This window comes from Alosa sapidissima, chromosome 1 (genome assembly GCF_018492685.1).
Source record: "Alosa sapidissima isolate fAloSap1 chromosome 1, fAloSap1.pri, whole genome shotgun sequence".
NCBI lineage: Eukaryota > Metazoa > Chordata > Actinopteri > Clupeiformes > Clupeidae > Alosa > Alosa sapidissima.
This window is the reverse complement of record NC_055957.1, coordinates 24,496,658-24,567,972: the sequence shown is the minus strand read 5'-3', so window position 1 is coordinate 24,567,972 and position 71,315 is coordinate 24,496,658. Positions and strand designations below refer to the sequence as shown.

At 43.2% G+C, this 71,315-nt stretch overlaps 5 protein-coding genes across 10 annotated transcripts in view; all 5 read right to left on the bottom strand.

Moving 5' to 3' along the window:
- Positions 1-912, bottom strand: part of fbxo41 (F-box protein 41) — a 57,337-nt gene extending 56,425 nt beyond the window's left edge. Inside the window, 1 exon segment of the mRNA XM_042070533.1 lies at positions 804-912. The gene's annotated coding sequence lies outside the window, so the exon portion shown is untranslated.
- A 14,795-nt stretch (positions 913-15,707) lies between these two features.
- On the bottom strand, positions 15,708-17,771 carry LOC121677906 (early growth response protein 2b). The gene is made up of 2 exons (XM_042057050.1): positions 17,302-17,771; positions 15,708-17,048 (listed from the first exon to the last, which is right to left on the bottom strand). Exons 1-2 carry the CDS (start codon positions 17,447-17,449, stop codon positions 15,736-15,738), a joined length of 1,461 nt encoding a protein of 486 aa, XP_041912984.1. The 5' UTR covers positions 17,450-17,771; the 3' UTR covers positions 15,708-15,735.
- An 8,555-nt stretch (positions 17,772-26,326) lies between these two features.
- On the bottom strand, positions 26,327-33,030 carry mogs (mannosyl-oligosaccharide glucosidase). 2 transcript variants are annotated; one of them, XM_042084760.1, is made up of 5 exons: positions 32,885-33,030; positions 31,906-32,267; positions 31,498-31,721; positions 28,928-29,121; positions 26,327-28,669 (listed from the first exon to the last, which is right to left on the bottom strand). In XM_042084760.1, exons 2-5 carry the CDS (start codon positions 32,252-32,254, stop codon positions 26,899-26,901), a joined length of 2,538 nt encoding a protein of 845 aa, XP_041940694.1. In that variant the 5' UTR covers positions 32,255-32,267; positions 32,885-33,030; the 3' UTR covers positions 26,327-26,898. The 2 variants fall into 2 exon arrangements, with proteins under 2 accessions (XP_041940694.1, XP_041940695.1); XM_042084761.1 differs by lacking the exon at positions 32,885-33,030 and adding an exon at positions 32,753-32,866.
- A 1,844-nt stretch (positions 33,031-34,874) lies between these two features.
- Positions 34,875-55,260, bottom strand: pdcd4a (programmed cell death 4a). Of its 3 annotated transcripts, none has more exons than XM_042084763.1 (12): positions 55,031-55,260; positions 54,776-54,892; positions 46,230-46,529; positions 45,896-45,993; positions 43,708-43,821; positions 43,143-43,364; positions 42,938-43,035; positions 42,467-42,581; positions 36,589-36,696; positions 36,262-36,372; positions 35,942-36,081; positions 34,875-35,617 (listed from the first exon to the last, which is right to left on the bottom strand). In XM_042084763.1, the coding sequence occupies exons 2-12, from the start codon at positions 54,819-54,821 to the stop codon at positions 35,566-35,568; spliced, it is 1,404 nt and encodes a 467-aa protein (XP_041940697.1). In that variant the 5' UTR covers positions 54,822-54,892; positions 55,031-55,260; the 3' UTR covers positions 34,875-35,565. The 3 variants fall into 3 exon arrangements, with proteins under 3 accessions (XP_041940697.1, XP_041940696.1, XP_041940698.1); XM_042084762.1 differs by having other exon boundaries at positions 54,776-54,896; positions 55,031-55,259; XM_042084764.1 differs by lacking the exons at positions 54,776-54,892; positions 55,031-55,260 and adding an exon at positions 49,120-49,147.
- Positions 55,261-60,358: 5,098 nt separating this feature from the next.
- LOC121704413 (WW domain binding protein 1-like) lies at positions 60,359-68,759 on the bottom strand. 3 transcript variants are annotated; one of them, XM_042084765.1, is made up of 7 exons: positions 68,413-68,759; positions 65,739-65,783; positions 65,466-65,495; positions 65,315-65,368; positions 64,652-64,793; positions 63,875-64,036; positions 60,359-62,805 (listed from the first exon to the last, which is right to left on the bottom strand). In XM_042084765.1, the coding sequence occupies exons 1-7, from the start codon at positions 68,470-68,472 to the stop codon at positions 61,898-61,900; spliced, it is 1,401 nt and encodes a 466-aa protein (XP_041940699.1). In that variant the 5' UTR covers positions 68,473-68,759; the 3' UTR covers positions 60,359-61,897. The 3 variants fall into 3 exon arrangements, with proteins under 3 accessions (XP_041940699.1, XP_041940701.1, XP_041940702.1); XM_042084767.1 differs by having other exon boundaries at positions 65,739-65,844; positions 68,413-68,489; XM_042084768.1 differs by lacking the exon at positions 68,413-68,759 and having other exon boundaries at positions 65,244-65,368.
- Between the last annotated feature and the right edge of the window lie 2,556 nt (positions 68,760-71,315).

Below are 71,315 nucleotides of genomic sequence, written 5' to 3'. Positions count from 1 at the left end.
AATTACAGTGCAAACATGCTGGCAGATACCATCTTATGCCGTATTCAGCATCAATATGTAATTTACAGGTAACAGGATTCTACAATCAAAGTACTTTTTGGCTGGAGATAGGCCCTTGTTGAAATCATTTATGACAGCATAACATCACAACAGGAGCACTGCATGTTGACATGCTAACCTGTTCAACTACATAAAATCCAATCATTGGGCGAATCTTCACCCCATACCGGTGGGGTTATCAATGCTAAGGGCGCCGAGTAAGGCCGGCAGCATTAGCTATTCAAACTGTAACGCGATTAGATTACAAAGATTTGTGCGTTATTTAGGATTATCGACAATCTATACTGTCTCGGGACGATCGACAATGTACCCTTCATTTCAGTAAATTGTTTTACATAATGTATTTGCGCGAGATGCAATAGCCCACCTAATCCACGGTGGAAACCGGTGCAGGTCTCACTGCATGCTGCAGACTTAGCTAATTTAGACGTGCATTTTTACGCAAGTCAAAACAAATGTAACGATGCAAACTCTCTCCACAGTTCGCAGTTTGGCCATTCCTCAGGCCGATAGAAATAGAGACGATTTGAGCCCGGCAGCACTGCCAGCCATCATTTTTCACCATTTCCCTACATAACGCATCCGAGTATAAGTGTCGTTACCTCTTCTGCAACGTTTCACAACCATAGCTTAGTATTTGAAGGCGACTGCACTGTTACTCTATTAAAAAAATATGCGATCCATTTGTACTGCCATACATTACAAACATGCGTTATTGTATTTTGAAAAGCGGCGCTTCTCACCTCGCAATTTTCTCCCCATTTTTCCTCCTGAGCCAAGGAACCGCTCCAGCATTGACGTCACGCGCACCACTCTGCAGTAGACTGTATGCGCGCCTCCGCTGTGAAGGCGTGTAGAGGGAAGAGGAGATGGGAAACAGGCAGGGATGTGCTGCCTCCACGGCAAGACAGCCGCAAGACCGAATACTACAGCTGAATACAGCAGGTATTGCTCAGATAGGGGTTCAGACTCAGGGGTAACATGCTCTTAAAACATAACACATTTGCTCATGGAAAGGTGATCGCGTTGGCGCTCCGTGACAATTGTGCGCTGGCTGGTATGACTAGGAAATCGCCACGGTGTGTGGAGGGAGTAGAACACTGTCCAACTTGTGCATTTACGCTAAATAGGCCAAACAACATCTATGTAGAAAATGATGGCGACAGAAACCTCCAAGAGGCTACCTTCCCAAGATATATTAACTTCATTAATCCTTGAAAACATGGGCTGCGTTACAGTAGCCACAAAAACGTTTCGTTAAAATATACAAATATACAATATTTTTTGTACATTACATGTTTAGTGTACTAAGTAGCCTACAATGTAACATAAAAATGAATATAACTAAAGTCTAGGACGGAACTAATACCTTGCATGGACAGTGGCCGTATGAGGAGGGGTCAACTCTCCTGGCCCAAAGTAGTCATTTCACAGGGTTATGCAGTTGGCAGGAACAACTGGCCGTGTCACAGAAAAGATAGAAACTCTGCTTTTTGACGAGGTCATGGCTGGAGATGTCAGCTTGTCCAGTTGTTTGTTACATTTTCTGATGCTGCCGCCCAAGCACCCAGTTTCTGGTCCCTCTTAAGTTTACAACCATCTTTCATGGCCATATTCAAAAGCAGGTGGTTGTTCCCACACCACTCCAGGTGGTCTGCCAGGTCCCTGTTATCAGTCTGCTGTCCACCACTGATACATCTGTCCCTACCACTGCAAAGTTGTGTCAAATAGTCTGGATGACAGGACTGTGACTGTTTGAGGTGTAGAGGCCAGGTGAAGAGGAAAAGTGAAGAGTCTTGTCCCAAGTGGTGCATCTGTGCTTCTGACCATCAGAACCAGTGGTTTTCTAGAGGATTGTTGTGCCTCTGACCATCAGAACCACTGGTTTTCTAGAGGACTATTGTCTGTGGCTTGTGGCTGTTAGGAGATGTCTCCCAGAAACAAAAAGCTTTTGTACATTGCAATTGATAGGTGGCAATAGTGATACGGTTGGGTGTTAAAATTGTACATGCACAAACCACATTTGTGTTTCTAGGACCCTGTTAATGGGAAGGGTTGGGCAGGGGACACAGATGTTTCACAAAGGTTCATATCACAAGAGCACCATTGGTAAATAAAGTATACACCACCATTGTTCCACAGACATGTGCAGTATATCTGTGGGTCATTTTGTAGGACTTTGGTCTAAATGTGGATTAGAACAATTAGTACACAATCTAAAATATTCTGAAACAATCCGATGCCTTGTGAGGTTGAGTAGATAGAATTGAAAGTAGTAGAGTGGATTACAATAGACGACAGCACATGTGAGTGGTGCTTTAATCAGGCTGTGGGTGGGTTTTAGAAAGAAAGGAAGAAGCCTTCTTTACACCCATCACAAAGACCACAAAGTGTACATCTGGCCCACGAGACTACAAGTACTTGAAATGTTCTTCCGCAAACTGTCCAGTTGACTTTGATGCCAACTCCACTGATCATCATTATGGCCAATGTGGCCATGCCAAACAAAATCTGTTTGTTAGAGATGGTCTGGAAGCTTGTAAACATCTACAGCTGGTGAGCTAGCATGTTCTTTGTTCAGGCTTTTTCAATATCTTGTTGTTCTGCAATCAGTGTTATCAAAAGTGAAAATCAATGTGTAGAACTGTTTTCACACTCCACACATTTGATGTTGTGTGTTGTTCCACGCACCCTGTGCCCCATATCCTCTTCAGGCAGTATTCTAGCCGTACACTCTCCATCCATATTTGACTGAACTGAATAGAGATGGGACACTACAGACATATTGTACAGAAAGCAAGAAAGAACAGATGCTGGACTGCAAGTTACTGACATCTTGCCATTTGGCCAAAGACTTGACGGAGACTAAAACCATTTTGAATGATGTCCTCCATTACTACCCTCCTGTGGTCTGAAGCAAACAAAGTTGGATGCTTCTCATCTGCACACAAACTTGTGATTGCCAATTCATTCAGCATTCACATACAATATGTCATAGGCTACTCTTGGCACTTGCTGTCTGCACATTGCGCTTGGTAATGATTCCCATGAGACATCAATCTTTTCTCTCCAGCTGTTTGAATTGGTTGTGATGTACATGCAGTGAAATCTTTGCGATTACTACACAGAGGCATCCTCTCTTTTATTGAGTCTTATTGTATTTAGGTGACACCCAGCAACACCAATAATCAGGGCTTATTTGCCAAGATGTATAAGAAAGGCTATGTGACTTAGCTTTATGGTTTTACATGTTTGTTCATTCTGTATGTGTGCATGTGTGTATTCCAAGGTGTACAGTAATGAGAGCTGATATCCCCCTTTAGCAGCAGGCCACATGTCCACTGCATCTGCATGGACATAGCTGCAGGTGCGCTCACATGTGGCAAATGACCTCCAGACTAGGTGATAATCAGGAGGACAGACAACGCCACTCTGTGGACAGAGCATGTTACTGCAGATTACTCCAGTTTGTACTCAGTTAAATGCTTGTTAGTCTAACACGGTAGTGTCCAACAAACGATGGGGTTGAGGCTGTCATCTGTCATTTTAAATGGACATGAAATTATGTCACCAAGAGCACTTCATCTGTTAGATTTCCAAGGAGTACAAAGCCATTTGCTGTAAGATGAGTGCTCTTCCTGATGGAAATGAACCATACATAGTTTTGATGACACTGCTTATATCAGCTGGACAAAATGAGAAGGGTATAGTTTGTTGACTCACATTCTATGAATTATCTCAGTGCTAAAGACTACAGAGCTGATTTGTTGCTTTTAATGGGAAGACAGGAGAACTGTACAGTCACATGTTTACTTTGCTATTTGTGGTATGTTGATTCAAAACAGCAGTTTTTAGTATACTGACATTATGTTTCTGGGACAGACAGTATATCTGAGGAAGATTAAAAGAGAGAGAGAGAGCCTGAATTAGACTGTAAGAAAAGCTAAGTCTGTCACTAATTTAAAACTAAATTCTTCTGAAAATATACATTACATTTTAATATAACGCAGTGCCGATAAGCTACAGCTGAAAGATTTTGAATGCAGTCTAATGGGGTGATGAGCTTATTTTGTTATGTTGATTTTTTAATGGATATACAGTAAATGACAATAAATTCCCAGTCACAAGTAGTGCATAATATCTCATTATTACCTTTTAACAGTACGTCTGCATTTGCCAGTTTTGTATTGCTGTCACAAATGGCATTTCTGTTAAATGATTGCTGTGTGTCCCAGATCTTCTGGTTGAATTGTTCCTCCATTGGTGATGACATTGAGGCAGCAGATCAGGTCAGCAGACGTGCCCTTGAGCTGCTCTGTTTTATCACACCAGGACACCTGCCTGCTCCCTGTCCAACAACACAACACAATCTCTCTCTCTCTCTCTCTCTCTCTCTCTCTCTCTCTCTCTCTTTTTCTCTCTCTCTCTCTCTCTCTCTGTGTCTTCAGTGAACAGAAACAGGCAACATTGCATCTATCTGACTTGTTACATATGTAGTCCTTCTACAGACAAAGCCTCTAAAGTCTAAGCCCTTTAATCACAGATTTTCTGTTGTCTATGGGTCTACACAAATGTGAAATGGGTATAATATTTCATACATAGAACCCAAATTACCATTGATTGCTAAGAAAGGAAATGAGTCCATATCACAATAAAATATCCCTACCTATAGTTGTCGATGATCCATCTTTCTCTCTGAGCAGCTTTCATCCTTTGAGTCAACCCTAAATGATTTCATCTCCCTTTTGCTTTGGCACTTTGGGTTGAACTGCCCTCATGCATTGTTAATTTACTTCAATATTTTATAAGTGGATTTCATGGCAGTGTTCGAGGCAATGCCCTGGCTTTTCAGGAAAGCTAACCCAGCAGGGGTGTGTATCAAAGCCACACAAACTTCCCCATGCCCCCATGCCTCTGCTCTGCTCAAAAGCAAACCTCCACGTTTACCAATGTTCCTAATGGCAGCAAACTGATAATTGCCGTGACTCCACTGTCCTGTGCATGGGATTTCATAGAGAAAGGTAATAAGAGTTCATGTGGTTTAAAGTAGGTCACCCACTGCTCATCGGTAATACACAAACCACACATCCCAGAGACACACTAGTCACAAATCTAAACATAGCTTTCTTAGAGATTTCCAGAAAACCTAATCATGTGCTCTGGTTTAACAAGCATGGTGATTAAATTTATAATTCCCCCAAGTAGTTGAGAAAGACTAAATTAGCTCAACATACAGGCTCTCATGCCTTAACCCAAAATCAGTCGCATGTGTCAAGGATGACAGGCTCACTATGAGGTAATTACTGCCCTACCTGCTGTTTTTGTCATTTGATTGGCTGCACTCTGTGTTTTGCTGTTTGTCTGGCTGGCTCACGAAAAAGGCATACGGTGAGGATATTATTAGTCACCATTCACTTAGCAACCACAGCTAATACAGAAGTGACATTTCAGCACAATGCAGTAATTTTATCTAGGTTATTTTAGCTCTTGTCACAATGATGGCTTGACGAAGTAAGGACAAAAAAGGGCCATTGTCTCTCTCTTGAGAGACTTCATTTATCTCTATTCATCAATCCAGCACTAATGTTTTCTAGGTGTTGTTTTTTTGTTGGTAGTTAGATTTGGGATTTGAACTTATGCCCAGGCTAGAGGCTCTTGGCTAAAGAAACTGCTCAAGGTAAAAATGGGTAATTTGAATCACTTGTAGAGACTAAATCTAACCAACAGGGGGCAGCATGAAAGTAGAATTTTAGGGGCGTCCAACACTTTGAAAAGATCTAAATTATAGCCTCCAGAAATGCACATTTGTACTGAAGACTGTACACAGTTTTGCTTTAAAATATTCATTAACAATCAGTCAGTAAAGAACTATTTTCTGTAGTGATTATTTTCAAGCATTTTCATAGTCACCACTTCTAATGTTATATACCGGTAATGTGTTTATAATACGTAAGTTATATACAGGCCTACTATTGAAATTACTGTCAGTCTTAAAGTATAATGAATTTGTTGAGCTGCAAACAAGAGATGCAAGACTATTGAGAATATTGAGAATGTACAGTAGACCACTATAACTATATGATAAAAAATATAGTTTCTTCATATTTTTTTTTCCATACAACATTATGCATCAATTTAACAATGTGGCAGAGGGTCACACAATATGACTAGGGAATAAATTTCAACTTACATTTAACAGTTTCTGTTAATTGTCAACAAGTCAACTGTTAGTCCAGGAAATGTGGTGAAAGAGTTCTTTGAGAGTAATGCGAGGGCAAAACAACATGAAATAATAAAGTCAAGTTCAGTAGCATTCATGCCAATTGAATACCTCAAGTGGTCATTAACAACACTAAGTGGATGGAATATCAACAAAACAGAGGTGAAAGGCTCTATAATGACAAGCACATTGTGTGCATACCAATTCAGCCGAGACACAACATGACTAAAACGCTGAGGAAATTCAAGTGATTCTTCTCCCACAGTGGAATGGCTTGAAATCCTTTCACTCTGTGAGTGAAAGTTGAAACCCCTACAGGTAGCAAGTCGCCCCGACCTCACTGCAGTGAATGGCTGGCTTGCCATTATCCCGCTGTGAACATGACAATTAAAATGGCTGCAGAACTTTAAATCTTTTTTACACAATTCAATAAAACGTTCTAATGAGACTACAATGAATGGTGATCAGGCACCTCACCATTAATGACAAAGCCATGCTGTAATTATGAAAACCCAGGCACAGTGATGACAGTGATAATATAAACTGCAGCATTCTTAGCTTCAGCCATGGACGTTGCCATAGTAACAGAGTATGTCTTATCAAGTATGGCTCTTGTGATTTTTTTTTTCCAGCTGAACTTATTTGCTTGCAGTGTAGGTATAACAACAGGCTGTTGAATTGTTGCATTCATTTGCATATTAATAGTGTTAACTACCATTGTGTGTTAATTTAACCCCTGGAAGGGGTCTCATCAAATGGCTAACACAGTGCCTGAGCTTGGCTATATATAGAGGCTTTTATGTAAATGGTAAAATACACTTATAAGCTATAAATAGGCATAGAGTATAGAACATCACTCTGGGATGAATATCAATACAATTACAATGGATTGTTTGAAGTAGGCTACTGTACTGTCCTTCATGTAAAGGAATTCAACAGGAAGTAAGGGTTTTCAGTATAAGGTTCTGTCATATTTGCAGGTTCATTCTGAAAAATTGTTAACATTGTTGTGGCATGTAGTTACCACTCAGATAAGCACATTAGCAGAATAATGTTAAACACTATACGGTATCTGTACTCAGACAACTGTATTGTTGCTGCTGGCCTTGAAGTAACAGAATAATAAAAACCAAAGATGAATTACGGTGGCTTGATTTATTTGGCCTCATGCTGCACTGCTGCAACTGGTTTTAGCCTCTGTGTTGGACGGATGGAGCCTTTTCCCCATCCACGTCTCTGTGAAGCTGAGATTGTCTGTAGCGTTGCTGCTTGATTATTCCCAGTCGTTGTGCTCGCCGTTCACAGTAGTGAGCCTATTTGAAGTGAAGGCTCCGATGTGGCTAATGAGAATTGTGCTGCTCAGGTGACATTAAACCCTCAAGTTCATCTAGGCTTCATTACATGAGAGTGATTGCGCCAATATAGAGACTCCACCACCATGTGTGGCTTTTAATGACAGCTACAGGGAAAAACACCTCTCTTTTATAATCATGAAGGCTCTTAAAAATGCAATGGCTTCTAAAACCTAAGAGCTGTAAGAGAAACAAACCTTCTACTCTGGATAGCGTCGGTGACAAACGTTGTCATCCTAAAATGTCATCGGTGGTACCCAAGCTGTCCAGAGAAGCAAACATGTCGGCTTTGAGTGAACAGACACACCAGGATGCAGAGAAGGGAGGAGAGTGATGGAATTCCTCTGACAACCTCCATCCTTCCATCCACCCCACAGAAGAAGAGAATGTGAGGGACTGGGTAAATGGTTAGCTGGGCCAAGTAATCCATCACTACTGGAGGAAGAGCCCTGCTACAGGGCTTGGGCTCCGCCACTGCATCTGTATGTGGTTAATGATTAGTGCAGCCATCCTGCCAGCAGTGGTGCCTGTACAATGGAGCTTGTAGGGCTGTGTCCCGGTGTGAAGGAATGGCCATATCTGTCTTCATACCTGCTTCCTCTTTCCCCTCACATGCAATAGGGTTTGGTTAATGGTTAATACAGTGGCTGGTGGATGGAGGCCTGTGAAGGCTACTGCAGACCTGTCACAGCTCAGTCTGCTGGGGACGAATGGGGGAAAGCTGGGCTGTCCTGCTAAGCCCTGCTGCCCCATGAGGTGCCTTAAGGCACACAGAACCCACCAAGACCAAAAACATCTAAAGGTCAGCCACTTGTGTTTAAAATCCCATTACACCGTTGAAAATTTTAAGGGAAGCCAATTGGTGGTATTAACAACTTGAAAGTGCGTTGCAGTCACCACAAATTTTGCTTGAGAGTGTCTGCAGATAAAGTGCAGATGAAATGACTGTGATGTGAATTAGGATCTGCAAAAACCATGCAGGCAGCTCACTGTGATCTATTTTAAACACCAATATGGCCACGACATCTCAATTTGGCACAGTTCTGCTGTGTAGGTAAAACTGATCATAAGTGAGGGGGCCAGAATTAGTTATCCCTGAGAGGTTAGAGCTTGTCTGTAAAAAATACATATCTCTACAAGAAGTGGGTGGGAATAGGTGTGTAAAGCCAAAACGGAGAAGGACTGGCTATTATTACCATTCTATCATTCTATTTGGAGAAGTAATTTGTTCATTCCATTCGTCCTTGTGCCAAAACCATTCTCACCTATGCTGCTGAGGTAACTGTGTGCAATATTCATTTTTTATAGTTATACTCCCTAGCTGTAATTGTTGCAGAGAACATGTAGAACATGAGGATTCATTTGTGTTTGTGTGTGTGTGTGTGTGTGTGTGTGTGTGTGTGTGTGCGTTGAGGGGGAGGGAGGGGTATCATTTGAATTGAAAACGAAAACACGTTCATCAAACAAGATTACAAGGCAGGCATTTAGGTGGTATTTTGTGGTTTGATTGAATACTTACCTCTCCCAGCCTTCTTTAAAAACTCTCAGCAGGCGATTGGCTTAGGGCAGTGTTGATGTGTGAAGCACCCTGTCCTTAGCATGGATCAGACATGGCTTCTGAAAGGGCCCATTGCAGCCACAGCATGGGGCTCTGGTAGTAAGACACAGGAAAGACTCTCCCCATGCCCCTCTCTACTCACAGTGACAATCCATCTTATCAAAGAAGCCACGGTGGGTGGGGACATGCCATTATGCAGGGGGAAGAGAGGGGAGGGGGTAGTGTGGGGTTTGCATGCAACTGTTTGTGACTAAGAATGATCCAAATATGCAGGGATGAGGCTTAGATGATGTACTCCTGCAGTCTGATAGGGCAACGGATGAAATAGGCAGTGTGCCTGAAGCACATTCGCTCTCTATTCTGCCTGACGGTGAGCATATGGCTGGACCATCAGGACCAGTGAGAGTCATGGCCCTCTGATGAGCTGTGGCCTCTCTCTGCCTGATGACCCACCTTCCCAACGCTACCACAGACAGTCCGCTTAGCCAATCTTTTGGAGGCTTTGGAGGAATCTAAATGTCACTTACCCTAATTATCCCCTAAAATGAAGCTAGCTGTCTTGTTTCTCCACAGAGTAAGGCTGATAATAATGTTAAAGTGTTTTAATTGGCCATCTTCAGGATCACTGAATGTGATGTCTTACAGGTTTTTTCAATGTGAAGGATAGAAATGCTCTTAATTCGTTTTTGCCTGTGTTGTCAGAGCCTACCAAGGAACCCCCCGCCATTTTAACACATAATACTAAGACTAAAACAGTGTGGCATGGGGGGAAAAAAACGCATCAAGAGCACTGACTCTATTCATCCATACCAATATATGTGCATATATTTCATGCTGATCAGATCCTTAATGGGCATATTCTGTGATGATTCATCTGCAGCGAGAGTGGGGAACGCAGGCACAGATTCCTCCAGCTGAGCCAGGGCTGATACACTTCAGCACGGGAGCAGCAGCTCTGCCTGCCCACTCACACTCCTAATGCTCTCTTTGTCCAGGCTGTTGCCATGCCTCAGCCCTGCTCCCGCATCTCCTGCCTGCCTGCTCACCGCCATCACGTCCCCCTAGGCCCCTCCATCAGATGAAGACTCTCTTTCATTTTTATGTCTCTCTCTCTCTCTCTCTCTCTCTCTCTCTCTCTCTCTCTCTCTCTCTCTCTCTCTCTTTCTCTCCTCTCTGTCCTCTGTCTCTGACTGATGCAGGGAGGGCTGAAGTGACAGAGACTGTCCACAGCAGGTCTGCCTCCCAGTCATGGACTGCTGGATGTGACATAGCCTCTCTGAGGACATGCCTCATTACTGCAGTGCAAATGTCAGCCATGCTGCAATCACTAGCCTGTTCTGTTGGGTGCATTCCCCTCAGCAGCAGCTTCCCAGCCCATGGGCTATATACTATGCATGACTATTATGGAACACGAGTCTCGTGGACCTGCATTAGTATTGAAAAGCATGGTGTTTTACAGGAACCCGAGAGATGCTCTGTCTGCTTGGATGGCACTTGTTGGGTTTTAAGTAGCAACAAAGCGGCAGCTGTGTTGTGGTGGTGTGTCACTGCAGTCCTTTGTTGAACACACAGCTCATTGAATGCTGCCGTTTCTCTCATTTGAACACGAAGCCTTGGAGTTGCATCTGTAACTATATTCCAAGTCATCAACACCGCCAAACACCAAGAAATCCAACACATAAGTGTTGACAGCAGTGGAACAGGCAGCCAAACAACATTTCTGCTTTGCAAGCGCTGGAAGGGTATCAGTCAGGGTTGGGTCAGGCTGTGACAGACACGCCGCAACGTCCCCTGTGACGGAGGTGGAGAATACGGTGACAGCAATGAGCACTTAGCAGCTGATCTGTCAAAGTGAAGGAAGCAGCCGCAGCCTGTGAGGAGGAGCGTCCCAGACAGCATCAGGCTAATGGTTAACAGCGCATCCTGTCATCCATCCTGGAACCTGCAGCAGACACACAGAGACATTGTCACCGATACTGACACAGTCCAAGCTGATCAAGTCCTGTATGGCAATCACTCTGTGGATGGGAAGGACTGGATGTCAAGTGGAAGGATGTGGAAGTTGCAGACCTCTTTTACAGCCTGTTCTGAAACAGAGTTTAACAAAGTTTCATTTCTTCTGAAATATAATGAAGGTAAAAAATAAAATGCATTCAGAGTTGACTACCTCACCAGACTTGATTTTGCAGAGGCATATGTCGATCTGTATGTAAAAGAGGATTTCCATTCCATCTTAGGCAAATGTGTTTGCATATTTGGGGTACCGAATTCTGCTTGATTTGACAGAGTAGATCTTCATCATCATGGACATTGCTGAGATGTACTCTGGGGTCTTATACAAGACCCTTTGCCTCAATCGTTCCCATCAAGGACAGCGCCAAATTGTACTAGAGAGTGATTGAATTGATTCGAAGCGATTTATCTCACTCAAAACGTTCACCTCTCTCCATTCCGTTTGGATGCAACTCAACACCTTTGACTTTGTTGCCATAGCAATATTGCGCAGAAGAAGACAGCTTCTTCTAGACTCCTTGACCCGCAGAGGTTTACTTGTAATTTAACATGGATGAAAAACTCCATGGAAAGTTGTTCAATCTGTCACTCGTGGTATCTGTCCTGACCAGTAATACTAATGAAGAAATTCATTTTCAGAGCGATTGTGAGAATTAGATACTCAAATGTTTGCATAACGAGCTCCTTTACCTCGCCATTCTGGTCTTAATCACCTGGACTCTCCAAAACACCTACACCCCACTGAAGGATCAGACCTTGGCCCGTCTGGCTCCCGTCATCGTGTGGAATTAATCCGCTGCGGTTGATTGCCATTAGAACCGTGTGATTATGCAGCCTGATTACAAGGCCTGGCCGAGGACCGAAGCGGACTGCACATCGTTGCAATGGAATAAAATCACGCAGTGATTACGCTGGAACGGATCAATCTAGAGCAGCCGTGTCGCAATACAGACTGTCTAAAGTGCGCCTCTGATTATTAGGGCACACTTGAAATCCATATAACCAGTCTCCACACTTAACAAGGCCTTTGACTTGCTCACTAAATGTATGACTTTCGCAATTCAAAGAAAACAAACAGTCGGTGTGAGGAATTGACATTTGCAACGACACCTCTAGAGAACACTTTATACTGCACTCATAATTAATTTGCTTTCCATATTGACAGTGTTTCAGCTCAGAAAAAATCATGTCTTGGTCAAGGACTGGGTTTATCCTAACATCTAGGTTTTCAATATAACTGTGTCAGGTAGTGACTTATCATATAACCATGTTTTTAACTCTATCTAACTCTCTTTAAACAGCCTGTTGATTTATTCAATCAGAAGAATTCCTTAAGCTATTTACTGAAATTGGACATTCCCACTAATACCATGTGAAATCACATAGCGTGTCATGTATTTTCATTTCCTGTCAACCCTTCCTGTTAATCCACTGTCCTAAAGACCATTTAAGGTGGGTTATTTCTGAATGTATTCATATTTTTGGGCATTTTTTTAGCCTTCATCAGATTTATTAATCTGCTATGTGATATGTTTTGCAGTTGTGTGAGGGATGTGGGACTCCAGGGTTAGTTTCCTCAAGGATTCAGTGAAGTCTGTCATAGATGCTTCAACATGTACAGATACCAGATACAGATACCAGTGGGATACACTTAATCTAAGTTTTGTAACCCACATTTCCTAAAGCAACAGGTCCACTTATTTACTTCCATTAGGTGATTAAGGTTACAGAGTTAATGGCATAGCACGTCAAATACTGGCTGCAAACAGTATCCTTTGCATTTATGCAAGTGTAGCTGTGCAAGCTAGTGCAATAGTTTAACGATGCTTCAGAAATCAAGTGCCATCATATGGTCAATGCAGCTGCCTGGTATCCCAGTGCATTACCTTGCACTTACTTTTCAGTGAGTGACCACTGAATAAAGACTATAATAGCAACTCTGTACTCTTCAAAATCAAGGGTTCTCGGTAAAGCCATTTTGGGGTTATCCATTTGTTCTTTTGGAAGTATTTTTTTGTAATAAAGGGGCTGTCTGAATGCTTGGCATTGTATTAACATGTTCTCCAAAGATGAAATAAATAATGAATTATCACCACACACCAGTAGCCTTTGGAGTTCAGATAGAGGGGTCCAGTGTGAGCACATGGTCAGTGTGGTGTCACTGAGATGGACAGTGGCGCCTCTCTTACGTACTGGCGTGGGCCAGGGCCGATGTTCTGCCAACAGGCTGCGTCACATGTCCTCACGGGCATCCTACGTACAGAGCTGTGCACCATGGAGGTCCTGGTGCTGTTGCTTGCCTCTCATCGACAGATTGTAGCAGCCTGGAGAGCAAGCAAGACACCCAGGGACGTGGAGCCAAGTCTCCACTGACAAACTCCCCATCTCTCTCACACACAACAAGAAAGAGAGAAAGAACGAAGCTCTGTTGAAGTGTATATCAGATGTACAAATGAGTAAGTGGGGCTATGAGGAGGGTGACATGGAGGAAGCGACAGACCAACATCAGCGGGGAAATCAGCAGTCTAACTACATATAATGTGTTGCTAATGAGGCCTCTCATTCAAGCTGATCTCCTTCAAGCCCAGTCCAGGAGACAAAGGAACTGTGAGGAACCTATTTCACCCCCAACACAGGGAAAGGCTCAGGACGCTCATGAGCTTTTATTCTCACTCATTCAAATCAGGCAACAACAAGGGACTCCCACCTTTGTTTTCACACTGCATGGTCACAATTAAGCTCCTGGGGCAACATTAGACTATTCATCAACTCAGAGTGCCTGTGTGCCATTACAGACAGCAAGCTGCTACCCAGACTGTGTGACAGCCATGAGGTGTATATCTGTATAGGAACTTCTCTCTGCTATTCTATTTTAGTGATCTTTAATTTTATTAATTGAACCGTGACAGTTTTACTCATTGAGAATTGACTAGCTGAACCCTGAATAAGGCCACTTAAGAGAATGTAGAATGCATGTTGTTCTGGAAGTTTCTACCATTTCTGGTTTCCCCTTGAGTGAATATTCTCTACTGTGTCAATACAAGCATTCAACAAAGCACAAAGCATGGTTCAAGAAAACAAAAGGTTTTATTCTTAAACATTTGTCATAAAAATAACAACATCAAATGCTCATTCGAAGTATTCTGTATAAACACTGTGAATATATACAAAAGTTCCAAGCAGTTAATATAACTTAAGGCAAGTTCACATTATCTTTGTTTACCCTGATTGTTCTTGACAATCTCATTCACATGTCAGTTTTGTCAGGATGCCTTTTAAAATAGCTCATCTATAAAAGAGGTACAGGAAATCGCAGCAATGTGTGCTACCTGGTTACTCAACTGCAAATGTTCTGGCTTTGGCCAGCCAGTTGTTATAAACTACAACTCATTGTAATTCAAATTATATACATATCTTGTGATCCAACACATGTTTAATGTTTAAATGATATCATGTTAATCTATGTTCATACTGGGTAATATCCAGTTCTTTCTGTCCTTTTGCCATAAAATGTTCAATGCCGGTTGCAGGTCTGGTATTTCACAGCATGACATCAGTTATTTTCTGGAACTGGATTAATCACTTTCCTGAGTCCTTGCAAAAACCTTTCACACATGAACATCGAGTAAGTTTAGAAATTCAGTATATCTTTAAAAAATCAACAAGAACAGTTATAAAAATACAAATTAAATATAGTCATACAAATATATTTATTTTATCCACGTATTATCCACGTACGTCCTACACGATTAATTATTTTGCCATTATTAAGAACAACACAATAACTATTCAAAACCATTTTAACAGAAAACAAAGACAAAATAAATCTGGAAATCTTGGCACAAATGAATCGCTTTGTAGTCACGCCAACATATCTTACATTCATGTAAAAGGAGGTCAGTATCATTTCCTCCACTCATAAGGACCACCTTGTGATCGTTTCTTAATCAATAATATACCGAATAAACATGCATTTCAAACAAGTATAACTGCTGGCAGCGATGGTGTACAAAAGCCCCAGAAGCATTAAAAACTCTCAATTTGAAAGTGGACATCTCAGTGTAGATAAGTGCAATACATTCCAGCTCTTCGGTGTAGTACCGTTTTAGGCTTTTGTGTAGTGCTTGGAGCTGTCCAGCACTGAAAGTACTAGACCACTCAATGTTCTGCTGCTGCGTACCCTCGCAAACTGGTGAAATCGTTTGGAAAACCGGTTTGTCTGCATGGTCACTTGGAAGTCTTTTACAATCAATTTATGTATGTGTTGCATAGGGGATCAGCAGCACTTTGTAAGTAGGGGGTCCAACAGCAGTTCCCCTAAAGTCAGTAGCCTTTTAAAGCATACGGTTTCTGACGAGAAACTGTCTTTCTGACTTCTCACAGGCCTTAGACACTCAAGCCGGAACCAGTCTCTTGGAACTAAGCCACACCGCACAGACATCGATCAGTGACCAGCTGTTTACACGGGCTGAATCTTCCAAGACGGAAAGATTTGACATAAAGCCAATTTAAAGCGCATTTTAATGAGCACTTCAGATGCCTTCGGGTAGAGTGAATGGCCACGCGCTAATCACTTGAGGCTTCAGTTCCATCTTCTCTTTTTGTTTGAGATGAACACGTCCATGGCGCTTCCTCTCGTCACTCCTTGCAAATCGTTTGCCGCATACGTCGCAGGAGAATGGCTTCTCTCCCGTGTGAGTCCGGGTGTGGGTTGTCAGGTGGTCGCTTCGACTGAAGCTGCGTAAACAGATGCGGCACTGAAAGGGTTTGTGTCCAGTGTGGATGCGAATGTGCCTGTTGAGCTCGTCAGACCTGGAGAAGCGTCGATCACAGTTTTCCATAGGGCAGGTGAAGGGCTTTTCTTTGGCGGGGCCAGTGGAGGAACCAGGACTTTTCTTCGCACGGGGGGCCTTTGGTGGCCGAGTGTAGGTCTGGTTGAAAGACTCCGGCAGCAACGAGGAATATAAAATAGAGTCAATAGTGGAAGATGTGTATGAAGTGTCGCACTGACTTGATAGTTGCTGCAGCTCAATATTGGGAAATAAAGTCGGTTTTAGAATATTATTGGTTGAGAGATCAATAGCTGGGGAGGGGTAATTAAAAAGTGGGGTGCTAAAACTTTGTGAGCATGTATCCGTGAAACACTGCTCCTGTTTAATTACATTCTCTACTTTGAACTCCATGTCTGGGTTTGGGCAAATAGGGGAAAACGTGTCCAGAAGATCCTTGACATCGACTTGGTCAGGTGGGAAATCACTGGACATTGGAAATGTCCCCGCGTCCAAGTAAGTGTCAGGTTTGTTAAAGGCACCCCATTCATAGCAACTGCTTTCGAATTCATTCTTCACAACAACTGGGAACGTAGCTGTCTCAGACTGGGGTTCAGATAGCTTTTGGCTCACAACTGGTGTGGAAAGGGAGAAGTTTAACTGAGTGGAGGCCGCCTCGGAAGCTTGTGTGCTGGTCTGCGCGTCAGAGAACGTTTGACACATATTCCCCGGGGGGAAAAGGGGCGGGGAGGTGCTGCAAGCGGGCGCTTGCCTCTGGACCCCTGCGTCCCGAAAACTGCCGCTGGTGTTCTCCATCGGAGGTGGGCTGGTGGTGTACGACGTCCCAGTACCGTTCTGCGGCTGCACCTCAGTTATAGGCGTAGTTGAAATACCGACAATCTCGGTGATCATGTTGAGAAGAGTCTCCGTGCAGCACGATGCGCCCTGAGATGTCTCAACATAGAAGCTGCCAGAGTAGGCAAGGGAGGAAACGTAGCCACTTTTTGCGCCGTCGCATGGGTTATAAAGAAAATCTGAATTTGTAGGTTCCGTTTTGGGGGTAATAGGTGTCCCTCCTAAAACACAGAAAAACAACTTTGTTTTATTACACTAGCATGGAATGAACGCACATGAAATTGATGCATTTGTTACATAAGCCTAAAACATCCAATAAGCATACACATTATTTTTCATTTGACTTAAATCATAAGAGAACTGCAATTCCATTGCATGTAAAGCAAACACAATCACACCACTTGAATTACTTTTGCAAATTAACAGCAATATTTGATTGAACAGCAACAGATTATACTGCAGCAGCGAACTCACCGGTTGCAAATGGAGCAGGTGCCGCGCTGTCAGCCTCCACAAACATATCCTGATGATCCTTCTCTCCATTAGCTTCCCTTCCAAGAGAGGAGTTTTCGAACTGGAGGTAGAATGAGTCTTGCGAGTTCAAATCCATGTTGTTTAGCATGTTTACAAGAGTGAAGTCCAAATGTGAAGTCAGCCTATTTTGCGCACCACGGATGATTTATCAAATTTGTCCTTCTTCACGCAGTGAAGTTTGCGTATATATGTCCAAGAAAGCAATCAACGTGCCCTGAAAAAATGTAAATAAATCGGGATTCCCTTCTCTTCTAAGTGCTTCACCGATGTCCAGAGCTCCTGTGCTATCTGTTGCTGTGAATTTCACACCAACGGCTTCCCTTCTTGCTCTTTATATACACTTTGGCTGAACGATGGTTCCTCCTCCCCATTCACCGTCTCCGGTTAGAGGATTCCCCGCTGTGTGTCATCTTCCTGCCCATACATGGCCAGAGGATGTGACGGGCTTTCCCAAAAAAGGAGAGTTACGTTTGTGACGTTGCAACAGGTCTCTTGCTCTTCTTCGCAGGAGAGACACCGCGAACACTAAGCTATGTGACTGATGCATCAACAACACAATTAAGATCATATACTGTAGCATCGTTTGAGGTTTGGGTAATTCAGTTGGATGTTTATGCTTATTTTAGTGCAATATAGAAAACATGCTCTCTTAGGGTGACAAAGGGTAAATAATTTGCAAGCAATTAAGCCATATAAATTAATTCCGTTCATTTTACAAATAGCCTACTGATGAGCAGACGCGCGCGCATACACGCACGAGCATACACATTATCAAAATGACCGCACGATCTAAAAGCATAAATCAGCATAGCTATTTGCAGTAATTGATGGGGCACTGGACTTAACTAGATACTGCCTGCATGTATCGAGCTATGTGAAATACATTAAACATGCTTATCTATGCTCAGACAATGACAGACAACTGTTTTTTGTAAACTTGTAAACTAACCGCCACTTTATCCTAAATGCACTGATAAACACGGTGTTTAGAGGAATTTGTTAAGAATGTGTAAATACAATTTAATGGCTGACTTAAATTGAATGGTGCAAACTCAAACCTATAGCCTATATAGGTAGGCTGTGACGATAGGTAACGGATTCTTAAGTGCACCCTGAAATAACGGTGTTGTAATTGCCTCCATCAGTCTCAGTCACACTGTGCACGCTGTCACACATTCAGTTTTAGCCTGCAGGCTTTCCTGCACTTCTATTCAAGGCATTATTGTACTTAGAAATACCAAACGCAGCAATGGCCTTTCGGACATGGGATAAATCGATTGAACCTCCCGTGAGTTCAGTGGCTGATCTCACCTGTCAAGGCACTGACATTTTGCACCACATTCGCTTTCATTTTTCAACTGCAATGAACCTATTCTCAAACTGAAAATGCATGTAAATCAGCAACAGCCTAGGCATCACGAAATACAATCTACATTGAATATGCATAGAAGACTGGGTTTTAGGATCCACGATCTGGTGAAAAGCCAACTACGCAGCCCCCTTGTAAGCGCTTTTTAAATCAGCACCACGGACAGCTCCCGCGCGGTGTACTTCTGCAAAGGCAGTTTCTCTTTATAACCTGCAACAGTCAGTTTGTCAAAATCGCCAATCTCGGGGTGTTTGAGTGTAATCTAAACAACATTCGAATGCGATTGTTTACTTTAGAGGGATTTGTAAATAATTGAAATGCATTTAACACATGAGTAACTTTTTTCGAAAGACGAAAATGAGCCTTTTTCCAAGACGTTCCAGTTGTTCAAAGATTGCATTCAGCCAATGTCTTCAAAGGATTTTCTTTAAATACCATTCATCTTTAAATTGATGTCATAGGCGAATGTGGAAATGCGCCGGGTGTAGCTTTTAAACTTCGGATAATGACACAATTACGTTCGTCGTCCAGGTTGACATTCACCGGAAAAAATGAGTTTTCTTTTTTTTTAAGTGAGTTAATGCACTCTTACTCCAGATACCTAAGTGTTCCATCTGAGAGAGGTGTCCTTAAGTAAGCCCAAATCTATTAAAAAGGTCTCGTCATATTTAGTTCACAAGACGTGTTATGATAACTGCTGAGTGAAGCTTCACCTCTCGCCTCTGCGAAATATCACGGAGAACAGTAATGGATTTATGTAATGCTAGCACTTGAAGATCAGGAGAAACCCATTGTTGGTCTAATGACATCAAAGTATTTTTTTTTTCTTTTGTCAAAACTGCAACAATCTGTAATCTTAATATAAAAAAACACTTACGTGTATTGCACCTGTGGGGAAGGCCCCTGCAATAGTTTTACATGTATGACTTACATCATTAAGAATCAGTAAATTAAAGGTACTGCATGTAAGCGAATCATATTAGAATGACACCTGGAAGGAAATATGAGAGAAAACCCATGTACCAGTGGCCTGACCAGTGAGCTAAAGTCTAGGCCTTTGTGGAAGATTTGAATTTCACCCAAGACCTTGCTGATAAAGTTGTAAGGCATCCATCTCACTGTGTGGCGTGCACTGCCAGTCGCTGTGGTGTGCCCTTAGTTGTTACCCATCTGGTCGGTGGACGTGATTGCATTCCACTGCTTAGATTGACCCTGGCTTTATCACCATCTCAATCAGGTCTATTCAACATTCACTCCCACTTCAACTCTCTGAAGCAGGCTTCAGCTAGGATGAAAGACTCGCTGCCCTCCAACAGCTTTCCTGAGCTTGCTAATGAAATGTGGCATTCTTCCAAAAAATAAAACTAAAAAGAAATCTCATGTCATCTGCATCATAATGTTAATGACCTAAGCCAACAGGCATTCTGACCTCACAGCCAAAGCCTAACAACAAAGATAACAATGATCAGTGATAAACAAAGTCATTGCATAGAAATGCATTGTATAAACCAGTCTGTCTGAGCAATAACTGCAATATCCACACATGCACGGAGATTATATAAGCATATGTTAAATACATTTGGAGTTACAGCTCCACTGTACTACAGCAAAAATGTGTTGCTGATGCTTAATAATGTGCCAAGTACAGCGCAGCAGCTCAGAAACGGACTCCAGTGCCGCTTGGGAGATGCGGTGTATGTGTAGATGCACACAGAGTTGAATTTAGTGGGTTCATAGAGGAACACCAGCAGAGCCAGGGTGGTGCAGGGTAAGAAGGATCACAAGCGCCCCCAGATCACATTTCTGCACCATGTCCCACATTACAATCCCCCTTAAGGCTCCGGATGAAGGCTCAACTCCTTTGTGCCAGGGGAAAACAATGGAGTTTCTGAGAAACCGCAAAAAAGGATTGGAAGAACTACCACCAGAGAAACCTCTGCCGGAAGCACGACTCGCTATAAATACAAGACGCTCATCTCAGCTGCCAAGTATGATTTTTTTCCCTCACGCTCTCTCCTCTCCTTCCATCCCTTTCTCTTCTCCACGCATTGGTTGCATACCAGCGCCGATGCCCTATGTACACAAGAGAAGGAGCGGGAGCGTGGGGCCTTTGAAGGAGCAGTTGGTGGGTCTCTCCTTATCTCTCTCATTCTCCCTCTCTCCACTCTTTCAAGTGTGGGAGTGGGGTTAGGGAAGCCCGCTACAGCTCCGGTCCCCACTCAGAGAACGGCAGGTTTCCCTTGTGTTCCATAAATACACCCAGCTCGCCCACCGCTGTCCCCGGACGCCTATCCGCGGGATTAGAGCTGTTGCTCTCTTCCTCATCGTGACTGCAGAGCATTTCAATGGTTCCCTGCACGCCCATTGGTCAAACCCTCCCACACTAACGGTGCTCGACCCCCTTTCCCTCCATACTGGGTCCTCAAGCGCACTTCAGCTGGGATAACTTCTGGCCCGGATCCAGTTACCAGGTGGAGTTATCTAACCATCAGTCAGACTGCTAAACCCACTGGGGCTGGGTGCTTATGTGATACGCTCCCTTCTTCTGTGGTGCACTCCCTGCGCTACAATCTTAACTTACCCCGTACTACCTCCCTTAGCATTAAGGCAAACTTAGAGTCTTATGTACTTAATGATCTGAAGGCGTGTGCGTGTGTGTGCAAGCCAGAGAGAAAGAGAGAATTGAATGCACACAAAACCTCATATTTCCTTCATGATGTTACTGCTACCTCGAGGGCAGGCTTATCTAGTAAGACACAATCCACACCATTCATATGAATTGTACTTAATGCAGGCAGCATTTATACTTGAGTTGTATTCAGAATGATCAGTATAATGATCAGTAAGAAATTTCATTAACCCTTTTGACTGCTATTGCTTGAGCGTTACACATATTCATTGTATAAGTTTTCTTTCACATCATCGTGCACAGTGGTGTTACCTTGAATCTAAATCAATTGCAGCAACATATAAACTCCCCCCGTGCACACCCATTACTGTCCTGATGCACAGCCAGGAGTGAAAAGAAAATCGCCCGGTTGAAATAAGCTTTTTTTTTTCCTCTTGTGAGAAAACAGACTAAGAATGCGGAGCCTCGCTTGGCGCTTAACAGTAACTATGGTAACGGGCGCTCGGCATGGCACTGCTTCCACAGGCTCTCCAGAAATAAAACTGTTGGGCTAAGAGTGAGCAGGTAAAGACAAAAGATCCCAGCAGAGCCTATTTATAGTCGACCCAGTGCTTACATAACACACATACACAGGGCAGCACTGGCACAGGCAGTCAAAGGAGGGTGCAGGACCAGGAGCCAGTGAGGGCCCCGAGGCACCACAGGGCGGCAGTGGCCCTCTGCCCACCGGCACCTCTGCATGGACACACAGAAGTCCTCAGGTCAGAGCAAGGCTGATTGGAAAAGAGTGCAGAGTGACAGAAGAAAGAAGATGAGTTGGTGTAAGAAGAGCATAGCAGCAAGCAAGGGAGCGGGATGGAGAGGTGAAAAACCACAGAGAGAGAGGGAGAGAGAGAGGAGGTGTTTTTATTGATGTTTGCCGATGGTTAGTGATGGACATGGAGTGCGGAGTGCCGAGCGCCTCTCGCAGGCGACTCCCCTGGGAGACATGAGCGTAATCGCCGATGCACCAGAGGGTGAACGACCGCCGTCACGGTTACACTGTTTGCATCACTAGCCGAGCTTGTTGACGAGGTAACGAGTGTTTATCACAGTGAACACTCGTGGAGGCGAAAAAAGGCAGATAAGAGAAAACAAAAGGCAGAGCGGCCTGAGGGCTTTGTTAAGCACACAAACATACAGTCCTCATCCACAGGCTACAGCGTCACAACGTGGACGTCACCCAGGAGCGGCTTAGGGCCTTGGAAATGAGTAGTGAAAGTGAGTGGGGTTCTGTTAAAACATTATCACGTTAATAACATCATAATATATACAACGATAATAACTGATGAGACAAAAATGTCAAGAATGACTTTAGTAGAACAATAAGGACACTTTGTCAGACAAGAAAACCACTCCAGTGAAAATACTAAATATAGAATGAAAATACTTTAATAATTATATGGCATAGAATATATGTTATTATTTAAAGAGTGCCAAACCATTCTTAACAACCTGCTTACATTTTACATAAAAAGCTACAAAAATAGCTCCATCTAGCACAATTATCTAGCAATTACACCTTTACTTGATGTCAGGCTCACCTTTCTGAATCTCCCTTTGTAGCATTACACATGCACAAAAAATAGACTTTCCTCTGTTGCATTAATTGTTCTCTTACTATGAGCTATGAGAGTTAGTCATGGGTGTGCATGGAGCATATTCAGTGTTACCTCTGACCAAGGAGCTGGACCAGAGACTTTCTAATGGGGAGACAGCACTCAAAGAATCCTCCATAGAAATGCATGGGGTTAGTTTGTAATGGCAATACGGCAGTAGTCTCTACAGATAAATGACCCCTTAAGTTATACTTTATTACTCCTGTAGGAAATTTGTTCTCTGCATTTTACCCATTCGGGGGTAGTGTACACACATACACTCCCGGAGCAGTAGGCAGCCCTTAATTTGGTGCACTGGGAGCAGTTGGAGGTTAGGTGTCTTGCTCAAGAGCACCTCATCCATGGATGTGGGAGAGCGCTGTTCAATCACTCCCCCCACCCACATTTTTCCTATAAGGAAGGGATCAAACTGGCCATGCATTGGTCACAAGTCCGATTCCCTAACCAGTAGACCACGGATGCCCTCTTGTATGCCTCCCCATTCACTTGAATAGGAAAATCTGCCCGATAACCCAAAGTGCGTTACAAAATGACCGCCGAATGGGGGACTTGCCTAAAGGACTTTGGCTGGATTCAAAGAATACTCACTGGATTGCATCAAAGATCAGATGCCACCATTTGTTCTCACATCTTAATGCCTGAGAATCAGCTAACCTTAAACAAATGTTGGATCCTGTTTGATCCTGACAGCTGAATTAAAGTTTTTGATGTATGCTTGTGGGCCTATTTATTTGTGTGTGTGTGTGTGTGTGTAATCGCTGTTTCTGAATCTGTGAGCATGAGGCTCACATTTTCTCCAATCTTAGAATACATCTATGGTAATGGAGATGATTTCAGGCGTGAATGGGAGGTTTTTCTCTGAGGTGAGAGAGAGAGAGAGAGAAAACACATGTGTTGCTGACAACACACATGGCACATCAGTATGTTTTTGATTATCACTGAATGGTACAACACTGTTTGCTCAGTGACAATCACAACGACTGTATGTATCTCATATGGATAGTTTGAATCCCACACCCAGAGTGTAATCTGAATACTGTCCACCCAGTGGAGTAAAAAGCTTTTGATACCCATGCTTCTCCTAGTGCTCCTGTGTTTACACTACCTCTGTACATAATCACAGACATGTTTCATGTGAGCTTCCAGCTATCCATGTGTGTCTTCTAGTATAATGACACCCTGGGTGGGTGTCCAGCTATCTTGTCTATATGCAAAAGGTTGCCACAGCCATTAAACTGCAGTCTGTCCCTCAACCTTGTCCCCGGTGGACATCTGACTGCACACATGACAGAATCACAACCTACTCAGCGCATAACACAGCCCCATGCCAACACTGCACACCAGAGGATGTTGAGCTGAATGTGGATATGGTGCACACATGAAAAAGACATATGGAGAAGGATGTGCTGAAGAACGCGCTAGTAAATGTCATGTTCTATGTACAGAACATAAAGCACATGGGCACATCTCTTTTACCAAGCTGTTTGCTTGAGACGTAGCGTGGCATGCAAGCAGTGCATGTGCAGGGGAAGATTACTGTGGTGTGAGTGCACACAGTTTAATAACAGGCCTGTAGAAATGCTGTGAGTTTCTCTTTTTTTTCACGTTCCACAGATGCAGTGCTTTGTACTGAAGGCTGCAGTAGCTCAGCTTCCTGAGCGCAGGCCTATTTATAGACCTGTAACCTTACTGCGCAGAGCGCTGCCTTGAACCACTCATCTATTCAGACTGGATCACATGAAAGGAAACAGCATTACCCTGTCAGGGCTGCTAACACACAGGTGTCCAACGTCAGCAGATGCCAGAGGGCCTGTTGTTGTGTTACCCTCAGGTAGAACTTCTGCTGTCTGTGTGAAAGGGACAATGAGAAAGAGTGAGTGAGTTAGTAAGAGAGAGACAGAGAGAGAGCAAAGAGAGAGAGACAGAGAGGATAGAGAGAGAGACAGAGAGAGGACAGCAATCCACTTCCACTAGTTTCTGCATTGCTACTTTAGTTGCTGGAACCCTCAAAACAATACCTTTCCATGGTAACGAGGCAACATGGGAAACAATGCAACCCTGGTGCACTGACGCACACTGCTGTCCCTCAGTGTGAATATGAGCCATGACAAAAGCTTTGTTCGTCTCATCTCAGACAGACACTCGCACTCTTTGCCATTCAGTCTGACTTGACCATAGTCCGCCAGGGAGACTTAACAGCTAATCAAATGACATTACTCCATTCAGTTCTTCCAGAGCAATTTGTTGATTTGCCAGAATTGTTCATGGCTCGATCCAAGTCACTTGTTAGTTTCCCATTTATAGAGCCAGGACTGTGTACGAGTATTTCCCACAGTGAAAATGAAGAACAGGCAGCTTCCAACCCACAGAATTCAACAAATAGTGTATTGGGTTAGAATCACAGACTGCAGACTGAGGGCTTAAATGCCTGCTGAATGTGTGTTAATGTGAGGTGCATCTAATTCCAGTTGGTTTGTGTAGTTACACGGAAAAAAAACATGGTGCTCTTTAAAGGAGAATTCCGGTGTGATATTGACCTAAAGAGTGTTGAAACATGATACCGAGTGTAAACGTATGTCTCATAGCTCATCTCGGCTTTTCCCCTGCACTCCGAAATCTGGCGCTAGTTAGCCGATGCTACCAACAGGTTTTCAAAAAATAATTCCGTGGAAATGCATGGATTCCAGTTGCTTCCAGTAGCAGCAACTGGAATCCATGCATTTCCACAGAATTATTTTTGAAATCTGATCCCTTATCATACCTGTTCATTCGTACTCGTCGCTCGACTTATCGTGACTAAATTCAAGATGGTGGTGAACGGTAAACTTCCTGAAGGTACTGTCTGTATAAATCGTCTTGTAAATAAACTACCAGTGCTTTTTCAAAGTTCTCAATGTCTTGTTTTAAATGTCAGGGCCCTCGGAAGTCTACCAATGAAGTGTGGAGCTACTTTGAGCCTCGTAAATGGTGTAAAACAGTGATTTATTTGCATGGCTAGGCCGATGCCCGAGGCACCCCCTTTGAAAACCTGTAGCATCGGCTAACTAGCGCCAGATTTCGGAGTGCAGGGGACAAGCAGAGATGAGCTATGAGACATACGTTCACACTCGGTATCATGTTTCAACACACTTTAGGTCAATATCACACCGGAATTCTCCTTTAACATAGTTCATAACCTATTTTTCTGAAGCCTCAGTATTAACCTCTCCCGAAGCACACAGGTTTACATTAGTCTGGCTGTCTACAGTCTTCCATCCTCGTCACACCACTGTGCCGTGCACAGACACCTCAAATAAACAAATGCAGATCTTAGAAGAAGTTCTTTGATTATTTTTTATTTGTTTGCTCGTTCAACAGCAGGGTCAAAAAAGCAATGAATTCTGATGGAAAATTTGACAATGGCTTGTATATTGTGTGGGGATACCAAAAAAAAACTAAATGAAAAGCACCCCATAGCATCTTCACCTTAATGATTCGAATTCACTGTTAATGATGAGCTTAATCTTGTTAAATTGTCTTTTTGCTATGTTCTCAGAATTCTGTATAAAATGCACTTGGCAAGCTGATGTAAACATCGCAGCTGAGTTCCTTTTGTGAGACAGAATCCTCTGACAAATGTTAAAATGGACATAACTTAGGGCACCTGAAAAAATATGAATAATTTACAAGTGAATTTAGTCCTGGCAGGACACCAGTGAACTGACATCAACCATAATTAAGAGACAAAATGAAGACAAAAGCCTGTCATGTAACTCCTTCAGAACAAAACCACCAATTAAACATGAAAATACTCTGATGGCATGAGCTGACACATTGGAGGAAACAGGATTGACAAGATGGCACCTTTAAGGAACTTGCCAGCAAGAGAAGTACAGTGAGTCTCAGTACTGTTCAGCCATCATGAGGACAGTCAGAGCCGACCACCCAGTGAAGGGATGACTGCCCTGTCCACGACCTGTACTGTCGTTGTACTGTTCCCATATATAACCTGTGTCCATGTACTGTCTGTAAACATTATTGATAAGGTTAGTCCTGAGCTCTTGGTAGATGGCAGCTGCCTGTTCCTGATATGGCCCTTCCAAGTTGCCGTAGTGGTACAGAGCCCTAACAGTCAAGTAATTTATATTTATCCATATAGCACCGCGCCAGTATGGGGCGTCATGCTCTGTGTTTCGCTTCATGTAGAGAGGGTCGGTGCGGGAGAGCGAGCGCAGGCCATACGGTGTCCAGAGGCGGTCAGGGTCCCTCATGTCCTTCAGGATGAACTCCAGCTTGGGCGAGTCTGGCGTCAGGATGTGCAGTAAGAAGGGGAAGAGGCTGACGTAGCCCAGCGCATTGACAAACTGCAGCTTGGGGGCGCGACGTACCGAGCGCACTAGGCGCGCCACGGGGAACTGGTGCCGCGGCTGCCCTGGGGGCATGTACACCTTCTCCTGCTGCAGGGCCACGGCCTGGGTGTGGTTGCCGTAGTCGCTGAAGGCGTGCAGCTGCTCGGACCAGTGTAGCTCGGCCAGCAGCTGGTTGTCACTGAGGGTCTGGTGCGTGCGCTCGTACGCCTGGTGTGGCTCGCCAAGCAGCTGGGCCACCTTCGCCATGATGCCCGATGCCAGCGCCATCCAGCAGTGCAGATCCACGTGCCGCTCTTCTGCCGACGGGTGAGATGCCCTTGGGTAGTCGTCCAGACCCGAGGTCAACGTCTTGGGGTTGAGGAAGAGATTGGTGTCCTTGTCTCGGCCCCGCCAGCGGTAGGAGTTCGGCAAGGGTCCAACCTGGGTGGTGTTGTACCACTCAAACCACGTCTGGAGTCGCGGATAAAGCCTGTGGAGGAGCGGCAGAGTGGCCTGCACGGAGGGGTCATCGGGCTGAGCTTGCAGCTGCTCCACAAGTTCTTGCAGGGCCAGGAAGAGGGTCGGCGGGTTGGCGTTCTCGTTGCGCTGCACCATAAACTCGCCGGGAACTTTGCTCCGCGCCTCGTCCCCCAAGATCTGCTCCCGCGGGATCCAGCCCTCCACGTTGATGAGGTCCAGCCAGTGAGCCACGGCCTCTCGCGTCACCTGAGGGTCCCACTTGCTGAGGAGCAACTGGTGGAAGCCTTCGTCCCACAGGAAGCCTCGGGGGAAGAAGGAGCGCGAGGGCACGGCTGTGAAGAGTGGCCCCTCTGGGTACAGAAGGGGGTACTCATTGTAGACCGACTGCACGATTGACTGGCCGTAAAAGTAGCCCATACCACCCAGCATGTTGCTGAGGGCGGCCTTGCTGAACTTGACCTGGGACTGGGTGAAACCCTTAGCCTGGAGGCCAAACGTGTCCTCAAACTTCTGGTCAAAAGCCACCTTCCTCTTCTCCAGCTCTGCGGTCAAAACAGAGCCCGCTAGCTGGTCCGGACGATCATGAAAGCTACCAGACTCGAAAAGAACCTCGATCTGGAAGGGTGTCTGGACTGTAACCTGGTGAACAACAAAATCGGTCTCCTTCCTGGTGTCAGCTGGCTTCTGCTGGTGGTGGTGGTGGGGAGGCTTGTAGGTGTCCACTGCGATGTAAGGACGCTTCTCGCCCGATGGAGGACTGAAAACAAACTTCCGGTTCAGGCTGTTCTTCACAATGTCAGTGAGCTTTTCCAAGCCAGGAGTCACTGTTTGTAGGTGGTTGTAACTGTGGGGAAGAGATGTAGAAACAAACTGACATAACAGAGGTGACAAGTTTGCATTTTATGCAAATATTAAGTGACACAGTGAGATTAAAGGTAAATTAATTTGCAGGCAGTATTATACAGTATATTTATAATACATGCTTAATGGGACACATCCCAACAACCAAAATCCTTTATCTTTATTTTTGTTGTTTAAATGTAATTAATCATAAATCATAAATTTGAAAACAGACCCAACCGTATGAGGTGAGAGAAACTACCTGGCATATTTGCCACTGGCGGCATCTCCAGCAGTGGGTTTGCGGAAGGTGACCTTGAAGTTGCCAAGCTCCTCTGAGGAGCCAGTGACCGTGCTCAGCCGCTTCCGCTCCTCCACGTGCGCCTGCAGTGACCCCTGGGTGTCCGTGGCAACGTAGAACATGAGCGAGATGACTGGAGCGTGGGCAGCAGAGCTCTGCAGCAGTGTGTAGAGCCAAAGAGAAAGGCCAGGAGAGGTCACAAGGTAATCAAGCAACTGGACAAAGACAGCCAGTTAGGTCACATAGTAGGTCAATTTATAGAAAAGATTCTGTCCTCACATGACGTCAAAAGAAAACTAAAGGTATCTTAGTCTTAGTCAGTTTTAGTCAACACATTTTAGTCTTTTTTTTATAACAAATTATTTCTGATTACCATTTGAGTCAAATAGTGTTTCACACATCTCAATTTTCCAACAATATTGTATGTCCACAGGGCTACTCGTCTGTTATAATTACTCATTCTGATTTTTTGTCAGTCAGTATGTTTACATGCACAGGTAAGTCGAGCTACCGTTATAGCTCGGCTGGGATTTGACCATAGATAGTAAAAGATTTGACTGGACCACTGTCATATTCGTAGACCAGTGTTTCTCAAAGTGTGGTCCGGGGATCACTGATGGTCCGCAAGCTATCCCAAGTAGTCCGCGAGCAGACGTGGTAAAATATAATATAGATGAGTTGTTTGCAATATTGAACCAACTTGTATGTAAAAACAGTTCTGCAACACTGTCTATGTAAGATATGCCAGTTTAAATCATACAGTATGAATCCACACAATAAGCAAAGTGCAAAGACAATAAGCAAGGTGGTTCAGTGAGTAGGCCTATTGTGTAGACTAATTATAGGCTACTGTTGAAGTAGGTCTAATCTTTTTTTTTTAGCTAGGGTTAGTTAAGTGGTCCTGAAACTGAAAAAGTTTGAGAAACACTGTCATAGGCCAAAGTATTAATGTCTTACTCCGCCTCGCTAGATGGCGATATGCGCCCAAACACAACACATTCCCCAAACAGACTCTCCATCTTAGCCATAGCTAACTTGCTAGCGAACTTTCCATATTAGCTTACTTGCTAGCAAACTTTGCATCATCAGTCTAACTAGTTAAATAGTTGACATTACATGATGAACATTTTCGTATGGACATTCTGGGGGATGTTAATTTGTATGAGAGAAGCTTCAACTTCTGGGTATGTAGCATTGTAGCATAAAGCTTAGGTAGTTAGCTTGCTAACTCTGGCAGAAATTGCAGTGTTCTTGTTCCATGTAGTTTCGTGTTGCAGCCACAGGGTTGCAGCAACAGCACGTAGACTAGCCCAGGGGTTCCCAAACTTTTCCTTGACAAGGCCCCCCAAATACCACTAGGTTCTGGCCAAGGACCCCTTGATGTGTTATTAAACCCATCGACAATACTACGGCAAATTTAAAAATACATTAAGCTAATCCTAATAATTATTTTAGCCACAATCACTTTGTGATGGAGCATACAGTGTGTAAAATTACATTTGGGGCTTTCTGCTATATGAGAGCTATCACTCTACTATTATTCCCAGTCATTATCATGGAAAATAATGTTCAGATATGCGACAAATTATTATAATGGCATTGTATAACAACCCTCATAGTAATGGGTATATTTAAAATGTTTCAAATGTATTTATTTGTTGCTTTTATTTTTCTTTCCAACTTGCTGAGGCCCCCCTGGCACCCCCTCGCGGCTCCCCGGCCCCCACTTTGAAAACCACTGGACTACCCTACAGGAAAGCTGTTGTGTATGAACTCATTCTGAATATTTTGAAAACATAAAAGCTAGATATTCTGTCTTATCATTTTGTAGACGAAAATGAAGAGAGATTTTATCTTAGTTTTTATTTCATGCAAAACATTTTAGTCTCGTCTTTTTTCGTCAACAATAATGCATCTTAAGATAGTCTTAGTCAGTGTTTCAGGACATTACTGCCGTCTCGTCATCGTCTCGTCTTATTCATGAAAAAAAAGGTCGTTGACGAACATATTTCCTCTCGTCTTGTCTGACGAAATTAACACTAACATGATGTGTAAATGAATAGAATGCCATGATGTCTTCATGTTACTAAAATACAGTATAAGATTCTTTGAAGTCAACTGATTAAGTACAAGAAGAACTACAAACTAATACCCACCACAAATAACACTATAACTACATCTTCAGCTCATCAGTTGAACAGATGTATTGACTTGCGCCATGACATGACCTTGAAATGGGACAGCAAACAATAACATACTAAGAAGGCTTAACTCAACGAAAACAGCTTTTTTGTGCTGCATTTTAATACAATGGTTCTTGTGATCCTAGGGAAAAAAAGGTTTCTTTTACCTCCTTTGTCAGAGAGATAGATTAATTTGCCCCTTTTCAGGGTCATGGAAGAACAAAAGTTTAGAGGTATATTTGTTGTATTATATTGGTTCCTCCATTTGCTCTCACCTCAATATACCTCTAAAGGACACCTTAGGACACATCAACACTGCTGAGTTGTCCGTCAAACTTCTCTACTCACATGCTGTTTGGCAGTTATCCTCCACGTCCAGTCTCCGCCATGCTCCCCACCCATGCGTTTGACAAACTCAGTGGTGAGGGTGAAGTCGCTGTCCCGGATCTCCTGCACACCAAAGCTAACGCCATCGTGCATGAGCCATCCATAGCCCTGCAGCCTGTCGCCCTGCTCACAGGTGTGCCTGAGGTTCACGTCCATGTCAGAGAACTGACGCAACCACATCAGTCCTACGGATGGAGGGGACACAGAAGCATAAAGACTGAGTTAAGAAGGACATTTGTCAAAACATACTCATATGGGGAGAGTTCCCATTTCTTGCCAACAAATGGAGATTGGATACAAAGCACTATAAGAACAAGGACCTAAATCATGACCATGCACTGTGTCTAGAATTAGTGGTGGTTATTATACCAGTGACCACAGAACTGGGGCTCCTGGTCTTCATGCCAAAGTACACCTGAGGCCGATATGACCCCCAGAACCTCTCGGGGGATACTTCTGCACTGCTGCTGTTTGCATCGAGCACACGTGGGGACGGGTGTAGGGTCACCACCCTTTTGGCCAGGGATGAGCGCATGTAGAGAGCATAGAAGAACCAGATAAGGCTGAAGATGCAGAGAGCGATGGAAATGTTAATGAACACTTTGCCGAGGTCCGTTTTCTTTTTCTTCTCCTTGCGATGTGGGACTGGCGGTTTGTCATCCGTCCTTGGGTGAGAGGCTCCATCACTTGTCACAATCCTTTTTCTCTGCCGACCCATTCTTCCCTATAGGCTACAGTTAGAGATTGATATCGTTAGCCAAGATCTTTGGGGAAAACGTATCTGTTGGTAATGAAATTCACTCAGAAAGGTCAGATAGTTCTTGCACTGGTTTAAGGCATGAGCATACATTAGTTTCACGTTAGGGTTCAAACGTTTGTCTTGCTTGAGATATAGCAAGTCATACCCAGATTCTAACGTTAATGATATAAAGTAATGACTATACCGTTAACGTTAGGTATCTCATGGGTACAGAGATACCTCCCATTCAAAAGATCAACACCAAGTTTTGACAAGCTGTATAATCGCAACCACAAGACTACTAGCTGGTAAGTAGCGTAAAGAAATCACAACAGAGGGCCTGCGTAATCGGCTTCCAAGTGAGTTAAATGTATAATTTCCCTTAACACACGTGTACTTAGCAGTAAAGTAAGCACAGCATAACGTTAACATAGACGTTAGCAAGGTAACGTTAGCTAATGTTAACTAGTAGGCTACCTTATGAATGACTTCAGGCATAACATTAAGTCCATGCAGTTGACCTGGTCGCCATACAGTAGAACTGTCAAGTCATGATTCAAAGTGCCTTCATCAGATTTTAATTCTATAGCATCTCAATGAAATACCTACCTGAAGATTTGCCTCGATTGTCAACGGCACATATTCCTCACTTCCTGGTCAAGACGCCATCTGTGCCATCTACTGACGTGTCCTCGCCGCGACGTCATCGAACAGCATGTTCATTTGTTATTTAGTCATTTTATTTCAGTTTAGGTTCCACAAATACTTTGATCACATACTTGTGTCTCTTAAACGTTACACCATAGAACAGTGATTAAGATATTAATACGATATGTAAACATTCACGTCTACTTTTATTTTGAAGTTTTGTGGATACGACATAAAAAAATACCACTTGAATCCGATGACAGGCGCCAAAGTGCTGCTGCAATGACCCCTTCCATAAACTCGACTGACACTACTACGAGATTGTCAGACTACAATAACAGGAAATGGCATGCATGACGGAGTTTGAGAAACGACAGAGCTACACTTTTCTTTAGATTTCACATGAAGCTGGAAATACTAATTATAAACACTGGAATGGCTTACAAAACTGCAATCATTTTAAAACATCAGACACCATTCAAGAGCAATGAACTTTTATTGAAACAATTACAGTATAGAATTACTGTATTGGTAATGCTGGGATTCTGTAACAGTATGAGCTATTCAAAAATAATGCTTCTGCTTCAAAAAAAAAAAGTGTCCCATGAACAAAGTAATACAAAGATGGGGCTTATGTACAAAACAGGCAAGGTTTTTTGGTTATGACTTATTGACATCACATGCCAAAAGAGCTTGACACCACAAATGCATCTAGTAGATGGATTGAACTTTAACAGACATACTGGAAACAGTACAGTGATTTCTATTATCAGTTCACTTATTCAGAATATGTTGTTTGATAACTTTAAAATCCCACAGTGGAGAATGAAAAGATATTTAAACTACACACCTGTACCAATATATATATATATATATATATATATATATATATATATATATATATATATATATATATTTTTTTATTTATTTTTTTCTTCTGGTGGGTGGGTGGGACAGACCACAGCTTGTTCCTCATTGATTTTGAAGCCAGTCAGTGCCATTAAACTTAATCATTTTAGCCCAAGTATATGAATGTCTATGAAACGCGTGTGTGCGCATGCACACACACACACACACACACACACACACACACGAGAGATCAGCCCTCTTTAAAACAGGCAGAAAAGAACTCACTGAAAGACAAACATTCTTAGAAGGAAAGGTCTTAAACGATGGGGAAGGGCTGTGGAATGCAGCCCATGCCTCAGTGATGGTGACTACCTGTTGAGTTTGACGTGCATTGCCTACACTACTTTGCTTTCCCCAAACCCCCAGGGACATGACCAATCCTAAAAGCTTACTACAGGCTGTTTATTGCTACAGGAGACACACACACTCGGGAAACAACATTTGCATTTTGTAAACAAGCATGGTGGTTGACGCAAATTATTAACCATTAAAAACCCACCACCCCCAGCCCCTTTGCATCATCAAGGACTCGTGCACTGGAGAGCCTCTACATGCCGCTCAATTCACACAGACTGCTTCTCCATTTGGGGGGTGGTGTTTGTGTGTGTGTGTGTGTGTGTGTGTGTGAGGGGAAGGGGGTGCCTGCTCAGAATGCGTTTTTAAAATGTTACATATTTTTTGAACCTACAATTGGTATGTCAGATTTAAATTAATTAGGACTGTAAATAAGGATAGTATGTGAAATTACTTCTTTGTTCATAGCGTTCTCATAGGACGAAAATCCAGCATTCATTTAGAAAAGATGAAAATGGTGAGGGCTTCAGACCAAGTGAATTGACATACAGTTTACAAAAACAGATTTGGTTTGGATCTGGTATGTGATCTTCAGTAATAAAAAATACTATTTCACAGTTTGACATCTTATTTTGGACTGGGCCTTAAGGCCTTCTACTGACAGCAGTAATTAAATCAAAGAGGAAGAGCTGATCCCTATATAAGTGAATATAACACCCAAAGGTGTTAAACCATGGCCCAGAGATTGGGTTCTCAGGAACAAAGTACATTTTTAATGTCCAGGTGCATTTCTTCCATTCATTCATTTGTTTTTTTTGTTTTTTTTTTTCAAAAATATGTTTAAGTGCTTTTTTGCGTTATACATGCAAAGCAAAGAACAGAACAAAACATAGAGGACATCACTGTAGCAAAGCAAACAGAAGCCAAGAAAATAAAACGAAAAAAAAAAACAAAAAGAAAAAACACCCTTAACCCTTCAAACCCTGACACCAGGGCCCAGAGTCATCCCCACCCTGTCCTCAATCATCCTCTCCCCAGCTAAACCAAGCCAGAGGCCTGTATCTCACACAACCCACACAAGGGAGCCTGGAGGGGCCACCAGCCCATTCCCAACAATACAAATGAGAAACCAAAACCAGTAAGGACCCACAAAGCCCTCTCCAAAACCAAACTTCTTTTTTTTTTTTAACAAAACAAAATAAAATATGAACAACACCGGAGAGAAGATAACGGAGGTGTTCCACAGGCTCTCCTTGAGCAGGTCGGCCTTCAGCTGCCGACATGGCTGGGGTGGATGTGTGGGGCGGCTGTGGATGGAGGTGGTGCTGCTGATGACAGAAGGCAGGAGAGTGGAGTCTGACGACACCCCTAGCCTACCCAGCCTGGGACCTGGGGAATGGGCTAAGGGGGTGGGAATGCCAGATCACACCGCCCCCAGTTTAGCTCTTGACGAGCCCGCCGTCACCCTCACTCACAAAGCGTTTACGCCCCCTGGTGGAGGCCAGCAATCATGTCAGTGATCACATTCATACCAGATTCACATATGACTGCACTTCCATCTTTGCTATACTTGTCATTTATATACTATATTGTGGCAAAATACATTTCATGGTTAAATTTAGTGTACCTAAATCATGATCATGCAGCCTTTATACAGCAATGTTTTCTAGGTGATTATGCATTGACATAGATAAGTCCACATTTGCAAATAAGAATCAATCAGTCAATTTTCCATCATAAATCACAAAAGCTTAGAAACAATCTGGATTTGAAGTACTCTTTTAGACACAGCATATGGCCTTGTATGACACCAACCTGGAGGGACAGGCATCTCTCAGTTGTTTGGTAATGACGGACTCTTGGTAGCAGAGGTCCACCAACGACTCCATGATGGAGTGGGCATGAGGTACATCCAGGTTGATCTCTGGGAGTTCATCATACACTCTCTCGAAGCCCTGCGGGGAGAGAACAAGAGCATCTTGATGTCTAGTCCATTTCCATCACATGATATTAAACATGCTAGAAAGGTCTGCCATACTAATGTGTAATTTGACTAATTACAGCTACCCACTCGAAATGAGTACATTTTCTATTGATGGTGATCAAGTGAATGAATTGTGTTCACACAAACTAACCCGATTCATCTGGTCCAGTGTGATCAAGCCCATTTTCCAAAAGGCCTGAAGAAGTTTGACCATCATCTGAATAGCCTTATCTCCTGTGGACTCCAGAACCATGATCACAGCCTGCAAAGCCCAGGTTATCAGTATGGATAACAGCTGATAACAAACATGTACTGCCACTGTCCAATTCCTTCACTTGCCACAGGGGCAGTGTTATGTATTTACTATTCAGCTGTTGGACAAGCTACAAGAAAAACAATTTAATTTGTTCAAAGGTCAAAACTGGTATCCTGATAAAAGGAGGCAGTATTTTACCATACGGATGACATTGTTTTTTACCTCATATACAAGTTCATGGTGGAAGTGGGGCACCTCCAGATCTCTGAGGCAGCGCTCAGCCTCAGGTAGGTCCCCGGAGACCAGGTACTCCTTCAGCAACAGGTTCATCTGGAACACACAAACGGCCTTGCATCAGCACTGCACACTTGTTTGCTTAGCGACCCAGACAATCTTATCTGCTTCGGCCCAGAGTACTTAGTGGCCTTCAGCTTTTTCAGATGTCCTCTATGGCACACCAAGTATGCAGGCATTTCTGCCAAGAGGGAAGCAATAAATTGAAAAGGAGTCATTGTGGGTGGACATAATCACTGCACCCAAAACCACAAACTTCTTTTTGTCACAGCCCTCACCTCCTCTATTGAAGCGATTGTATTCTGAGTCACATTTGTTTTGTACATCTGTGTAGGTAGCCAGCATAGAGCATCTAAATGGGATTGAAATAGCACTGCTGAAATTGTGCATCAAATGCAGTGGGCCAGAATCACTTGCTGGAGGCCACATGATCATGCATTCATGGAGGACCCCACAGAGTCTGTCTGTAACAAATCTCAGATGCCTCTCGGGGAGCACCTCAAAGGAAGTACTGACCTCTTAAGAGGCTCTGCTTACGAGACCAGACCAGACCCCAACAATCCCTTGAAGAATGTGTCCCAAGGAGCAGAACCACCCCCCTCAATCCATCTTTCCAAAACATTCCACTCATCCTTTATTAATCAAGGCAGACGCCATTCTGTGCAATAAAGTAGGCAGGGCAATGTACTTATGCTTGCTAATCTAGCTGGAGTAGACAGTGTTTACGGTCTTATATGGGAGCACTTATATGGGCACAGGAGGATAAGATAGCTCTTAGACAGCCCAGCACTCAGATTAGGCAAGGCACATAGGACTACAATCTAGAGCTCAGGTCTGTCCACAGATGGCATTATGTGGCAAAACAGTGGCCAAAGCACAGGTCCTTCCCTTTTTGTTTCATTAGTCAACCCATAGGAAGTCTGAGTAGCCTCATTCTGGACATTCAGGGGTGTGATTGGCAAAGGTAAAAAAAAAATGTACGAAGCTGTTTTTAAGCTACTGCACCAGGATTGTGTAGGCTAACCGGCTACAACACTAGTTTTAAAAGCGCACACACTAAATGGAGAGCTAAGGTTAAAATGCGGACTGTGCCTTTAAATTGGCGACTTTTTATCCATCAGCACAATGCTACAGTAGGCTAGTAAGACGTTTACTAAGTACGCCAAAGCTTTGATCTCTTAGCACCGTCACCATAACGTTACGTAGTCTCATTTTCATCATGGTGAGGAGATGGCATCCTGAAATATGTTTTAGACAAGGGGCGCAAGGTTCACCGAGGTGAACGGCTGGACAAAAAGCGTAAATGACAAGGTAAACTAAACAATGTACCGTATTTTCCGGACTATAAGTCGCTCCGGAGTATAAGTCTCAATAGTCAAAAAATGTGTCATGAACAGGAAAAAAAACATATATAAGTCGCAGTAGACTATAAGTCGCATTTATTTAGAAATGTATTTCACAAAATCAAAAACAGAGACTATGTAAATGGACTATTGAGGCCAAAAAGATTAATGTTAATGAAGACGAAGGAGTGAAGGCAGCCAAGAGGAGGGCCGGAAGGTCTAATTGTAAAGCAAAAGATTCACTGAAATAAAATGCCATGTGGTACACCAAAATTTAGCTAAAATGTGGAGAATACAATGAAATCAAGCATTTTGGGCAATGTGGAGTCACAAGCTCGCAGCAGATTAAATGTTCATGAGAGAGAAAAAGATGGTTTTAAAAGGACGTGACCGAAGCAAGCCAGGCATAGACCTATAGGCCCGAAGGTAATTGTAAAGCAATTTACAAAAGATTCACTGAACAAAAATGCTGATACAGTACATGAAAATTTAGCTAAAAATGTGGAGAATGCAATGCAATCAAGCATTTTTGGCACAAGCTGGCAGCAGATTAAATGCTCACGAGAGATAAATAGACGGTTTTAAAAGGACGTGACCAAAGCGCAAACCAGGCGATCGGCCTATAGGCCCGACAGTAATTATAAAGCAATTTACAAAAGATTCACTGAACAAAAATGTTGATGTGGTACATGAATAATTTAGCTACAAATGTAGAGAATGCAATGCAATCAAGCATTTTGGGCAATGTGGAGTGAGAAGCCGGCAGCAGATTAAATGCCCACGAGAGAGAAAAAGATTTTAAAAAGAAGTGCACAGACCAATAGGACGTGCAGACCAAAGCTGCAGCAAGCAGGTGATATTTAGAAATTTATTTCACAAAATCCAAGACCAAGAACAGATGTAACTGGATACATAGAGGCCAAAAATATTGAGAATGTTAATGAAGACGAAGGAGTGAATAGCGGCAAGAGGCAAGCCGAAGGCTGCTGACGAGTGCCCGCACTAATTGTAAAGCAATTTACAAAAGATTCACTGAACAAAAATGCTGATGTGGTACATAAAAATATAGCTAAAAATGTGGAGAATGCAATGCAAGAATATATTGGCACAAGCTGGCAGCAGAAGAAATACTCGGCTGGCCACCTCCGAGAGAGCGAGAGAAAAAAATATGCGCATTTAAAACCAGGGCCTAAATTTCAGCATGGGATTGCGGGTATTGCGCATAAGTTAATAAGTATTGAGCATAATAATAAAAGTCCCACAACTCCATCATAATGAGAGAAATAAGGCATCCGCTTTCATTTATCCATGGAAGTGTGTTGTGCTGAAATGGAAACCTTATTCCGTATAGCCAAAGAGGTCTACGATAGCCTAAATGTAGTTATTTTTTCAATTCTGCATGGTTTACTTTTTTATAAAATACGTAGGCTGATGCCTGGCAGCAACAATTGTGTTTAAATGTAGGTTACTGCTTCAGCCTCTAGCAAGCTCAGAAGGGGGCGGCATGCAACTGGTAGCTTGAGAGCAACATGTTGGAGACTCGTGGTGTAAGACAATGACTTTTCATTGGCAACAATATTAAACCAACCAACAATATAAAATATTAAGAAGAGCTCTTTTATGAGTTAAATTGAAACAAAATGATTACTGGCCTTTATTTGTCCGAATCTGAGGCCCGGCTATAAATAGAATCCCGGCCATAATTTGAGGCTTTAGGTATGCACGTGTGCTTCAGGCATAGCCTACCTAATCTCTGACTGAAAGTGCACAGAACTTGTGCATTTGAGAGCGCTCTCTCGCGGCTAGACAGTTATGTTTCATGTAGGGTTCATGTCAGTTAATATGAATTAACAACATGTTCAATTATATATTTTTTCATATACAAGTCGCACCTCGGAAAATACGGTAGTAGGCCTAAGGTAGACAGGCTTTGTGGTTAAAACTATGAAAACCTGTAAGGTTAGTCTGTCACAGTTAACTTCAAGCACAGCTTACACGCGCAGCATCACGAGATTCATTATCGGAAAATCCTGACAGCGAACCCGATGCAAAGCCAAAACGAGAAAAAAAAACTTCACACATAATGTCTTTAAATCAATTTGTTGACATGTACTGTTTCATGGCTCCTGCTGAGAAACTAGTTCGCCACACACACGCTGATCAACGCGTCCCGACTACTTTCACTTTCAATTAAATAAACGGAATAGGCCCACTAGGCTACTTGCGGCGGCGTGATATTCGGAAAGATGTGAAACACAAAACCCGTCGTCATTGTCAGCGGCCTGTTATAACAATGGCCTGACTTATACAGAAATATAGTCTACCTCTCACCCACAGACCCCCCCCCCCCCCCCCCCCCCCAAAAAAACTCATCGGATCTATACGAATTGTGTAGGTCTCATTTTCAAGTCGGAATTCCGTTTAAAAACGGAAGAATCACACCCCTGGGACATTTCTTGCTCTGGGATACCACCACAGGCCTGCTCTACTATCACCTTACAGAAGGGAGGTGTGGAGGAGGGTAGTCTACAAATCTGAAAGTGGACAGCCATATATGTCCACCATCTCAACTTTGGGGGGGGGGGGGGGGGGGGGGGGGGGGGGGGTGCTGGCATGAAATTGTAATATTTTCCAGAACTTTCCAAACAACCGGATCTTATCGGAGTAGCAAAGTGCACAAGTGTTGACCTGCTAATAGCCCCAGAGCAGCATTCTCAGATACCCTGGGGGCTTCATAAGATGGGTTCCACTGTAGCCCTATAGAGGCTGCTGAGTACAGGCAGGTTGGAGAGCCAGGAAATCACACTGGCAAAGAGGCTGGTACAGAGACAAGTTATGCAACCACAGAAATAGCTGGCTCTCCCCGCCTCCACCTCAGAAACAGAGCCTGGTAGGCCAGCTGGTAGCTTTTGCAGAGGCTGTCTAGGCTGCAGAGCGCTTGTTTGTTTTGGTGGGGTGCTCAGGTTAGGTTGTGCGTGGCAGCCATGAGTTTGTTCAGTCCTTTGAGGGTGAGTGGACAAGGACAGCCCTTTGTTTACCACTGTATAGACCGGAAAGGACACCTCACTCGGAAAGACGGAGAGAAAATTCTGCTGACGTAAACATTCAAAACAGATCTGCCTGTGGCTACTCTCCCTGCATGCATTTCACTCCTGTTTACATTACATAACAACAGAGCCATGGAAGCCAAATGCTGCACAAATGGTTTTCACTTAAGGCCGGGGGGGGGGGGGGGTTTAAGATGAACCACACTAAAAGGCCCTATGAAACCTGTTTTTTTCTTGTTGGTTTGTTTTGTGGGATTCCTTGTTTTCAACTTGATTATTATAAATGTACTAAGGACAAAGGCAACTGTGATTTTACATAAAGTTTTTATCTATCTAGGTGATTTTGTAATAGGGTTGTTAGGTAGCAATGCTAGTATAACCATAAAGACAAGTATAGTTTTATTCAAATGGCTAAACTGCAGAGATCTTTAAGGGGAGATTAACTGCCTTTTTAACTTCTGTCTCTGGTTCCTGGACTTCTACTGAGTCAGTATACCACCCGAGTTATAATAGTCTATGTACATTATAAGTCATTCTAAGAGCCAGTTCTAGTCTAGGAGTTTCTGTATTTCCTGTTAGGTCACAATGCATAAACATACGTCCATTCATCATCACTGTGGCACTCTATCCGTTTTAAAACCACTGAACAAGTTGAAATTTACTGAGTCGTTTCATTACCTTTGGCATCAGTGTCACTACCAGGTGCAGGCAAAAATGTTTCCTAGAACACTATTGAATGCATTTTGCACATGCCATTTTATTCTCCATTTAAATGACATTCTTGTTTTACCAATTTCCTGAATTATATGATTCGGCCTGGATTTCTCACACAGTGGCATTGGGCCTTAATTATGGTATGCCATATATATGCCATTTATTTATAACTACTTGCAGAGGTGAGGAAAATGAAAGAAAGGCCAGAAATGAAATGTCATGTCTGCAACTATAAGACAACGGCTAAGCATTCAATTGGTTTATGTGCATTAAGTTGATTTAAGCACAAACACATCTTTTTTCTTTTTGTTTATGTGCATTAAGTTGATTTAAGCACAAACACATCTTCAGACTTCACAGTATGAAGACTACCAGGACCAGACGGCTTTTTCAGTCCCCACCTCCATGTCCCAGAATAACAGGATTTGGGAAACCTCACACAAATCACTGGCTACTTTCCAGTTGTCAGTGAGAAATTTCTATCTGCAAGTAAGGTCATCGTTTCATCCCAATTCTGTTTAGTTGTTTTTTTAAATGTTTCTTCATAACACCAATTTCATCCTCATGACAATGCTTAGACTTAGAGTTGATGCAGTCAATTATATGGTTCTCATATGGTCAATCTGGTTACATTTGGTCAAATGTGAACCTTCATATTCCCATCCCCACAGCCAGCGGCCGTTGTTCCATAAACTCCCTTACCTCTTTGATGAGATGTTTCACAGGTCTCTGGCCACCTCCCACTCCCCACACATTATCTAGCCTTACAATTTCCTTCTTCATGGAGAGGAGGACAGCTGCTCTGTCCAGCGCAGCTCTAGGGAGAGACACACACACACACACAGAGTTAACCACTGTTTTCAGCATTCATCCCATATCCCAACGGTCTGGGATACGTTCTGGTCTACGTACTTAGACTTGACAGATATTTGTAATTCAGACAGCATGTCTTTGAATATCATTAAATAAAGAGGAATGCAAGCCTTTGATTTTAGGCTCTGTAGGCGAGAGCCAACAGGACCCTTCCTGGCATGAGGACACATCTCTCCTCATCTCACTCTTCCTCATCTCACGGTTAAGCTCTCAGCTCTGCCACAGATCAGTTATATGACATACAACACAGCCTTGTGTTAGATGGCACCTCCATGTACCAGCCAACCACTCTTGACTGACCTGGCATGGTCACAGTCCACTTTGCCTTTGTAATGGTCGAGGAAACTCATAGGGAGCACATGGTCAGCGATGGCTCTGGCTATGAACTGGCCCAACATCTGCAGACACAGCAGTGAGACCAGTCAGCATTCATGCGGAGAAAAACAGTTAAGCCCCATGGCCTTATCTTAAGCTTCCCATCTTCTGCTGCCTGAGGTCCTCCTACCTGTGTGGCATCAGGCGTGTCCAGGATGAGGTCAGGCAGTTCTTTGAGCATTCTGTCAAAAGCGCGCGCCATGTCGCGATCAGAGAGACTCTTTCCGGAGAGATCCGACAGCAGGCGCGAGGTGAGCTCCCTGTGGCTAGCTTTGCCTTCCAGAGACAAAGACACAGCCATTGAGGAGAACTCGTACTTGTGTGGCCCTAAATTCAGCTCCTTCAGCAACATCTGAGGGGGACACATGGTCGAAAAAAAGCATATATATATATTCTTTTTTTTTTTTTTTTTAAAAAGCACATAAGGAAATACACATCCGCTCCTGCACACAGACGTAGGGTCTCAGTCTTAGGGTCTCAGCACTACCTTATGGGTTTATACAGTGTGTGTGGATGAGTTTTTCCAGTTCTTATTTGCCTGATGAAGATCTGCGGAGATCGAAACGTTGCCTTTTTAGAATAAATAAAGTATTTCTTGGAGCCCATATACAGTGTGAAGACCATCTCCTTCTCTCTCTATGTGTAGACGAGTCCCACTGGAGCCTGATGTAGTGTCTGAGGTTGCTGCTGCTCACCTGCACTTCTTTGGTGTCTCCGTGCTCAAAGTACTCCTGCACAATGGGGTTGACCATCTTCTCCAGCTCCTGCTCATTCAACTCTGGCACCACTTTGGCGAATATGGTGTCTCCCTATTGGTACATGCACACACATGCACACGCACACACACACACACACACACACACACACACACACACACACACACACACACACACACACACAGTGAAATATCTGTGACTAATGGACAGAGACACATACATTCTACTACAAAGTTGACATAAAATGTTGTATTTTTCATTGTAGCTTCATGTATGTTGACACTTCTAGGTTAATAATATGAAATGTCGCTGCAGTGAACTCATAAAAAGATGGCATGGTGAAACATCTGTGTCAACTGAACAACTTTTAACTCAAATACAAATGATAAGCTCTGAGGTAAGTGGGAACACAACAGCTGAGGCCCCCTTCCAAGGTTAAGGCAGAGAACACAGTTATCAAAGCTCTGATAGGAGTGATAAAATATGAGTGTTTTGTGGCTACGTATGCCTTTTTTACCCAGCAGCTGGAAACCAGGAGGAAATCAGAGGAAAGAGCCTCCTCAATCTATTGTTTTGACCTGCTCTGAAAAGCAAGGGCACTCTTTAAAGAAGGGAAGAGTCCGCTGCACTCTAAAGGGCTTGGTCGTTTCCAAGCCACTGACTCACTTTCCTGTTTTCCCTTTTCTTCTCTGAGGCAATAGCTCCGACGGGTTAGGCAGAGTATATGTTCCAAGTCGTACACACACACACCTGGACGCATGAGGAATGAAAAGGTCCGAACAAAATAGCACACAAATATCGAAGGCTGGAATGTAGGTCTTCATTTCGAAATACAGCACATTAAACGTACAGAATCAGCAGACATATGGGGGTTTCATGTTCTAAGTTCAAAGATAATAGCAGAGTGAACCATGGCTAGAGGCTCTATTTATTTCAGATAATATAAATATATGCATGTACTGTAAATATGTAACTGACAAGTAGAAAGAACCCTTTCCTATAAAACCTTGTGCCTGTGGAAGAAATGCACTGAAAACAGCTGTGGAATGAATCTAAAACATCTGAAATAGTCAGAGAGATGCACCCTGCACCTCAAACCCGACCACATCCGAGTCCATTGCAGCAAACACATAAATCGCTGTGAGCATTCCCAAATTGAGAGAGAAATGTGCTGAAATGAGGGCCGCTGAAACGGTTTGGCCGCTCACACACTAAATAGCCTCATACACTAATGTGACAGTGCGTGAATGCTGTCCATTCTTGCAAGCGCACAGAGGGCCTCTGGGACAGCCCCAGACAAACAGCACACAGAGAGGGGCTGAACACGGCTGATGCCACCCTTGTCTGGCCGCACAATGTCAGCCTGCGATGAGCTTGTGTCTCTGCACTCAGCAATCAGCCGGCAGAACAGGCATCAGCAGGTTTGTATTCGGACCAGGCAAAGGATCTGACCCAACAAACCGGGGAAAACAAGAGTGGGTTGTGATGAGTGGTCAATTTCTTTCCACAACAAAGCTCTCCCTCAAACCAGCCACCAAAGCTCCTGCCACCTCCACAGTTACAGCAGAGGCCATATCTGTCGGGGGTCATCAGGCCATATAGCCTATAATATGTCCATATTGTATCGTCCATCGCAATCTTTTACTGTACACATCTTCAAATACAAATTAAGGGGACATCGCCCAACCCTATTTGACAAATTCATTTTCTCTAAGGCATGGTGCAACACTAAAAAAGCCTACAATTACTTAGAATCTGCCCAATGGACATGAATGATCAAATTTATTTAAATTCTGGGCCAATTAATGATACTTTACCTTAAGCACTAAGCACTGTACGTACAAGTAAAACAGGAGTGGCTTGTCAACATGTGAACCTGACCAAGTTTGTTCATCTCTTGCAGTCCATCACACAAACCTGGTAGGCACGTGCTTCACTAAATAGAAACACGTAACCCATGGATCCCCATGAGGGCCTCTACCCTGGGCTCCTCCTCCGGAGAGTGTCACTGTGCATCTAGCAATGCAAGACAGTAATAGGAAATGGTGGGACTATTACCATGGTAACTAGCATTTCCTAGCCATCGTGAATGCCTCACAAACACACCATTTGATCATCGAGGATCATTTGAGTGAGGGTCACAGTCTGCAGCGTGTCCATTACTTACCTGTGCAACTTCATCGTAGTTGGGGTCCTTGGCGTCTGGCTCCTCCATCTCATAGACCATACCTGCAGCTCCCCACACCCCCTTTCCTCCAGCACCACCTAATAATAAGAGGAGAGGACCTCACTTCTGGATGGTGTTAAACAAAAATTAACACTTTCCCATTAATAAACTAAAAGCTTTTTTTACATTGGACTTTTCTTCTAGTCTTAGACTGGGCTTAAACTATTAAAATGCATGCACCACAGCAAATACTAAAATTCTAAATGTCCTAAAACCTTAGGCTTAAATGCATAGCTCTCCAACTAGAAGGGTTGCACCATTCGCCAACTCAGACCTTTTTTAGGCAGGCCCCGGCCTTTGCCAGTTCTGGACTTGCGGTCATTGGCGTTGATTTTGCCCTTGGGGCTGTGGGGGTCAGCTCCCAGCTCGCCACTGATGGACTCTGAGAGCGACTCCCGGGTGGAGTCTCGAGAGGAGGACTTGCGCAGGCGGCGCTTGGCCTTGGCTTTGAGGCGGGCCTCGTGCAAGGCCTTCTCCTGTGGCGTCCAGTTCCCGTTCACCTCCGTCTCGTTTAGCAGCTCATCCCCGAGGGAGCCGTCCGCCTCGCCCCGCTCCTGATCGAAGGAAAACACACCTACAAGAGAGGACAGAACCCAGTGAGATTCACATGCTCAACTCCAGTCTAAAAAGAGAGGACAAAACTTCTTGTGAAGCTCTAAGAAAAAAAAAAAACAGACAGCCAATCAGAATCAACCAAATGTCAGATGTCACATTCATCAACATGAGGAGGGACTTTCTGATCATTGGTTAGTTATCATTAGAGTTATCTTTATTGTTCCTGGTGTGAACAGCCCTTAATAATTAGGCTAAATAACATGACCTCCTTTCCTGATGTTTACGAATGGATTATTAGAAAAGCCATCGTAGTGAAACCAGCCTTTCACACTTAACAGACAGAGAGCATTTCCCTGTCAGTCTGCACGCGGAAAGTAGACAGACCTAGTTTGGAGTGTCAGGTGATGGTGTGTCACATACAGAGAAGAGCCCCAAATGGTCATGCAAGTTGTTGCAGATTAGAATAGTGGAAAACTTGTGAGAAAGCAAGCACACACACATACACACACTCACAGTCCAACAGGCTTGCCTTCCAAGCACAAATGGCATAGTTGGCACACATAAAAGGAAGCCAACTTTTCTGCTGATGTATTTTGGGATATGCTATTCAACTAGAGCTGGGATAAACGATTATTTTAGCGATTATTTATTCGATGCATCGATTAATCTAACGATTCATTTTTTCAGTCCGATTCGATTTCGATTCGATTATCTCCCCATTAATTGACTAATAGCAACTTATACATGTTGATTTACATATCTGAATGAAAAAAACATGAATTCCTTAACATTGGAATATAAGTTTATTGCTCTTAAGATTACAAAATAAAAGACTATAAAAGTGCAAAGTAATGCATTCTTAGTCAGAGGTAGCATTCAGTTCAGTTCAGTAGTGTATAGGTCTAATTGAGTGCCTGTCACTTTAAGACGACGTTCGTGAGGGAATCCTTGCAATTAACATTAACACAGTTAAAAGGCTGCTGATGTGTGGATGCAATTCATAACGTAGTTAGTTCAAATAACGGTTCGTACTTCTCCTTGGGACAAGCACTTTTGAGTCTTGGAAAACACTTTTCCCATTTACATCGGGATTTTGCAAACATTCAGTGTCAGAGTCAATAAAATGAGCCCTGCATGAATAACGAAATTGACAAACAGCTGTAAGCATGCTAAACTCAACATCCAAACAGTATTCTAACGTTAGCTTTGAGATACTGCTTGATTGCATAACTTTGCTAAGGTCTCATCACAACATAGTACATTGAGGAGACCAAACTAAGTAGAGTTAACTTTAATGCAGCAGTTTTGAACAAATTTGCACAGCATGGTCACGATGCTAAGCGGATTTAATATCAATTTAGCCCGCCGTGTTCTATGCAATGCTTCTATGTGGCAACAACAATCCTTCAACAATCGTGAATATTTTGTTAAATGCACATGCAGAGGAGGGGCAGCGGGCTTTTACAAGAGAGAGTGGCCGGGGCAAGGAAAGGCTGCGTGCGTGAAAAGTACAGCTCAATGATTTCGTGGCCCCCAGCCACAGATTAGTCAACGAATCGACGCGCATATTTTGCGTCAACGTATTTTTTGTGTCGACGTCATCGATTACGTCGACGCGTTGTCCTAGCGCTATATGCAACCCTGATGTAGTTACATTTCAACACTTACTGTAGCTGGAGGCATTTACAAACAACCTGTCAAATAATTTGCCACATGCTTTATTACTGTGCCACATAGAGCAATGGAGAGAACGGTGTTCACAATGGGCATGTTTCTGCATGTCTGTCCGCTCTCATTCACTCAGTCAACCCAAATGCAAAGCAACTAATAAACAATGTGAACCATATTTGTCCACAACATGGCCACACGCAAAAGACTGAAATGACAATGGAGCGTCAACATTACACAGCGAGGGGAAAAAGCACACAGGTCACACAACCATGACTAACAGACTGACTAACAGACTGACTAAATGTCCGACTTCAGCAGGATCCTCTGCTCCACCTTCAAGGATCACATCCACTTTTATAGCCTTGTTTTATTAAGCTAGCCAAAGAATGGTGCAATACACTGTCCACCTGTCCAACTGGTCATCCATCCAGTGATAATGACGGCTCAAGGTTTCCTGTGTTTACCGAGCTAAAGGGAGAGACCGGGTTAAAGCTTTACCAGCAGAGGTCCGTGCGCCGTACTGGAAAGGTGGGGAAACACAAGCACAGCATGTGGGCCATACAGCATACAGTTGAAGGCTTGTACAGCTGTTTGTGAAATCTCAAGGCTTGCTGTGGTCTAAGGCCCAGACAAGCACAAGGTACCTCCACAGTGGACAATTTATGACCAAGACTAAAGGTTTCCACTGGGTATACAGGCAATTCTGGGCACAAACATAGCATGCACTCTGCACGCATTTCAGTGGCAGTTGGCGAGACTACAGACATGTTTTTCTTCCTTTTTTTTTTTTGCGGGGATGGCCCTGGCCGACTGAAACGCTGCACCTGTGCCATGCGTTCAGACATTAACGTGGACGAGGATCACGTCCAGAAAACGGCGATCGCTGCCTGGACACAACAGCAGCACAGAGACGCCTACACGGTCGCTACATGACTCACCAGCAAGCTCCATTCAGCAGCTACAGCACAACAAATGTCTTGCAGCACCGCTACCACTCAAGCAGCCCTTTCCAAACGAGAAAATCAACAAAAGCACTGAACTGATATCTGAGCCTGGAGCCAAGCAGGATGGGCCACATGCAGCAGAACTGCTGATAGGGCAATTTTCTCTCCCTCCGTACCACTAGAAGAAGGGGTGACTACATATGGCAGTGTAGGGCCTGCCAGCAGTCACATGGTTACTCCTTGTCAGCGAGGGACAAAAATCTCTCAAGCCGTAATGAATACCCCCTCGTCCAGCAGCAGACTTATGGCCTATAGATTACAGCCTGGCGTTTGGCAAGGCAGAGCAGAGCAGAGAGGGGGAAGAGAGAAAGAGACAGAAAGAAAGAAAGACTCTAACTTGCCAAAGTGAGTCAAGCAGAGAAAGAGAAAGATCGAGGGAACGAGACAGAAAGACAGACTCTAGATTTCCCATAGTGAGTCAGTTTTAACTCCAGAAGAAACAAATGTAAGGCTTCAACTCTGACTTAACACAGAACCCAAAACAAGAGCTCTGCTGGATAGGACAGGCCAAGCTGAGCAATAGTTTCACAAGGAGCTATCTAACAACACTCTGCCAAAAGGGTGTGTGCAAGCTAACATACATACTGTGCAAACACTGTTCTATGGAAGACACACATACATGATGATCAGGCGCGCACACACACATACATACACACACACACACACACACACACACACACACACACACACACACACACACTTCCTAAAAGAATGTGCTTCAACAAAGCCAGGACTTATTTTACATAAATACTAGGGCTGTCAAAATAACTGATTAATTTCGATTAATTAATTTGAGAAAAAATAACTGACTGAACTGAAAAAATAGTGCAGATTAATCGATTCCGTATGACCTTTAACCCTGAGCCGTTCTAGTCAGTAAAAATTAGACTGTAAAATGAAGGACAGAGAAGAAAACGTGCTGCCTGGATCATTGATTGGAACATTTACTTTTAAAAAATGGCCTGATGGTGTTGATAAAAATAAAGTGTTGAAAATAAAGTCCTCTGCAATGTCTGCAGCAAGGAATTTGCATATCACCGGAGTTCATCAACTCTATAGTTGCACATCAATGCAAAGAAATAAGTGTTGACATTGAGGGGAGTGTGAATTTATTTTTGTGTCCCCTAGGTTATATCTGTGGCCTGAATTGCCTTGTATGTGGAAAAAAAAAAAAACTTCTTCCCGAAGCACTTTTGAATTTATTTCAGCATATTAGGTCATATCATAGATTATTATGGCAATTATTTGAACAGTGAAAATAATAATAAAAGAGTTTTTGAACTTTAATATCACTAATGGTGATTATTCAATAATTCATTTGAATTTAAATATTTAAAATACTTTCACAGCAAAAATTATATATTATATATGCGATTAATTTAGATTAATTAATCACAGAGTATGTAATTAATTAGATTTTATTTTTTTTATCGATTGACAGCCCTAATAAATACATTTTAAGTACACGATTCTAATACCCACCGTGCTTTCCAGTAACCCAATGAAAAGGGGTGTACAAAAATAGCATTTTATTAAATTAGTCAGGTTATTTTGTTATTTGTCTGATTTAACAAATCTCTAAATGTTCAAAAGTTTAAGATAATATGCCCTCCCATGCTACACAAGCCTTGTTTCCTGTGACTCTGCATTTGCAAATGTGTGTTCCCTTTCCTTGTGGGCAGCCATGGCCTACTGGTTAGCGCTTCGGACTTGTAACCGGAGGGTTGCCGGTTCGAACCCCGACCAGTAGGCACGGCTGAAGTGCCCTTGAGCAAGGCACCCAGCACCGCTGTTGATGCAGGCAGCTCACTGCGTCGGGAATAGTGTGTGCTTCACCTCACTGTGTTCACTGTGTGCTGACTGTGTTTCACTAATTCACGGATTGGGATAAATGCAGAGACCAAATTTCCCCTCACGGGATCAAAAGAGTATATATATATATACTTACTTATACTTTAGAACTTTTTAAATAGCTCTACAATATGGTGAAACAGTTTTCACTGAAATTTGTTTTGCATCCCCAAGCAGCTTGTTCAAGAAAAATGAGAGTGTGTATATTTGGATTTTTCTTTGACCATATAGTGCAAAGGTCTTAGGTTTATTATGACATGGCTACAATCCAAAAAAAACCCTCAAAAGGCATGTTCCCAAAAGGATATGAAAACAATTCTGATTGTTGCCCAGAGGAAAGTGACACGTTAGATGTCACAATCATCTAAATATTTCCACCAAGTTACAATAGAAGAGATCAATCCAAACCTGGACACAAGCAGGTCTGTCCAACACAAGACACACTTTTTTATGTTGGGTACACAGGAAGCTGTCTTCACACACCGATTTTAACCACATGAGCACATGCCTTCCAGTCCTCTTACTGCCCTACCCTACTACTCTCACTGTAAACAACTCAAGAGTCCCTCCCCTCCCACTCACTCTCCAGAACAGCAGCCTGCTGGAGAGCTCAAACTCATTTGCTGAATGTCAGCCTACAAAACCAGGCCAGAGTGCACACACAATGAGCACAGAGTGTAGAAGCAGGGAATAATAAAAAAAAACACCAGTCAATCTTGTTTTGGGATCACTGCAGCTCATTTTTATTTGCAGTGTTATTTTTTGCATAGTTCAAATAACAATGACTTAAGACTTAAGCACAGTTTGGCTTTGCAAGACCCTCCCAAAGAGTATAGAACTACCCACCATCCTTTGAAAAGCAAGATGTGTACAGCCACATGCCTCCCGCTCTGGACTCACTTGTAAAATTATGCTTGATCACCGCCTTTGAGTTAAACATCTACTGCATGCACTTAAATAACAAAACAGCCATGACAACAGATTGCCCATTTATCCTGGGGTGTTTTTAAAGATAGCTATCTTTGGGCTGGATGTGGGGGTGATGATTTTGAGTCCTAGGGCTGGCTGGGTGTGGTAACCAGACTCCGGAACGTGTGTCTTTAATCCGTGTGGAGCAGATAACCACCCACAGATTAGGCCGCCTCTGCACCTTCCCCATCAAGTGCTCATGTTGCTCTGGCCTTTGCTGGTGCACAAAGCGCTCTCCCACTACATGCACTGCAAGTCCATAATACCTGCAGTTAATCCAAGTGTCTGACAGTGGCATGCTGCCAAATACGGTACGCATATGGGCTGTTACTCGGTCAACACAGCGAACCTGGGGGTGGGGGTGACCCTCTGAAGGAAGTTGACCAACAAATGGCAACAGTATTCTCAACTGTCAGTGTCTTAACTACAGTAGGAAACTGGAGCAAAGCTCTCTGTTGGCACCTGGGAGCATTGGATCGACCCACTACCCTATACAAGAGCAGTGTGCTGTGCACTAAACTCAGAGGCGCAGCTCTTTACGACTGACTGTATCAGTATGACAGAGAAGGACATCACCCTTCTGCACTCTGCAAACATAAACAGTTGTCCTAAAAGCAGTCCCATAGAGGCATTGCAGGGTGTGGTGGGTGTGGCTGACCGGTGGTCTAACTGAAAAACACAGGGTCATGACCTGATGGAATACAAAAGCCTTCACAGATGAACACCACTGATGCATACATCTTCATATACTGTATGCAATCATCCCATGAATCACCAGCTCCTGGCCTTTAGATATCTTTCTATAGACATTATCAAAAATCAATTAGGGAAATGTTACAAAATGTTCAAGGCTGTTCCATTCTCTAGTTGCCCCCAGAAGACTAGACGTAGACGACTGGAGCAAGGGCAGCGTGTGACACACATTAAGCGTATTCATTAGTCCATGGGCAAATCAGGCTTGACATTTGTGTTTGTGCACGCTCTATTATGCTCTCAAGCATACATTTACCTCAGCTGTTACGCAAATGGTCTAAGCAGGTAAAATGGTGGGACACCCGATTGAAAAGTTGGAAAATCTAAATATTAAAAACAAACACAGTACAAAGTTTTATGTAAAAGTAATTTTACCACAAATAATCCAAAGGAACACAACAATATCTCCAACAAGTATAGTAGATTTGTACTGTGTTCTTTGTTGAATCTAGAACATAGGTTCGTACAGTTAAAGATTAAGCAAACTATGGCTGAAGACATGCACGATTCAATTATTCAAGGATGAATTGCATTGACTCATGGCTTCTATGATTACATGTCAACACCATACCACCACCATTATCTATTTAAGCATGCCCGTCTATCTTTGCATAGGCCAAAACAAGTTCACTGATAGTGCCTAGCCAGGCCTTCAAGCATTGACCACATTAACGTTATAGGTTGGACAAATATAACACTGGGTGTGAAAGGAATACGCTTGTGACATTAAACATCAAAACGGAGCAACCCCAGAGTAGCTATGCATCTGAAATCATGCCTAATGGTTGGTCGAATTACTCGACCTACACAACATTGATCAATTTAGCAGCAGAAACATTACAAAATGTATAGTGCAATAAGATACATCCTTTATGTAACCAACGAGTACAAGGAGTGTACACTATGTTACGTTACGTAATCTATATTGGTCCGTATAGCGATATATATTCGCCTGCGTCACTTAATCCAGAGAGGCATGAGTAGTTCATAGCAGAGTGAATCAATTGTAAACAGAGGTACAAAGACACCCAAACACATCGATATGTTGAACCATGTTAACATGTTTGAGTATGCTGTAGTAATGCACGATTTCAAGAACACCAACAGTGTTGCACAAAGAAGAGAAACAAACAAACGAGAAAGGCATTGCGGAAGTGAGTGGGAAGTATTACATGTGTATCACAGTGTAGTTATTGTTCATATTAACACCCCAACTAGAGCTGCCGCACATAACGTCAATTTCTTAGGTACAATCAACAAGGGTTGTGTTAAATTGCTTGCTCCAAATGGTAAAGGTCAGAACACATTTGGTGATTTGGCAAAGGGGGGGGGGAATAAAAATGTTTCGACCACAAAGCTGAGCTAGTTTCACTTCTACATAAACAATATGGTCAAAAATAGTCTAGAGCCAGGTCGATGAAATGACCGTTAGCTCGGAACTTGACATGAAATGAGCCCCAGTTAAGAACATTTACCAGCCTGCACAGCTTATGGTAATTCAAACGTTCTCCTGTTGACTGATGTGAAGAATGCTGCTACAACGACAGCTAATTGCATCAAGATTCAAGTGCGATCTTGCATTGACAATTTTACTCAACACTTGCAGAGACGGCAAAAAAACACAAACACAACTAGATGAAGGTAATATTCATCGAACGGTCCAGCCTACCGAAAGGGTTAAATCACCAAGCATGTTCTTGCACGTATTTTAACAGACGAAAACTGAGAAATGCTCTAAATAATAATGCACATATGAATTTTAAGGAAATGCAGATGCACTCGTTGCCTTTGGTGTGTGTTAAGATCACAGCTGACACCCCAAATGTTCGAGCAATCTAAACAGTCGATGTATGCGAGCACATGGTGGAGAGTGCATGCAACTGCAGCCCAACCTCTCCGAGACAATGGCTGGAGATTAATGTAATATTAGCGTAGGAGCATATATCTCATTCATGCACACCTCTAGACATGTCAGAGAGAAGACACACATGCTATATATGATTTAAAATAGGCTCACCATCGTGCTGAGCAGCTCCAGTCCAAGTCTCGACTTCGGTCGCCATTGCGTTCGATGCAAGCTAGCTGCTGACCGCGTGCTTGTTTATTGCTTGCTAGTTGCTTGCACTTCCAGCGTCTACCTGTCATAAAAATAAATTGTAATGTTATGTTCGCAGTTTTCATCATAATAACTCACTTATATGTTATAGTTACGATGCATGTTTTCGTGAAAATGGCAAACATTTCCATGTAAAACCTCATTTAACCACCTCACCTTTTCCTTAAACTCGACAAACAAATCGCACGTTAGGTGTTCTCCACAAATTATAAATGTTAGCCAGCTAGCTTACGTCCCTGAGCTATTTCACAAATCAAAAACAAAACACAAATATATACACTTGTGAACTACAACTAATTAAGCATTGATGTGGGGCAGAAGAACACTAGTAGATCGTGCACATTTCAAGACTGCGCTCTAGCAATACAAACAAAGTCTGTTTTTAACTTTGGAACGTCTGGAGAATATCACGTGGGGACAATGTGGATGGGGAGTGGTTGAAATAGGGGCAGGGACTTTGAAGTCCCGCCCAGTCAAATCGCAAGAAAACACAACGTGCTCAAAATAAATAAGTTAACGCTAAATATCGTCGTATTGTGATAGTTAGCCTTCTACCACCATGTCTATTTGTCGTCCCTCCAACTGAAGTGAGACCCAGGTATGTCTGATACATGAATAGCCTACCAAATAATTGTCTCTTGCATATCATAACCAAACCATCCCAGCAGTTGCCATTTACTTAGCCTAGGCTACAGTGCACATGAAGCAGACGGGCTGCATTAGGTCCACTGAGTGGACTCCACTCCATACAATCTATGAAGTCATGGTCAGGATGAAGGATAAGGGAGTTAACGGTTGGTATTAAACGCTCAGCTTGCCTTTGGTTTCTGAAGTAGGCTACCACAAGAGTAAATTCATAATTTGTGATTGGTTTTACTGGGGATGCATGCGCTGTCTCAATCTGCAGCATTCCATCTCCAGATGACATGTTGCATGTTTTAAAATGTGGTGTTGTTTACATATTGGATTTAATAATAAATTAATAGATTTAAGGTATTTGGCTTACTCCATCAATTGTGTGGATAATTCAACAAAACATTTTACAAAGGAGGTTGATCTCATCCAAAACCCGGTCCATGTACAGGCGCCCCACAGGGTTGTGTCAATCTGTAAAACTCCTGAAGTTTGCAAATGACACCAACGTCATTGGTTTGATCCAGGATGATGATGAGTCTTCTTATAGGCCGGAGGTGGAACAGCTGGTCCAGTGGTGCAGTCAGAACCACCTGGAGGATCATTGGAGCTGACCTTCCCTCCACCCAGGACCTGTACCGGTCCAGGGTCAGGAAAAAGGGCAGCAAAAATCTCTACAGACCCCTCACATCCTGTCACAAACTGTTCAACCTCCTTCCCTCTGGTAGGCGATACAGGGCACTGTTAGCCAAAACCAGCCGATACAAAGACAGCTTCTTCCCCCAAGCAGTCACTGAACTCTCAGAAATACCCCCCACCCTTACACTGAACAAAGTCAATCAACACTGTTCTGCTCATCTACCTCATGTGTACTTCAATCTTACAGTTACAATATTGTTATTAATACATTATCATTGCACTGAACTGCCTTGCACTATATTTATATTTAATCTTAAACCTCAGTCTATACTGATATTGCAATTGTATATTGCATCTTGCCTGTGACTGTTGAGGTGTCCACGACCATGGCACCTTTGACAGGGACAACAAGGGGAACAGTTTCCCCCTGGGGATCAATAAAGTATCTATCTATCTATCTATCTACATCCCTAGCCACAATCCCTAGCCCCCACCCCTCACCCCGGACAATTGTATTACCCCATCCCACCCATGGTGTCTATTTATTTGCAAATATACATAGTGCATTTATTCTTAGCCAAAGCCATATTCTTCTGCCCTTCATTCTAGTCTTACTGTTCTGTTTTTATTCTGTTTATGTTTTATTTCTTATTGTTATGATTCTTTTTTTATTCGTATATGTTAAGTGAGTGTTGTACTTTGAAAGCAAAGATTAACGGAGTCAAATTCCTTGTTTGTTTACGCAAACCTGGCCAATAAAGCTGATTCTGATAAGAACCATTTCCAGATAGTATTAACAATTACCTGCAATTTCATGATGAGCCAGCTGAGGGAGGCAAAGACAAATGTTTCCAACAAAGAACTAAACCACAGGGAGTAGGATTACTGTGCAGAGCAGCTGCTGCAAGATGTTGAAAATTCTCAAGGGCAGTGACAATGTCATGTCAAAATTAAGAAAGGGGGACACTGAAAATATTCCTTTATCAAACCAATTGGGAAATACCAATCCCCTTTATGGGATGTTCCATAATATTTATTCATGCTATGTATGTGTTTTCAGGAATCGTTGACAGTAATCAATACAAATGAGATTTTTTTTTTCTGTGTAGTGATTTCATCATGACCATTATCTGAGAGTAAAGACGCAGGCTGAGGTTTAAGGGTCTGGACAGGGAGTGCTGCTGGTCATTTTTAACATTCGGCAAGCAGTGTGTAGTCAGGGTCTGTAGTCAGGGTCTCAGGCTCTGTCTGCACTCAGTCTATATGTGAGTCCAGTGAAGGATCTGTGAAATCTCATCTCTGGCCCACTGTCAATCAGTGAAGCTGCGGTAGTACTGCATTCATCACCTTGTAGACCTCTGTCTGTCCACAATTTCAACAGAGCCTGTTCAATTCTAGTGGCTGCTCAGGAAGCATGCCTTCATCATGTTTTGCAGAGGTCCTTGATCAGTATGTGTTTCTGAAAAATATATTTCAAATGTAGGTCAGCGGTGATATTTCCCTGCTCAAATGGACTTGCTACATCCGACAGAAAGCATACTTGTGTACAGACGTGAATGCATTCACACTGCATTCACAGTCACTGCAACACCTTTGTAACATCACAACAAGTTCAGAGACACATTTTTCCCAGTTCTTCCATACGAGGATATAACATGATGGTTACGTTCAGAATGAGTTCATAATCAGGGCATGTGCCACACTGTGTATCACTATGAACGTTTATTTCCACACAAATCAACAAATTGTTTCATAAGCATCAGACAGTTGAGTCCAACATTTCAAATAAATAAATTTTGACATTGTGACAAGCATTTTATTACATTGTGGCAACATAAAGTGCTACATAAGATGTGACATTGTGGGAGCGGGAGACTGAAACCATTGAACAAATAAACAGTCTGAACACAGTATTAGCACTTGTTTCATCATAGGCCATGAAATGAAAAGGTCAATAACAGAGGTTACAAAATGCTCACAACAGTCAGACAGGGTTGGCCTTAGTGACAAGTCAACACATACAGTAAATATAGGGATAAATATCCAAAATGAACATTCAGGCCTATTTCACAGACTACTCCACGCACACTAGTCATCTGTAACTGACACAGACTAGAAACCTTCAGCCTTTGCTGTACTACACCTGTACAGACCTGCAGGTTTTGATGATTTAAGTTACGTAAAAAAGTCTAATATAAACCAGATTTAATAATGATTTGCAGATGGTATGACTTACAATAGGTAAGTACATGTGTCAAAACAAAAGGGGGGAAAACAGTCATTGAGGCAACTCCATAACCACTCTCCTCTCATGCAGGATATAGAGATTAAGTGAATTAACAACAACAACAACAACATTAAGCCCCATGATAGAGGAATAGTTACATCTGCACTAGGTAGGCCTACTTAAAGTTGATCAGACTACACCACTCCACTGTCACAGAAATGGGACACGTTGTACATATACAATGTACACCAGCAGTCAAAGTGGATTTGTTATGAACTTCCTCTTTTTCCTCATTTCTAAAATGGTCTCCTCAGGGGATTAGGAGCAGTCAAACACACACTGACACTCAAGGGTTTCTACAATAAGTACATCAAATTGCGTGTCAACTTTCAATGTCTTTTTTCCGCTTTACAAAAATGAAGCTATAGTAAAAATATAGAACATATTGTTGCCTGTTACGGAAGCGTAAACATCTACTCGCAGCCTTATCTAGAGATAACAGTCGGACACTAGGCCTTAGCCATGGAGAGCACACATGTTTGAAAGGTTAACAGTTTTGAATGTGATGATTTTAAAATCCATTTCCCTTTTATGTACAACACTAGTAATTCAACAGTATCAGACTGTGTTATATGCCTAAGGCAAAACATTTGACAGTGGCTTTGCACTCAAAATCATAATGTGGCCACAGGTCGGCACACTAACTTATCCTGAGATAAAACATGAATGCACACACAGAAGAAACAATATCTATAACAAGCTCAACATGAAAATAAAGAAAATGTAATAGCCCTAATGCTCCAGCTAGTTCAAATATCTAATTCTCAGCCTCAATGTGCTACGGCTAGGCGCGTGACTGTAAGTGCTTGATAATAGCAAGTCTCTGTTGAGATTCAATGGGCAGAGCCAGTGGCTTGTTGTATAAGCACGTGGGGTACTTGATCCTCTCCCTTTTTACAACCGACCTTTCTATGCAGTCTGCACTGACATCATTGTATTTCACCCACACCACTAAAAGCACTGAAGAATTGTCTTTTTGCATTAAAATTTTTGATGCAATTGATTATATGATTTAGATTAAAATTGAAATTGAACTGTGGACATATCTGATATTAATAAAAAGTTCAGGGAATTGAAAATAGCTGGGGTCAAATTAAATGTCCTTATAAATGGAAGGCCAAAGCTAAGACAAAGCGATCAATTGTCTGGTCAAAATAATCTTATGGTGTAAATGCCATGTTGATTCTAAACAGAACAAAGAGGTATTTCTTCCAACTATGCCTTTGGCTTTTAATAAGCACATTATTTTTTCCCAAATGGTTACTGTGTATCATTCAACAATGTACTTGAACTAACCAACTAGGGGAGAAGTAAAGTAAGCTAAAGAATGCTTTCTGTGCATTCACAGAAGCTGCCGAGTAAGAGCTTTAGACAGACACACATCCTCACCAAAACACACATTCCAATGCACACGCACCTACTGCATATCTACACTAGTAAGAGCAAAGAGTAGTATTTTAGTTTGAGCACTAGGTCCATCTCTGTGCCATGCACACCGTCTCTCTCTAATCATCACGGTTGTCAAAATGACTCAACAGAAAATAATGTTGTCGTTTCACAGATGAAATAAAGACAGCTTTAATTAATATAAATGTTTTAGTCTCAGCTAATGATCCAAAATAACATCCACTGCACAATGTGACAACTAAGTTAAGCTTCAGAACAGTCAAGGAAGCTGCCTGTTTACAGTAAGGAATTGGACCAGACCAATTCCTACCCCTTAGCACGAAAACTGGTTTACTCAGAACTTGGCTTTGTACACATCCCAGTATGGGATAGCCATTGTTTAACAATGTAACTACTGAAAACGTTTACTTTTTTAATGTGTCTACAAAGTGTGTATGTGCTGTCAATTAGTCTATGTGTCACTGTGGCACCATTGGATTGTTCCCAATGAGATCCACAACTTATGACAATGACTGTTCAGTTTTACCTTTTCACAGTGTGGAATTTTTAACAAATAATGTAAAGAGTTTTTTTTTTTTTTATCGATAGCTTAATGTTAGAAGGGTATGATATGTTGTAGATGAAAATGTGATGTGGTTTCTGTTGTTTTAAATGGAATGGAGTAGGGGTGAACCCACATATTCAGAACACATACGGGCACTTCAAATACTTTCTTGGGAAAAAAAAGCTCAATTAAATTCATTGATGAATTCAAAATAATGTTTCACTGGACATTTCCATTTGAGTATTAAGTCTGTTAATTCAACAGGCCAAAAATATGTGTCCATAGCCACAAAGAGGATTACATTCAGTAGCAGTAGTTTTGTATCAGGGGTCCCATTGTGAACCACACGTGGACTAGCAAACGTGTCTTCATGTGTAACAAACTCATCAGAACTTCATTACAATGTAGAGAAGACAGTCAGAGCAACAATGCCATGCCAGTCTACAGGTAATAACCATAATTCACACACCTTTATAAACTAAGTTTTGGGGCTGAAGGAATTTAAATGCAAGATCATAACTCTTGCTTCAGCCGCAACATCTCAGGCATTTAATGTTTACATTCATAGTTTTAAGCCCCAGTCACAGACAAGCCTTTGTGTTAGAGGACAAACACATCAGCCTCAGTTGTATTATTATTGCCTAAGAATCGACAAGCAGTCCAAGCAGCGTTTTAAAGAATGAAGGGCACATCCGTAAGTGGAGGGAGCATCCTGCCACAACAGGAAAGTTAGAGGATGAGGGGAGTCACTGGTGTCCAAAAAAGCCAACAGCTCAAGACTTTCATAGCCTTGGCTATTCAGTCAGATAAATAAGGAGAGAGGGGGGGAGAGAGAGAGAGAGAGAGGGACAGAGAGAGAGAAAGAGAGAGGGGGGGAGAGAGAGAGGAACAGATTTTGTCAGGAAGCTAAAGGGCAGGGGCAGCGCTGCAGGAGGGGCAGAGTGGGTCTGGGCAGGGAGGGTGAGCTGGGTGGCCATTATGCTGACTTCACACAGCTCCACGCAGCTGTTGCTCTTCTTCCTGCCACTCCAGAGGGAAGGGAGGCAGCCCATTTGCATTTTTCACAGGCGCTTTTGTTTCTCTGCCCGGGAAAAGATGCTCTTTTGTTCTCAGATGCTCCCGGGCAGCAGTGTGTGGTTGTGTGTGTGTGTGTGTGTGTGTGTGTGTGTGTATGTGTGTGTGTGTGGGTGAAAGTGAACAAGAGAATCGGGCGAAATGTCCTCATCTGGGGCTCTATGCTCGTCCTGCTCCATGTCACCTCAGAACCCCTCTGCTTTTGTCTTTTGGGCCACCTTCCGGTTCCTGGGCACCAAAATACAGCTCCAAAGGTCTGGCGGACAGTGAAGGGCATCTATATCCCATGCAATCTATGCATGATCCCTCAGGGGTGAGATACAGCCTTCAAACAATATGATAGTCCGTCAGTTTCTCCATCATAACTGACAGCTATGGACTGCGAATTTTCAAATATCTTAACAACGTTGAAAGGTTCTGCTTCATCCCGCCTACCATCTCACGAGGACTGCACCGTGATGGCGGACTCACTGTGAACAGTGAGGGTGGGGTTGCACTGGGAGACACAGTCCTCCAGGGGCAACTGGGTTTGGGCTTCCTGGGCGGCACGGAGGGAACAGTCAACGCTGTCATGCACAGGGTCTGCTTCCTCCCTCCCCTCCTCCTCTCTCACAGTGCCCTCTCCGTCGTCAGACACGTCCCTCTTGCTGTCCACGTCCACATCCTCCTTCTTCACCTTACAGCGGCACACCTCAATGCCGGAGTCTCCCGTCAGGCGGCGGTGGCGGAAGTGGTTCTCATCGTCCAAATCGTCTTCCTCGTCCTCCCCAGCGTCTCCCTCAACGTCCGAGGCCGCCGAAACATGACTGTCCGGCTCGAAGAAGTCCACGTTGGAGGAGAACAGGGCGTGTTTGGGTGGTGAGAGGGTGGCCCTGGGGGACGGGCGCTCCTGCGATGCGTCTTCTCCTTGGCCGTCCTCATCTACCGGTAGGGACATGGCCCCTAACGGGTCGGACAGCACCAGTGGCGCGGGAGGCTGGGGCGGCGATGCACCCTCTGGTCCGGTTGGAGGCGTTGTGGGGAGGTTGGCGTGCTCGGGCTCCAGAGTGGCGCTGGGAACCCTGGAGCCTCCGACGTCGCTGGGCGTGGTGGCGTTGCTGGTGTCGGTCTCGTCGGTGACCTGCACGGAGAAGGAGGTGCTGCTGTGGGAGGTGAGCGAGCAGGACTCGCAGGAGCAGCTGGTGTAGTTGCTGTGGGAGCTCTGTGAGGAGGTCATGCCGCTGGGGCCAGCGTGGGCGTAGCGCGAGCCCCCCTGCAGGGCAAACACCGAGCTGTAGGGTGGAGGGGGTGTGTTGGGCTGGGCTGCCACCTCCTCATAGGAGGGCAGCTTGAAAGATGCTAGGAAGCCTAGGCAAGAAAAACACACAAGATATGTCAACATACTGACTTAAAGACCCTGTAAACCAAAATCAAAAGAGTTCTGAGTTTGTCACATCACAGAAGAAGGTGTCATTAACCACCCAAATCAGATGTATATCAAATTAGTTTTCAAAATAGTGAAAAAAGACCTGCATACTCTGCTCTCAAATGTTGTGAGCAGGTCCACTGACTGTGCTGAAGGCACGCCTAATCGGGACAAGGTTGCTGTCCCTCTCAACTGTACTACCACAACAACAATTCTCTAAACCAGCTGATTCTAATTCCATTTTTTTACAGGATCTTCAAAATCTAGTATATGAAGGCATGTTAAACACTCCAGACAGGCAAAGATTCTGAACATGAACCTTCTCTGTTGTAACTCAGTCACAGAGTTGGGAAACTCAGATATTTGTTCCTCTGTCAACTGAGTTTGGAGCACAGGCAGAAAGAATACATGGCTGGACACTCTGGAGTTTGTCCCCCTGCTCACCCAACTCTCAGGGGAGGGGTTATGTTGAGTGGGGACTCATCGCCTCACCAATATCCCTTTGTAGAACCGCCCAAAAATGGACCACAAAGAAAGACTCCACAATTCAGCACCACACATTTCACAGTCTTTTCACATGTTTTCAAAAATAGTTTTGTAACCTATACAAGGTGTTTCCAGAGATATCTTCGATTTAATCAGTATCAGTAAAATATGAAAACCACATCTGGCTGCCAGAGACATTCAATAACATATTATGTTTAGGCATAAAGACAGGAAAGGCTAGTTGTTGGCTGACTCCCATCTAGCTCACATCTTTTTTTAAAAACTGTTTCAAAATGCATTTAACCTGAACAGGCAAAAAACACCCTTTGGAGACTCATATAGACATATCTGTTTATGACAATCAACCACATGCCATCAACAAGTGGCATTTGTGTTTATATTCAGCACCCTCGCTTGTTCACCTGATACACCACTTCTTAGTTTCAGCCACTATATACACACAAATGGCAATCCCCAAGTGTAACAGCTAACATCCCAACCCTTAAGAGCAAAGATAATTCATACTGAGGTCCAACATGGAGGCAGGATAGTTGCAGGCCCCGTGGTAAGCGATGAGGTTGATCTCTCTCTGTCTCTGCTGCTGTTGGATGCGCAATTTGGCTCGCCGGTGCCGGTATGCACAACAGCAGCTGAACAGGATCAGGACCGTCCACAGCAACCAGAACCCTGCACTCACACACACACACACACACACACACACACACACACACACACATAGAGAGAGAGAGAGAATGCACACACACACACACACACACACACACACATAGAGAGAGAGAGAGAGAGAGAGAATGCACACACACACGCACACACACACACACACACACATAGAGAGAGAGAGAGAGAGAGAGAGAGAGAATGCACACACACAGACAAAACACACACAGAACGCACACACGGACACACAGACAACACACACACACACAGACAATTTACTAATGCAGTTCAGAGAGGGACTTGCCTGACCAGTGTAATATATGGAGTACACACTAAAAATCTGCATGGCTCAGCTTCAGAGCCTTTTAAAGTCAATGTGGATGCCGCAGAGTTGGCCGGCACTACCTCTGGCGAGCAGCAGTTTATTAGGATGTCCTTTGCACTTAGTGGTTTTGATTAAACATTTGCTTATGTACTGCATTTAAGTTTACCACTGTCATCCTACAGGTTTGTGTTGGTGCTAGCAGATTTCAGTTCTACAGTACACATTCAACCCTGTTGGGTATATCACAAAGCTGCCAAGAGCAGGACACAGTGAAACAAATGATTTAATCAGTCAGGACTTACACCACAGCTCGTAGTAGTACGTGCAGCAGCCTGTCTCCCCACAACAGTGGCCTGTCTCACACAGATAGCCAGGGTTGTTGTTGACTCCATGGCAATACTTTGCACTCTCCATTATATGCTGGCTACCTTGATATTTCACACCCTGTGCAGCAATACAGTTAGAAAGAAAGAAAGAGGGAAAGATGAAGATTAAACCAGTCAGTATAGTTGGGATAGTAAAATGGACATAGTAAACATATATCTTATATAAATGGACATAGTAAACATATATCTAAATGGACATAGTAAACATATATCTTATATAAATGGACATAGTAAACATATATCTAAATGGACATGGTAAACATATATCTTATATAAATGGACATATAAACATATATTTTATATAAATGGACATATAAACATATATCTTATATACTAAATGGACAAAGTAAACATATATCTTTTATAAATGGACAAAGTAAACATATATCTTCTCAACGCTACAGTATAAGGTTTACAATTTCAGAATTATAGAATTCAAAACATGCATTTAACCTAGAACATGTACAAAATGACAGACAGAGAGAGTAGAATACACAAAATACAGTACCGGGTCTATTTCAGAAACCACAGAATAGCAGATAGCTCTACATGCAATAGGAAAGTTCATGCATTTCTCGCCTTGCTAAGGGTTCCCATATCAGCACTGGTTACCATTTCAGGAGATACAGCCACCTGTGAGTCAGAAAGTCATGTCTTTAAGAAAGTCTTTATTTGCTGTATCACTGCCCAAATCTGAGGAATAATATGATAATAATTGAGTAGTTTTCACCTTGTGAATTGTATCAGGAGTAACTGACACCTGTAACAAAGTAAAAATACAATTTCATAATCCACATACTCTGGCAATTAGGGAATGCAATATCATTTGTGTAGCCACAGTACTACAGAATGTATACCACTATGCAGCTTTTATAAAACCGCAACATGAAACTAATCAAAGATAAGCTGGAAAAACATCCTATTCCATATCAAATTTAATGTGGTAAGGCTGCGAGTTGGGTTTGTTTTATGGATCTTTGGTGAACGGGAGGAGGAGGCTTACCTCAGCTGTATTCCCATGGGGCTCCGGCAGGGAGATGGTCATGGGCTGATGAGAAACATCCCGAGGCAAGAGAGACAAGGAGACAGAGAGGGCAGGGATTAACCAGCTGGAATGACAGGATGGGATGGAGAAAAGAGCAGATTCTCCGTCAACAGGGACGAGTTTCCTCCTGTCCCTCCTCTCTACGCCCTCTCTGACTGGCACATAACAGCTGACTGCCTCGTCTCATTCACACGGCCGCTGGATATTCTGCTGGCAGAGCCCTGCTGGAGTCCTGCTCCTGTACCGCACTGTGTGCATCTCAACGCTGCTGGACTGAGTGAGCGGCCCATGTGACTCCTCTTCCCCTCTGTGGAGGGGCTTCCCTTTCAATGGGCCTTTACAGAACGAGTAGACAGCAAGCGCCAAAAGAGCCAGACACTTCAGGGCCTCAGATCCAGCCACAGACCAACTCCACCCCTACTCACCCCCAAACCAAACCAAACCTTAGCCCACATGAGCCGCAACCTCCATCCCTGCCTCATCTTTCTGCATCTAGCATTTCTCCAATAGAGTTTTATCAAAAAGAATTCTCACGCTTTCTCTCTCTCTCTCTCTCTCTCTCTCTCTCTCACACACACACACACACACACACAAATGTACGCACGCACGCACACACACAGAGACGATATGTCGGAGCTCATTACTTATTTATCTTGCATAGTCTGTTTGCAGAGAGTGGCTTCTGTCTCCAGGTGAAAGCTGCAGGAGTCTGAAGGTCAGTCTGGAGTGTATTTAAGATCCAAACTAGCAACACATGATCTCATGTGAACTCACTTTCATCAGTGGCAGGGCATGTTTCTGAGTTGAGAACTTTGACTCAAGTAATGGAAGAAAAACACATAGTTTCCAAATGGATTAAAGTATTTCAGACAAATACTAAATTGTTACATTTCTGGATCAGCAACTTAGCGTCTTAAAGTTATAAGTATTGCTTTAAAAGCAAAATATATCTCATCTTCCTCAAGATTGCAGAGTAAACACTCTTCTACTAACATAAGTTGTGAGAACAGGTAGACAAGACCTGCAGGAAGATTCAAGGCTGGTCCCTTCACCCTGCTACTCCATTCAAATGGATGCATTTCAGATGCTAAACTTGGCAAGTCCCATGCAACAGGTTTGTCCAATGACAGTGACAGCTATGGACAGCATTGCATCATGGATTTACATAATGAAGAAATTAAGCCAAAACTACTCAGCCATATGGCAAAATGTCAGCCTGAATAAGCACACCTGCATTTTGCAGCAATAACATGCACAGTATCCAGAAAATCAGCCAGGTCCATCCAAAGGCAAACATATTTGGGTACTTTTCCACCATTTTTCAGATTCTGGTGGCTTCATTGTTCACTGAGCATGCCCTGTCCATGCTCTCTACCATCACTGGACTTGACTTGTCTGGGGACTGTCACTGGGTTTGCCACACCACTCTGCAGCACGCCGACACTACTACCAGTCCTCCATGCCAGATATCGATTCTGACAAAGGTCCATTTCACAATCAGCATGTCAACCTACCATGGGCCGATAGTTAGCAATAGCCTACTGCCGGCAGATTACTCCTCTTACTTGGTAATTAAAGAAGAAGAATTAACCATTCCTAGGTGAATAATTACTACAGATAAACAAGTCATGGCTCAATAACATGTAACTCTACAATACAGAGGACCTTTAGATATTATATTTGGTGAGTTAAGGCATACAGTAAAGCTCTCCTTCATAATATTTGAGATCTGTTGCTTAGTGTTGTGTTGTTTCTTGCTAACTTTATCCATAATACATTAGCATTCATTCAACCTGAACTGGTATTGATAAGAAAGACAATACACAGAATGGCATCACATATGAAAACGGTTTTCCAAACTAGGTCAAGAGAGAAAATAACCACAGCTTCAGAAAAACAGAGCAGAATCATGGGCATCCACACTGAAACCACTATACTGGCTCATACCAGACCTAAAGATAAAGGGCCTTTTATTATATTTTATTATATTTATTATATTATTGCATCAGCTTACATGTAAAGAACACATAAGCTACACTTATGAGATGTTAGATGAGGATGACCCAGGGCTTGTACAGCATCGTTTGGAAAACCAAATATTGCACAGCAGAATGACACAAAACAGTGCTGTGGAACTTTGCACATCACGTTTTGATATGGTAACAATAATTAATATAAATCACATTATTTCCCATGTGAGATTCCTGAATGTAGCCTACACTTGCAACAGCCAGTTACTTTGCAAACTGCATTTTTGAGACAGGTGACATTTCAATAACTTGGCTATCTGCATTGGAGAGAGACTCACTGATTACGCTCACTAATTATGACGAAACGAAAACCTCATCCATCAAGACACTTTTATCAGCACACTCCCAATGTTGCTGTAATGTGCATGGTTCTGAAATACTTGAGTGAGCACAATGCTTGTCGCAAAGGACATTAAGAGAAAAGCACATGTGACACTGATGTAGCTTATTCGTGACATGACCACACAACAAATTCAAAAGCTGTCTGTGGTGATGCACATTGCTGCTGGGGTAGACCAGTAGGCTATCCTGTTGTTGACAGAACTCCTGTATGCTGGTAATATTATTGTGCGTTACTACGATTTGCTCAGGAACATCCTTACCTCCTCCACTTTCAGTAAATGGCAGAAATGCAGTTCATGGTCCTCGCGAGAATCCTCCATCCCGGTTTACAGGGCCGATGGACAAAAGAAAGGGACAACGTCTCGAGAAAAGGGATGTTAATCGCTAAGCCCCCATCTCTTCCTCTCTCCTCATACAGCCTCCTCCGCAACCGCCATTCTCGGTTGCCGACAGGACGCCCCTCCCAGAATTGCACGCCAACGGGGATGTCGCGGCCGATTCAACAATGCCGCCGGTACTATTAAGAGAAGGAGGAAACGTTCCAATTCACCCTTGCTATCACAGACCTGGGGGTTTCATGAATATTGGTAAAAAGTATCAAAATTGATTTCGGAAGGTCGGGTTTAACATTAATGATGTCATATAACCCCAGCCCCCAATCGGAGAGAAGGAGCGCTGCAGCAGTGATTGGATGGAACATATCATAGCAACAACTGCAGACACTTGTGAGATGCTGTCGATGAAAATCTGTGACAAATTCTCTACACTCAAGCAGTTTTCCTACTATTCTTTCTTTCTATAGCCTACCTAATTTGGTTCCAATCCCAAATTCCCTTATTGCTTTCTGAATCAAGTATAAGGCCTATGGCATAGCCTACATTACAGTCTTATGGCAATCCCCTGCCTTTGCAACGTGTGAACACAAATTGATCAAAAATGGAATGAATACAAGCTACGAATGCAGCTTTATCCTTTACACTGTACTGGTGACCTGTGAAGTCTCTTCCATTAGGCTACTGTCTGCAAAGAGATGACAATAGCAGAATAAACTATTTGTCTCGTGTGAGCATTTGTTCATGGACAAAGAAAACTGCAGTAAAGTTTTCTGTAGTTATTTGTGCAGATGCAGACAAAGGCTAACATGTCTTTAAATGGATAGTGGGATGCCTGGTCAGAGGAGGGGAGGGAGACACTGAGCATCAGCAGCAGAGATGGTCCAGTCCAGTGGTCTAGTCCTGCACTCTTACGTAACAGAGAAACCACTCCACTCTGGGGTGCAGCGACAGCACTCCTGTCAGGATGTCAACCTATGACACCAGGAGAATGCAGCATTTTCAGCATTGGTACACTACCCCCGCCCCCGCCCCCCAAGACTCAATGCTGTACAGTACATGCAGTGGAGCAGCTACTGTTACTGCAAAACTGGAAATAGATTTCTAAAGGCCTTTTGTAGATTTCCTTTGAAAAGTTTATTCTTAAGTCATACTCAAGTTTTATTGAACTATATTATTTTTAACTAATGAAGTGTTCATATCCTGTAAGCTTTGGATAAAAGTGCCTGCCAAATACCATAACCATAATCATGACCATGAAAATCAAAATCAAAAGTTAGATTGCAAGAATATTGGCATGCAAGAAGGATTTCCTTGCATATGCCTTCATTACCAGCAAGGGCAGATTTTCAACTCCTGTGGATGGAAGTCAACATGATAGTTGTTGTTGAGTAGAGCGGTTGCCACGCTTGACCACATGATGGCAGCAGAGCCGTTTTAATTTGGCTCACTTCTCTAAAAGTGCAGAGGTACACCTCTCATAAGACTTGTTTGTAGATTTACCACTTACTTTAAATGGTGGGAAGAGGACAAATACACACACATGAATACTCTCTCAGACACATACACACACACACACACACACACAAACACACACACACACACACACACACACACACACACACACACACACACATACACACACACACACACACACACACACACACACACATACACACACACACACACACACACACACACACACACCAGATTCTAGTTCTAGTACATAGCTGTGGTAAAAGTGTTGTGAGGTGTTGCATGCTTTAATGTGGTGGGTATGTACTTGTAATGGCAGCACAGTTGCCATGCCAGTGTGCCTAATCCCCCAGAGGTGATGATCTAGTCACTGCCCTGGCATTTGGGTGTGACACCTTAGGGCACCATGGTGCATATTTCTGTGACCTCAATAATATTTACCCTTTTACGTCAGTTTTAATGGAAGCCACCCTTCCCTCCTTATGCCATTCAGTGGGCATGAGCCCTCACAATTATTCAAGACTCAAGACAGATCGCAAACATGAGGTATTTTTAGAATATGAATGAATGTATTATTGGAATTGTAGGCTTTGTTGGGTGCAGGGTGTGTCACGTTTAAATAGCACAGAAGTGTTAACACCATTAGTCATAATATTATGGCACATCAATGTATTTTCTTCAATGATTTTAAGGAGAGACTTTAAGGAGAAAATGCATTTGCGGTTCTGAGTTTGTGTGCATGTGCATGTGCATTTGTGTACACACACACACACACACACACACACACACACACACACACACACACACACACACACACACACACACACACAGAAGAAGAGAGAGAAGAGTTGGAGGTGGGAAAGGTGAGAGGACAAGGTGTCAATACGTGTTGTTTGTGAATATCATAGATCGGTTAAACAACCACAGGGTTCCTGTTGCACTTTGACATTTTGCAAGTCTGGAACAATTCTCTCTCTATTTCTCTTTCTCTCTCTCTCTCTGTTTGTCTGTCTTCTATAGCCGTGCCTTATCAGAACATAATTTGCCTGGGCTAACCTTTGCTCTTAACTGAACTACTTGGTTAAAAAAGTTTCCCCCGTAATATACACACACATTCTCTCTCTCTCCCTCATACACTCTCTCACACACATACATTCTCACTCACTCTCTCACACAGGCATAATACACACTCACACGCATGCATACACACACTCATAAACACACACACACACACACACACACACACACACACTCTCTTTCTCTCACTCACCCCCTCACTTACTCACTCACTCACACAGGCACACACATTCACACACATGCATACACACGCTCACACTAACTCGCACACACTGCAT

What these genes read in the sequence shown, in the direction of transcription:
- mogs (XM_042084760.1), bottom strand. Translation starts at nt 32,254, where the DNA reads ATGGGTCGGCAGAGAAAAAGGATTGTGACAAGTGATGGAGCCTCTCAC. An exon ending in CCCCAGTTCTGTGGTCACTG is followed by an intron (nt 31,722 to 31,905) that starts GTATAATAACCA and finishes CTCCATCCGTAG; the next exon opens with GACTGATGTGGTTGCGTCAG. An exon ending in GGATAACTGCCAAACAGCAT is followed by an intron (nt 29,122 to 31,497) that starts GTGAGTAGAGAA and finishes ACACTGCTGCAG; the next exon opens with AGCTCTGCTGCCCACGCTCC.
- LOC121677906 (XM_042057050.1), bottom strand. Translation starts at nt 17,449, where the DNA reads ATGCTAAACAACATGGATTTGAACTCGCAAGACTCATTCTACCTCCAG. An exon ending in ACCTGCTCCATTTGCAACCG is followed by an intron (nt 17,049 to 17,301) that starts GTGAGTTCGCTG and finishes TCTGTGTTTTAG; the next exon opens with GAGGGACACCTATTACCCCC.
- LOC121704413 (XM_042084765.1), bottom strand. Translation starts at nt 68,472, where the DNA reads ATGGAGGATTCTCGCGAGGACCATGAACTGCATTTCTGCCATTTACTG. An exon ending in GTACTACTACGAGCTGTGGT is followed by an intron (nt 64,037 to 64,651) that starts GTAAGTCCTGAC and finishes GTGTGAGTGCAG; the next exon opens with GGTTCTGGTTGCTGTGGACG. An exon ending in TGCCTCCATGTTGGACCTCA is followed by an intron (nt 62,806 to 63,874) that starts GTATGAATTATC and finishes TTTCTTGCCTAG; the next exon opens with GCTTCCTAGCATCTTTCAAG.
- pdcd4a (XM_042084763.1), bottom strand. Translation starts at nt 54,821, where the DNA reads ATGGCGACCGAAGTCGAGACTTGGACTGGAGCTGCTCAGCACGATG. An exon ending in GTGGACTGTGACCATGCCAG is followed by an intron (nt 42,582 to 42,937) that starts GTCAGTCAAGAG and finishes GTCTCTCCCTAG; the next exon opens with AGCTGCGCTGGACAGAGCAG. An exon ending in TGAAACATCTCATCAAAGAG is followed by an intron (nt 36,697 to 42,466) that starts GTAAGGGAGTTT and finishes TGTGTGTTCCAG; the next exon opens with ATGAACCTGTTGCTGAAGGA.